This window comes from Saimiri boliviensis, chromosome X, assembly GCF_048565385.1.
Source record: "Saimiri boliviensis isolate mSaiBol1 chromosome X, mSaiBol1.pri, whole genome shotgun sequence".
Classification (NCBI taxonomy): Eukaryota; Metazoa; Chordata; class Mammalia; order Primates; family Cebidae; genus Saimiri; species Saimiri boliviensis.
Window position 1 is genome coordinate 51,858,499 of NC_133470.1, and position 72,089 is coordinate 51,930,587.

Below are 72,089 nucleotides of genomic sequence, written 5' to 3' on the forward strand. Positions count from 1 at the left end.
CATACACACATAGTAATACATTGTGTGTGTGTGTGTGTGTGTGTGTGTGTGTGTGTGTGTGTGTGTGTGTTTAGAGGTGGATGTCTTGCTATGTTGCCCAGGCTGGTCTCAAAATCCTGACCTCAAGTGATCCTTCCACTTCAAATTCTCAAGTAGCTGATATTACAGATGTGAGCCACTATGTCTGGCCCTTTTTATTTTTTGTGTAATTTCCTGTCTCATTCTGCACCTGTAAGTTAAATGTCAATTTGTTGATTGGATACATAGAAAATTGTTAACTATGTATATGACATATTTAAGTTTTAGCCTATATAAGCCATGACTTTTGATTACACAGATTAATAGAATTCCAGAGCTGTGTGGACCTGAAGATTATCTAATCTACTTCCTCATTTGCATAGAGTGTGAATCAGGTCCAGAGAGAGAAGAGATTTAAAGTACCATGGTACTGTCCTGTAAGTCAGGCCCTAAAGTAGTATTTTCTCATTCTCAGGCCAGGTTGCTACTGCTGCTGCTCTTCCTTTTTTCTTTCAGTCATTGATTGATTGATTGATTGACCCTGGGATCTGGCTCTGTTGCCTAGGCTGGACTCAAATTCCTGGGCACAAAGGACCCTCCTTCCCTGCTCCCCGAGAAGCTGGGACAACATCCTTCAGTTTTTTTAAAGGAAATAAATTATTCAAAATAAATTTGTAGCCCTTACTGTGTCCCTTCCCCATTTCTCCTCTTTGTCCGTGAACTGAGGTTGGTACAGTGAAATGTTTGTAATTTCACTATATATGTTTCCCCAAAATGTATAGTAGAGATGAGGCAGGAAGATAGAATCTGGAGGCAGGGAACATAAGGCTGATTCATACTTGAGCTGTAAATTTAAACTTACAAAAACTCTGTAACAGAGACTTTGAGCTCCTATGCTCAGGCCTGCTCCCACACTGTGGAGTGCACTTTCGTTTTCAATAAATCCCTTAATTCCTTCCTTGCTTTGTTTGTGTTTTGTTGAATTATTTGTTCAAGACGTCAAGAACCTGGACATCCTGCACTGTTAACGTATTTTGGTGAGCCAGGAGGAAGCGGTAAGCCAAGTTTGGAATTTATTCTTCAACTTTCTCCTTTTCCTTTCTGCGTCATACAGGGGAATCTCTTTTCCTTTCCAACCCAGGACCCTTAGTGGGAAGCACCTAAACATGAAAGCAACTGCAGGTTTCTGGCTGTGGACAGTGAAACTGAGGGGTTTTCATGTGGAAAAGTCTGATACTACCACCCGCTTCACTTAAGGAACCTGGGTCTTTTTATTTTTTTCTTTCTTTCTGTTTAGTCTTTCAGCGGCTGTTTCCTAGTAGCTCCTTGGAAATTGAGGGCAATTGGCTGGGGTCACTACCTGGTATTGCCTGAAGGCCTAGGAACAAATGGGAATAATCACCCTGCCCCAAAGGGGGAAGGCCTTCTTAAAAATCTTTTCCTTGTGTGGTCTCTGATTCCTAAGTGTGGCACAGCTGGAAGCAAGCTCAAACAAGTTTCAGGCAACTTAAACCTTCTTTTCTTATGCTAAATTTTCCCCTTCCCCTATTCAACTGGCTAAAGGCAAAGGAAACCCACCTAGCCTCCAGTTTCTATTATTAAAGTTAATGAAATAGGAAGCAGGGAAAAGCGTGGCCTTATCAAATTATAAGGATACTACAAATTGGGGATCACACCCAGGTAACAAAAGAAAGCTCATAGATGGCTCTGGAGGGAATGCACCCCAAGTGGTACCAGTGCCCACCTAAGAAAGGCCAGAGATGTCTAGAACTCTTATATTGGACCCCCACAGGAGGAGGCTCCTTGGGTCCTGTGGACCACAGCCTGCCCAAAGACGATGCCTTGGAAGAGGTTCTGAAGTCTAGTATTAGGCCCTCCTTAAAATTTGCCCTCGAAGTTGAAATGCTGCTTGGTCCCAAAATTGTTTAGAATCTCGTTTCCTGTCTAATGGAAAAGTAGAATGGCATTTCATGTATCCAGGCTTTTGTGCTACTGTTGTAAGCAGAGGCCTAGTTAACATGAAACCCTACTTTGATACTATTTGGTTCCAGTGTTCCTTGGAGTCTGAGGAAGTTTAGCCTTTAAAAATCAAACTGCCATGGAGACTGCTTTACCCAAAATTTTGGTTCACCACCTTCTTTGAATTATCTATTGGGGCAAAGTAAAACTGGCAAGTTTGTATTGGTATCTCATGGCAAGGGTTTCATGTTATTGGATCTTTGTTTATGTGTGTGTATAGAGTTTAGATGTGTTTATTTGTAAGTACACCTATTGTTATATGTTGTGTCTTCCAAATTTGCTTACAAGTAAAAGAATGATCATAAATCAAGTAAATAAGTCTAAGCAATTTTCAAGTTTACGCGATGTAAGTATAACTTTACTAAGCCAGCTAGCTTTAATATTATTAATGGAATAAAAATAGAAAGGCCTTCAGAATTGTCAGCATACATTTATTTATTTATTTACTTATTTTGAGACAGTCTTGCTCTGTCACCAGGCTCGAGTGCAGTGGCACGATCTCGGCTCACTGAAACCTCTGCCTCCTGATTCAAGCGATTCCCCTGCCTCAGCCTCCCAAATAGCCTGAATTACAGGCACGCACCACTATGCCCGTCTAATTTTTTATTTTTTAGTAGGGACGGGGTTTCACCATGTTGGCCATGATGGTTTCGATCTCCAGACCTTGTGGTCTGCCCACCTTGGCCTCCCAAAGTGCTGGATTACAGGCGTGAGCCATTACGCTTGGCCACATTTTGCTTTAATTTTGTTTGTCTTTGTTAGATTTTTTTTTTTTTTTTGAGATGTAGTTTCACTCTTGTTACCCAGGCTGGAGTGCAATGGCACGATCTCGGCTCACCGCGACCTCCGCCTCCTGGGTTCAGGCAATTCTCTTGCCTCAGTCTCCCTAGTAGCTGGGACTACAGGCGTGCGCCACCATGCCCAGCTAATTTTTGTATTTTTAGTAGAGATGGGGTTTCACCATGTTGACCAGGATGGTCTCGATCTCTTGACCTCGTGATCTACCCGCCTCGGCCTCCCAAAGGGCTGGGATTACAGGCTTGAGCCACCGCGCCCGACCTGTTAGATATTTTTAAATGTCTGTGTTAACTCAAGTTGGAGCTGTTAGGGGGGGAGCCTGTCTCCCATTCTGTTTAAAGTCTCACTGAGATAGATGCATGTCTGATTGCTTCTTTTGGAAAGGCTAATCAGAAACTCAAAGCAGTGCAACCCTTTGTCTCCCACCTGTGATCTGAAAGCCTCTAAACCTCCTCCATGCCTCTAGTTGTCCTGCTTTTCTGGACGAAACCAATGTTTGTTTTACATATATTGATTGAGGTCTTATGTCTCCCTTATTAAAAGTAAAAAATTAAGTACAGTGAATAGAATAATTGTTTTACCTAAATTTTTGTGTTAATTAAAATCTTAAAGTTATTACTAATGCTCATTTGATATCTGGGTCACTTCCAGTTAAAAAAGGGTTGTAATATGGAGAAATATGTTTCTAAAATTGTGGAATTGTTCTTATCAATACATGTCCATATCTAATAGTTCAGGAGTTCTTGCTTTTTACGGTTTCACTAAAGTTTTAGGTTACTAAAAATAAAAGTTTTAGTTAACACATAATTTTTTTTTTTTTTTTTTTTTTTTTTTTTTTTTTTTTTTTGATGGAGTATTGCTCTGTCCCTCAGGCTGGAGTGCAATGGCATGATCTCGGCTCACTGAAATCTCTGCCTCCCGGGTTGAAGCAATTCTCCCACCTCAGCCTCTGGAGTAGCTGGGATTCCAGGTGCCCACTACCACGCCAGGCTCATTTTTTTGTATTTTTTAGTAGAGACGGGGTTTAACTATGTTTGGCCAGGATTGTGTCAAACTCCTGACTTGGTGATCTGCTCGCCTCGACCTCCCAAAGTGCTGGGATTACAGGTGTGAGCCACAGTGCCTGGTTATTATTATTATTTTTTTAATTTTTTTTTTTTTTGAGACGGAGATTCACTCTTATTCCTCAGGCTGGAGTGCAATGGCATGATCTCCACTCACCACAACCTCCGCCTCCTGAGTTCAAGCGATTCTCCTACTTCAGCCTCCCATGTAGCTGGGATTACAGGCATGCGCCACCACGCCCGGCTAATTTTTTATGTATTTTTAGTAGAGACGGGGTTTCTCCATGTTGGTCAGGCTGGTCTTGAAGTCCTGACCTCAGGTGATCTGCCCACCTCGGCCTCCCAAAGTGCTGGGATTACAGATGAGAGCCACTGCACCCAGCCTAACACGTAATTCTGTATACAAAATGTGTCAAAAAGGCTTATGTTAGTGGAAAAAGAAATTGTCTAATTCAAAAGTTATTTAAAAGTTCAAATTACAGATTTGAAGAGGTTATTTATGAAACAATGTAGTAAGTAATTATTGAGTAAAGGAGAAAGATGTAAAAAAGTTTAAATAATAAAATCTTTTTAAAAACATGATAGAGAATTGGAGACATTTGGCTAATTAACATTTTCATAGTTAAAACTCTTACTTGTTTTTTTCCTTTGAGACAGAGTCTCCCTCTGTCACCCAGGCTAGAATGTAATGGCACAATCTCGGCCCACTGCAATCTCCACCTCCCAGGTTCAAAGAATTCTCCTGCTGTGGCCTACAAGTAGCTGGGGTTACAGGCATGCACCACCACACCCAGCCAATATTTTTGTATTTTTAGTACAGACGGGTTTTCGCCATGTTGGCCAGGCTAATCTCAAACTTCTGACCTTAGGTTATCCACCTGCCTCAGCCTCCCAAAGTGCTGGGATTTACAGGCATGAGCCACCACACCCAGTCTAAAGCTCTTATTCTTGATTAAAGTAAAATAATAAGTATTGTAAAAATGCATCAGAAGTTTGGCAATTCTTTTTTTTTTTTTAATATATTTGAATATGAAGCTGGATTTAGTGTGGAACCAAATTTCACATACACGTTTGCATTGCTTCTCACTATTTTTACTATTTTGTGTGAATGGTGCTAAAGTACTTTTGGTCATGGGCCTAAACTGGATTTCTTGATTGCACAGAATGTATAATGATACTGGTGAACTTAAGGATGTTGAATTGTGTATCGAAAATAAAATATTCATTATGTGGGGTTTTGGGGGCCGTAGGTAACACTGTAACCTCCAGGGTAAACTGAGTAGAAAAATTTAGGTTGGATTCCTGCTTGTTTGTTTTTGCTTCTAGTTTTCTTTTGTTTGCTGTTTATTCTCTTCTGGCTTTGCTTGTGTATGGAGATACACACACACACACACACACACACACACACACATATGTGTGTGTGTATATATATATACGTATATATATATATATATATATATATATATATATCCATGATTCTTTTTTGTTCCTAGTGGAAGACTTTTATTTAGTTCTGTGTTCCTATGCATTTCTAGAAAGTCATCATTCATTCCATTTATATGGAATTCCTAAGCAACCTTTGTGGGGCCTGCAAGAATTAATGGAGCACACCATCTTTTTATCTTTAAATTAATTTTTTGATTTTATGCTTCCTGATACTTAAGTGTGTTAAGTATACTCTTACAAATAGAATTTGAGTCATACTTCTCTCTCTGCCTAGTTTCTCCAGAATTTGTAAATTATCTATGAATATTCTTAATTCATGGCAATGTGTCTGTTTGCATACAGTTAATCAGGGTCACCAAAGCTGCTCAGGGACAGAGAACTCAGAAACCTGGCATGCCAGAAAAAGGGTAAGAATTTCTTACCTGTCAGTCTCTAGCCTCTTTCTCTCTATATAAACTAAATATAAAGTAAAAGTCACTGTATATCTCCTCTGTAAATTTTTTTTTTTTTTTTTTGAGACAGAGTTTCGCTCTTGTTACCCAGGCTGGAGTGCAATGGCACGATCTCGGCTCACTGCAACCTCCGCCTCCTGGGTTCAGGCAATTCTCCTGCCTCAGCCTCCTGAGTATCTGGGATTACAGGCACACGCCACCATGCCCAGCTAATTTTTTGTATTTTTTTCTTTAGTAGAGACGGGGTTTCACTATGTTGACCGGGATGGTCTCGATCTCTTGACCTCGTGATCCACCCGCCTTGGCCTCCCAAAGTGCTGGGATTACAGGCTTGAGCCACCGCGCCCGGCCTATCCTCTGTAAATTTTTAATTGGTTTAATAATAATAGCTCAAATCAAATATAGAAAAGTAGAAAGTGTACACCTTTTAGTTCATGTGATTTTAGCAATCTTTGGGAAATAAAGTTGGTTTTCAAGATTATTGGTAAAACAAAAATGTCTTCAAAACATAAACATGTGGTTTAAATTATATTCAAATACTAGGTTTGCTAAATACTTTAAAGTCATAAACTGCTTCTCTGGCTTTTGAAAATTGTTTAACTTGCCTCCCTTACAGCTAGGTAAGGCCTGGGGACATGTGGAGTTGGCCACACTTTAGCTATGCTGGAAACAGTCAAACCTTATTAGAACATAACTTACTAGGTTTTACATTAAAGTTAAAATTGCTAAGAGTCGCCATTGTAACATACAATTAGGACTATTAGAAACACTTTCATATGTAAGTTGTGTAAGAACAGCAGGGTGTGTGTGTGTGTGTGTGTGTGTGTGTAAAGGTTATAAAAGGTTTTTTTGCTTCTTTAAAATTTCTGAGTCATCATTTTTGCAAAATAAATAATGTATGGTAATCTGGAATTTCAAAATCAAACTTCAGTTTCAAAATTGTCTTTCCTAACGCCTGGCTTTCTGGATGGATTAGAGAGCCCTTAAAAACATCCAGAGAAGAGGTAAACAGGATTATTTGACATGTTTAGGTACAGGAGATTGCCAAAATGATGTTCAATCTTCTTTAGGTTATATTTTTGTGAATAATACTAATATATATTACTAATATAAATGTTAATATATTAGTAATATATATTACTAATATAATACTAACATATATATAATACTAATAATTCTAATTTCAGAAATTGTATGGGATTTCTAAGTATATGATACCAATCACAATTATAGTTATCATGTCAAGCTATTATAAACCACAGAAATAACCAAATTTCCTTGTATAAAGCTACTAACCTAAGTATAACATAAAATTAATTAAATATCAAGAAAATGCTTTCATGTTAATCCAGCTAATACTAAAATTGTTTAAAGTAGTTTATAAGCAATGCTTGATTACATATTCCTGGAAAAATAATTAAAGCTTCAGGTGCATTTGGTCACCTTTTAAAACCATTTAAACATTTTATAAAGGGATTTCCTTTGATTGTTATTTTCAATGCATGTTTTCTAGTTGTATGAAAGCTTTCCTATGAAAGAGGGCTGATGTTATAACAGTTGATTATTATGCTACAGTGTATTTTTACCAGGTAAAGAAAGCTTTTTTATGGTTTCAATCTTCTGGAAACATTAGAGAAAGACTGTCCTTGCCACCCACACTGCAACAAAGATTCGGGACTTTGGGCTTTTGGTTCTTGGTTTTCCAATCAAGAAAGGTTCCTTCGCACTTTGGGAATTTCACATTCATTGGAACCCTTGAGTTAAAGTTAAGCAGGGAAATTTGTCCCAAGAGGAAGATGGCATCCTTGATGCGAACAGCTTACCCAAGTTCACAGAATAAGACTTCTACCACTGGTCGGGAGAGGTGGCTCATACCTGTAATCCCAGCACTTTAGGAGGCCGAGGCAGGTGGATCACCTGAGGTCAGGAGATCGAGACCAGCCTGACCAACATGGTGAAACCCCGACTCTACTAAAAATACAAAAATTAGCCAGGCCCGGTGGCACACGCCCACTGTGACAGCTACTCAGGAGGCTGGGACAGCAGGCATGTGCCACCGGGCCTGGCAGGAGAATCAATCGCTTGAATCCAGGAGGCTGAGGATGGAGTGAGCCGAGATCGCGCCACTGCCCTTCCAGCCTGGGTGGACAGAGTGAGACTCTGTCTCAAAAACAAAAACAAAAAAAAAGATTTCTACTGTCATAAAACTATTATCTATGATTTTCTTTTTTTGCTTATGCTTCTATGAACAATAGAAGTGGAGATGGAGTCTGTTATGTATACTAATGCGGTGTACTTTTATTTGTGAAGGAGTTAGCAGCCGCCTTGTACTTGAATATAAGACTACCTTATATTCTGATAGATAAAAGATGAAGTCTTAAAGTAAGAAATTTTAATGGTAAATGCATTGCTTCATAATCAATCTAAAAACAAAACATTGGTTCACTCCTCTTAACCCACATCATGGGTTAAAGAGAAAGTTGTCAGAAGGCCTTCAATCTTCTAAAGGGGCATCATTTGTCCAGTCCTTTTTCCATGATTTAAAACAAAAGAAGCTGTAATTAAAAATGTATCCCTCATGATAGGTTCTATAGCAAATTCTACAGTTACACTATAGGCCCTAAATTCTCTTGTGAAAGTTATGATAAAATTGGCTAAACAGATAAGTGTCTGTGCAGCTGCTGGCACTTTTGGCCTATAGAGAAATACATCAAGTGAAGATTATGGAATTTCGGTGGTAGGGGGTTAACAAAGAGACTGTTTAGTTAAGTGAGTCAACTCTTTATCTAGCTCATTCTTTGATCTATTTGATTTTAGGAGGTTTGGTTTAAGGGGACCTTGGGTAAGGAGCATATGTTGAACCCTTGGTAGTCTCCCCAGTGTGCTATATATTCTTTCAAAGGTTTTAAACCTTTAAACCACCTTTCAAAGGTGGTTTTTGGTTACATGGAAAAATTATTTAGTGGTAATTTCTATGACTTTGGTGAAATTGTCAGCCAAGCAGTGTACATATTACCTAATATATGTCTTTTATTCTTCACTCCCCTCCCACCCTTCTCATCAAGCTCAAAATTCTATTATATCATTCTATTTTAAAACAATACAAAACAGGATAATTGTTTGTGGATTAAAAAAAGGTCCTTTTTTGTTTTGTTTTGTTTTCTTGACAGCATGTGTCCATCTCTAGAATGTCACATGGTCTCTCTTCAACTGGAATAACAGGAGCTAAAAGAAATGTGCAACCATGAGAACACTGTAACCTATTTATGATGTGCTAATACTGGAAACCCAAAATGATGGTAACTGAGAGCGGTGCTAAGGCCCTAAGTTTTGGTCACATTCTCACTCCAAAAAGGAGGAATTTTTTAAGCAAAATTCTAGGAAGCTACTATTTGGGACTAAGCTCAGGCACTAGGCCCCAACAAACCACACCAAACTAAAATGGAGTTACTTGTGCTAAGACTTTAAGATAACACATGGATTCTAGAACAGACCAGGTTTTTTTTTCTTCTGTAAATATCTTTAACAAACATTTCTAACAATAATAGGTATCCTCTCCCTGAAGTTCCCATTAAATTTTTTAACGAAACGCATTTCCTCGCACCTAGAGACCATCAGGCTTCAGATGATCATGCAACAAAGGCTCCAGCCAGTTCCAGGTGAAGACACCATTCCCAGCCATCTAGGAGCTACCCTGCCTCCAGCAGACAGAACAGGGTAAGAGTTCCGTAATCCCCAATAGGTAGGGACTATGCCCCATGTCAGCATGAAGCATTTACAGAAAAAAGATAATCGGTCCCTCTTCCTCCCATGAAGTTTTATGGGAATCACATCTCTCAGGGGGAAATGAGGCAGGAAAATAGGGTCTGAAGGTAGGGAACATAAGGCCGATTTACACTTCAGCTATAACTGGAAATATCTTCTTCATAGAACATACAACGAGTAAATAACTTTGTAACTTTACTTCATCCTCTTCATTTACATAGGTTGTACCCCAATTAGAGGGTATTTAAACTCATAAAAACTTTGTAACAGGGACTTTGTGCCCCTATGCTCAGGCCTGCTCCTACACTGTGATTCTTGCCTTGGTTTGTTTGTGCATTTTGTCCAATTCTTTGTTCAAGATGCCAAGAACCTAGACACCCTCCACCATTAACAGTGATTGTTCTGAATCTGCACTGCATCCTTAAGTCATTCATGTACCACTTAATGATATTTTCAATACTGTTATACTACCTTTAATATAATGCTTCCTTGAGATACATTTAACTATTCAAATGTTTCTCAAATTAATGTGCCATCCAGTGTTGCATGGGCAACTGCTCTGATATCTTTTAGGTACTTCACTCCTTAGATCACCCAAGATCATTTAACATTTCATCACTTGTACTTCAGTTTCAGAACCATTACATTACACCTCACATGGGTTAAATGTGGTTGGAACACAATGGCACTTATCTCTCATTAATAGCCTTACTATCTTTTGATAAGGAAATACTACTTGTAACTTCATCTTTAATGTAAACTGTTTTGACCTGGCCATCCTTCCTCCACTCAGCCACATTTCCAAGAAAGTCTAAAGGAAGACTTTAAGCAGATGGCACTAGCCTTTTTTTTTTTTTTTTTTTTTTTTTTTTTTCCGACACAGTCTTGCTCTGTCACTCAGGCTGCAGTGCAATGGTGCAATCATAGCTCACTATAATCTTGGCCACCTAGGCTCAAGCAATCTTGCCACCTTATTTTTTTCAACATTCTACTCCTCTACAGTGAAAGACCTAATTTCAACTCTGCTTTCATAATAAATTTTAACCTTTATGCTCTAGATATTTTACACTCATTTATCATTAATTTTTGAAGAAACTCTGGGTAGATTTTATCATAGTTCTTAATTTTTAGTTCTTTCAGTTTTTTTTTTGTCTTAAATGCTGATGGTTCACTAAGTTTAAAAAGAAGCAGCTACCCGATAAAATTATACAATATATAAAATAATTTACAAAGGATGCTCAGGTAGCAATGTAAGGAGGACTTGCAAAATCCTTGACATTCTATAACAGGATCAGCAAGTTTTTTATTTTTAATTTTTAATTTTTTTATTTTTTTTGAGACAGAGTTTCGCTCTTGTTACCCAGGCTGGAGTGCAATGGCGCGATCTCGGCTCACCGCAACCTCCGCCTCCTGGGCTCAGGCAATTCTCCTGCCTCAGCCTCCTGAGTAGCTGGGATTACAGGCAAACACCACCATGTCCAGCTAATTTTTTGTATTTTTAGTAGAGACGGGGTTTCACCATGTTGACCAGGATGGTCTCGATCTCTCGACCTCGTGATCCACCCGCCTAGGCCTCCCAAAGTGCTGGGATTACAGGCTTGAGCCACCGCGCCCGGCCCAGCAACTTTTTTAAAAATAAAATTTATTTTAAATTAACCTTTTTGTTATTAGATAATTATAGATTTACATGGAGTTTTAAGAAATAATACAAAAATGCCCACATATTCTTTACCCAGTTTCCATCTTAATAATATAATGCTGGGAACAGTGTGGACCCCACGGTGGTGATGAGAAACCCCAAGCTTCTGGAAGAATTGGTAAAACCCGAGCTATCTGAAATAACAAGAAATTGTTGTTAATTTTTAACCTGTAAATTCTCTTATGAATTTGGTGGCCCAGAAATGAGTTATTTGCTTTGTTATGCTTGTTACTTCCTGAATCGATTATATTTGAGAAAATGAAGAATAATATGAAAAGTTAAAATGTAGCTTGTAACTTTGGCTCTGCTGAGCTGTTCTTGTAAAACAGGAACTCTGTGTTAAAGACAAACCACATAGCCTGACTGCCAGAGAGAGATAACAGCAAAGCACGTAATAAGCTTCTCCTTGCAGATAGCCTATAAACAAACATGTAATGGAGAGGCTTATTACCCAGATTCCTTTCCCAGGAAAGGCATGTTAATTATAGCCCTGGAAAGGGAATGCAACCCTTATTGAGAGCCTATAAACGGATGCAAGAGGGGCGTCTGTCCTGAGGAAAAACCTCTGTGGTGGAGATAAGGATGTAAGTATTTCTTCTCCCTCTGCTCCTCCAGGCCTGCATGGAGGTCCCCCTCCTCTTGCAGTTTTGTGGTCAGGCTGGTTGTATTGTGTCAGATCCTGTTCTCCCTGCAGCTGTGAGCCCAATGCTTTTCTTGCTGATAATTGTAAGTTTATAATTAACCTCTATGCTTGCTAAGGTTTATGGTTTTTATGCTGATGCACAGATAGTAACTTTTACATTGTTCCGCTTTTACAATACCATATTGTGATCTTTGGTCAACAGTTTTTGCTTATGTTTCTTTTTGTATAATTATCACTGAAACTTTGTGTAACCTCTCTCCCCCTCCCCTAATGAAAGTATATAATAAAAACTGAGGTTTTTCAGGGGAATGTTAGACATCCCCGGAGCAGCATTATGTGGTGTCTCCCCTGGGCCCAGCCTTAAGGAAAACTGTTTCCTTGTCTTTCTTTCTTTTCACTGACCACTTGATCACTTTGACAGACTTTGAATCTACATTGACGTGTTAGGAGCTGGTCTTTTAATAATATAGTACCATAGCACAGCCAGGATCTTGCCTTTAATACACCTAAGACAGTGGGACAGAATACCTCATGGTACACCTCTATCTATTGTCACACCCATTACTCTCCTGTCCCCCACTATCTTAACCTCTGGAAAACACTAATCTGTTAGAGCCTGGATCTTTTTTATATTTCAATAGTTTGTGGGGTAAAGATGGTTTTTGGTTACATGGCAAAGTTCTTTAGTGGTGATTTTTGAGATTTTGGTGAACCTGTCACCCAAACAGTGTACACAGTACCTACTATATGTCTTTTATCTCTCACTCCCCTCCCACCCTTCTCCCCAAGCTCAGAATTCCATTATGTCATTTTATTTTAAAACAATACCAAACAAGATAATTGTTTGTGGATTTAAATAAAGGTATTTTGTTTGTGTGTTTTTTGTTTTCTTGAGACAGAGTCTCACTCTGTGGCTCAGGCTGGAGTGCAGTGGTGCCATCTTGGCTCACTGCAACCTCCACCTCCCAGGTTCAAGCGATTCTCCTGCCTCAGTCTCCTGAGTAGCTGGGATTACAGGCTCCCACCACCACACCTGGCTAACTTTTGTATTTATAGTAGAGACAGGGTTTTACCATCTTGGCCAGGCTGGTCTCTAACTCTTGACCTCAAATGATCCACCTGCCTTGGCCACCCAAAGTGCTGAGATTACAGGTGTGACCCACCGCACCCAGCCAGAAAAAAAAAAAAAAAAAAAAAGAAAGAAAGTTTTAAGGCAGCCATAGTAAAAAGACACAACTAACAAGAAAATTTCTTAACTCTATGGCACACAATGATTTTAACATAACAATTATGATTATTACTGATAATGTACACTAAGTTATATCAGCATTACAGGAGTTTCTCATAATTTTGGAACACATACCTGTAACATTTTTATACAAATACAGCCCAAAGAAAAGCAAATACCATTTCATATTTGACAAAGCTTCCTGTATAATTTTTATATCAAAATAAGTCAAATTATTTCATTTATAGACTATAGGAAGCCTAATATCTTAAAGGATTAATTAGGTTAGAAAAAGACATAATTTAAAATTTTATTTTGGAAAGTTTGTCAAATACAAAAGGTTTACATCACTTAATATTAAACAATGGAATTACAAGTCATTGAAAAGACATTTATTTAGCCAAAGTGATAATTCAAGCATTTCAAACATCCTTCAGTCTTTGAGAAAGGAGACTTAGTTTTCTAAACCATAAGCCCTAATGAAAACAGCATGAAGGCCAGGTGCAGTGGCTCACACCTGTAATCCCAGCACTTTGGGAGGCTGAGGAGGGCAGATCATGAGGTCAGGAGATCGAGACCATCCTGGCCATGGTGAAACACCATCTCTACTAAAATACAAAAAATTAGCCGGGCATAGTGGCATACACCTGTAGTCCCAGCTACGCAGGAGGCTGAGGCAGGCGAACTGCTTGAATCCAGGAGACAGAGGTTGCAATGAACCAAGATCATGCCACTGCACTCCAGCCTGGCAAAAGAGCAAGACTCTGTCTCAAAAAAAAAAAAAAAAAAAGAAAGAAAGAAAGAAAGAAAGAAAACAGCATGAAGCCAATTACATTTGTTTTTCAAAAATTTGTAATCTATAAACTTTCATCTTGATGATAAAATATAACTTCCATTAGCCTTTTATAACCTTTATTAAGAAGTTGAGCCGGGCGCGGTGGCTCAAGCCTGTAATCCCAGCACTTTGGGAGGCCGAGGCAGGTGGATCACGAGGTCGAGAGATCGAGACCATCCTGGTCCACATGGTGAAACCCCGTCTCTACTAAAAATACAAAAAATTATCTGGGCATGGTGGCGCGTGCCTGTAATCCCAGCTACTCAGGAGGCCGAGGCAGGAGAATTGCTTGAACCCAGGAGGCGGAGGTTGCAGTGAGCCGAGATCGTGCCATTGCACTCCAGCCTGGGTAACAAGACCGAAACTCCGTCTCAAAAAAAAACAAAACAAAAAAAAAAAAAACAAAAAAACAAAAAAACAAAAAAGGAAGTTGGTTAATGTTTCAAGAAAACCTTGTTAATCTGACACAGAGGTCCATATACTGGTTTTACATCAGTGTGCCTTTGACATTTGACATTAATTTATAGAGAAACTGAATGCATTTTATCTTTCAAAATCGGCCCTTACATTCTTATGGGTCCATCTCTTCTGCTATAGTCCCTGGGACTTGAGGAGTTGAATAGCTTTAATTTCTTGCCCTGTATCTCAGGAACGTAGTTTGTTTTTATTGGCATCTTCCAAGGGGCCTGAAGATGAGGCTTTAATTGCTGTCAGTGTTTGAGATTTGGCAGGATTTGGGTTCTTTTTTTTGTTTTTTTGAGACAGAGTGTCGCTCTTGTTACCCAGGCTGGAGTGCAATGGCACAATCTCGGCTCACTGCAACCTCCACCTCCTGGGTTCAAGCAATTCTCCTGCCTCAGCCTCCTGAGTAGCTGGGACTACAGGCACGCGCCACCATGCCCAGCTAATTTTTTGTATTTTTAGTAGAGACGGGGTTTCACCACGTTGACCAAGATGGTCTCGATCTCTCGACCTCGTGATCCACCCGCCTCGGTCTCCCAAAGTGCTGGGATTACAGGCTTGAGCCACCGCGCCCGGCCAGGATATGGGTTCTTTAACCCAGAAGCTAATGCCCTGTGACTCAATGTTACAAGGACTTTTTTTTTTTTCTTTGTGACTGAGTCTCGCTTTGTTGCCCAGGCCGGAGTGCAGTGGTGCAAACTCGGCTCACTGCAAGCTCTGCGTGCTGGGTTCAAGGGACGGGCCTTCACCATGCTAGCCAGGCTGGTCTCCAACTCCTGATCTTATGATCTGCCCGTCTCAGCCTCCCAAAGTGCTGGGATTACAGGCGTAAACCACAGCAAACCACTGCACTCAGCCATTACAAGGACTTTAAAAGCACATACAGAACATGAATATAAGCTTCATTAAAAAAATTATTTTTTTATTTGTAAGTAAACCAAAACTTAATAATAGTATGAAAACTTGATTATATAAAAGTTTTGGGGATTTTTTGGTAAATATATGTAAGTCCTCTTATTGTGACTTACACTGACTGTTCATGACATGGTCAGACTTTCTGATTAGTTCCCAACATCCCTCTTTTTTAAAAAAGCAGTTATTTTACTTTAGGACTAATGTTACCCTACGAGATTATTTCTTATATAAAATTATTTCTCTTTAAGCTTTTTAACTTCAAAAAAATACTTCTTTACTTTTATAACTTTCTTTACATCTTTTAAAAATATTATTATTTTTATTTTAAAGAGAGAATCCAGAAAGATGGAATCCAGGAGAGAAAAGCAGCTTCCACACTGAGGGGAAGGGAATAGAGAGAGAGGGATGGAGTTTAGGAGGGGAAGACAGGCTTCCAGGAGGGAGTGTGGAAGGGGACTCCAGAGGGGAAATCCAGGAGAGAGAAAGATGGCATCCACGTTCGTGGAAGGGGACCCAAACATGGAGTCCCTCTTTACATCTTTTTTTATTCCTGGTTTCTTTTAACTTGTTTTAGACATTTTAGACCTTTAGACCTTTAAATAAGTTTTGAGTTACATAAAATTTGTTCATCTTTTTTTTTTTTTTGAGATGGAGTTTCGCTCTTGTTACCCAGGCTGGAGTGCAATGGCGCGATCTCGGCTCACCGCAACCTCCGCTCACCGCAACCTCCACCTCCTGGGCTCAGGCAATTCTCCTGCCTCAGCCTCCTGAGTAGCTGGGATTACAGGCACGAGCCACCATGCCCAGCTAGTTTTTTGTATTTTTAGTAGAGATGGGGTTTCACCATGTTGACCAGGATGGTCTCGATCTCTCGACCTCGTGATCCACCTGCCTCGGCCTCCCAAAGTCCTGGGATTACAGGCTTGAGCCACCGCGCCCGGCTCATCTTTTTTTTGAAGGATATACTCTGTTTTCTTTGGTAAGAATGTTTTCCTACAATATATATTTATTGAAAAATACCCAAATAATAAAATAACTATTAATTTAATATAGCTTTATATTCTAAATTATGACCAGTTTATCTACAAATTATTTATCCATTTTTTTTTTTTGAGATGGAGTATTTTTATTAGAGATGGGGTTTCACCATGTTGACCAGTATGGTCTCGATCTCTTGACCTCGTGATCCACCCGCCTCGGCCTCCCAAAGTGCTGGGATTACAGGCGTGAGCCACCGCGCCTGGCCTATCCAATTACATTTACTGAAACTGTTTACGTGGATTATTTAAGAAAACTGTAATAGTCATGATTTAAAGTTATGAAACCACCATAGCAAAATTATAACTGAGACAGTGAAAAAATATTTGATGTAACTGACTCCATGTTGCTCTTAACTTCCAAGTTGTCTTAGTTTATTCCTCAGCATAGGCTGAACACACTTAGGGAGAAACACAGTTTATAGTATAGCTTTGAAAGAATGACAATAACAGTCCTTTCTCAAAACAATCATCCTTATTGTTGGTGAACCAGACTGCCTAAAGCCATAGGATTAAAAGTTATAGTAATTTTACTAAATTTAAGATGCAGCTATTTTTATTAAACCCATATCAATGTCTGATTTATTAAAAATTGCACAAGCAAATATTCTGTTTTGGGGTGGTGTAACCCTTATGCCAAAATTTTGACACCTTACAGTATTTGGCAGGGGTAAGTATGAAACTGCTTGATTAATAAATACAAACAAAAATGTATGCTGGACAATTCTTAACGTATTTCTAATATTACTTTACCAATAATTTTAAAGCTAGCAGGCCAGGTGCAGTGACTCATGCCTGCAAGCCCAGCACTTTGGGAGGCTGAGGTTGGTGGATCATGAGGTCAGGAGTTCAAGACCAGCCTGGCCAGGATGGTGAAATCTCATCACTACTAAAAATATAATAATTAGCCAGGCGTGGTGGTGGGCTCTTGTAATCCCAGCTACTTGGGAGGCTGAAGCAGAGAATTACTTGAATTCGGGAGGCAGAGGTTGCAGTCAGCCAAGATGATGCCACTGCACTCCAGCCTGGGTGACACAGCAAGAAACGAAAAAAAATCCCAAAACATAAAGACCTTTCAAATACAAACATGCACACATGCATACACACACACACACACACACACACACACACACACACATCTTGGATATTAGCCTTTTAGTTAAGCTGACTTTTTAACCATTGAGCTCCTTTAAAAACAATCTTAAAAAATCTTATTACCATATTTTAGCTAGGAGAAAACGCTGCTAAATGAGCAATGATCAGACAAATTATAAGATCTCCGAGTGCTGTACGTGTAAGCAGAAATTAACACCAGCTGGTTGTTAAATGCTAACTTTAGTCCTTTAAAAGAAATTTGCAATACAGAATCTTAAACCAGTTTCTCACCTAGTGGTGGGTCTCAGGCTGATCCAAGGATCAATCAAGAGCAGATTATTTAATTTCCATGTATTTATACAGCTTTAGGGTTACTTTTGGTGTTTGTTTTCAGTTTTATTCCACTGTGGTCTGAGAAGATACTTGATTTTCTTAATATATATTGAGACATGTTTTGTGTCTTATAATATGGTCTATCTTAGAGAATGTTCCATGTGTTGATGAGAAGAATGTATAGACTGCAATTGGGTAGAATTAATATTCTATAAATATCTCTTAAGTCCATTGCTTCTTTGTTGATTTTCTGTTTTGATGATCTGTCTAGTGCTGGCAATGGAGCATTGAAGTCCCCCACTATTATAGTGTTGCTGTTTATCTTATTTCTTAGGCCTAGTAATAATTGTTTTATAAATTTAAAAGCTTCAATATTGAATGCATATATATTTAGGATTGTAACATCTTTTTGCTGGACTAATCTTTTTATCATTATGTAATGTTTTTCTTTGCCTATTTTTACTGTTGTTGCTTTAAAGTCTGTTTTGTCTGATTTAAGAATAGCTACTACTCACTTTTGGTTTCCATTTGCATGAAATACCTTTTCCCAACCCTTTAGGGTGTGTCTAAGTATTATGTTTTAGGTGAGTCTCCTGAAAACAGAAGATACATTGTTGCTGGTTTTTTTTTTTTTTTTTTTTTTCCATTTTTTATCTACTCTGCCATTCCGTATTTTAAAATTTAGGCCACTGACTTTCAATGTTAGTATTACGATGTGAGTTACTGTTCTATTTATGATGTTAGTTGTTGCCTAAATACCTTTTTAAAAATTGTGTTATTGTTTTATAGGCCCTGTGAGATTTATGCTTTAAGGAGCTTCTATTTTAGTGTATTTTGAGGTTTTCTTTGAAGATTTATAAATCTTTTTTATCATATCTTGTAGTGCTGATTTGATATTGTCAAATTCTATCAGTGTTTGTCTGAAAAAGACTATCGCTCCTTCATTTTATGAAGCTTAGTTTTGCTGGTTACAAAACTTGTGACTGACAATTGTTTTATTTAAGGAGCATAAAGATAGTACCCCAATCCTTTCTGGTTTTTAAGGTTTCTGCTGAGAAATCTTCTGTTAATCTGATAGGTTTTCCTTTATAGGTTGCCTGATGCTTTTGTCTCACAGCTCTTAAGATTCTGTCCTGCATCTTGACTTTAAATAACCTGATGACTATGTGCCTTGGCAATACTACTTTTGTAATGAATTTCCCAGGAGTTTTGTGAGGTTCATGTATTTGGATGTCTAGATCTCTAGCAAAGCCAGGGCAGTTTTCTTCAATTATTCCCTCAAGTAAATTTTCCAAACTTTTAGAGTTCTCTTCTTCCTCAGGAATACTAATTATTCTTAGGGTTGGCCATTTTATATAAGCTCATTCTCTTTTTCCTCAGGAATACTAATTATTCTTAGTTTTGGCCATTTGATATAATCTCATATTTCATAAAGACTTTGTTCATTTTTTAAAAATTATTTTTTCGTTGTATTGTTTGATTTGGTTAATTTGAAAGCCTTGTCTTCCAGCTCTGAAATTCTTTCTTCTACTTGTTCTAGTCTTTCCTTGACACTTTCCAGTCTGTTTTGTGTTTTCCTAAATGTGTCTTTTATTTCCAGAAGTTCTGACTGTGATTTCCTTATGGAATCTATTTCTCTGGAAAATTCTTTTTCTTTTTTTTTTTTCTTTTTGTTTGAGACAGAGTTCCACTCTTGTTGACCAGGCTGCAGTGCAATGGTGCAATCTCAGCCCACCACAACCTTCTCCTCCAGGTTCAAGCAATTGTCCTGCCTCAGCCTCCCAAATAGCTGGGATTATAGGCATGGGCCACCATGCCCAGCTAATTTTGTATGTTTAGTAGAGACAGGGTTTCTCCATGTTGGTCAGGCTGATCTTGAACTCCCGACCTCTGGTGATCTACCCACCTTGGGTTCCCAAAGTGCTGGGAATATGGGCATGAGCCACCTTGTCTCACTGAAAACTCACTGAAAAATTCTTTATCCATGTCCTAAATTGTTTTTAAAATTTCTTTAAGTTTGTTTTCAAGTTTCTCTGGTATCTCTCTCAATTCTTTCTGAATTCTTTATCTGGTGATTCAGGGATTTCTTATTGGGTTAGATCCATTGCTGGGGAGCTAGTGTGATCTTTTGAGCATGCCATGCAACCCTGTTGTGTTATATTACCAGAATTACTTTTGAAATTCCTTCTCAGTTGGATATACTATTTCTTCAAATTGCTCTTGAATATTTGATTGGACTGTGTTTTTTCTTTTTATTTTTTTCCCTCTTAGGCATCAGACTTTAATGTTTATTTTAGCTTAATATGATTTTTGTTGCTTTTAGTGGTGAAGGCTCTTTATGATTTCCTTAGTTACAGAGAGTCTTTGTACACTGGCTATTTCCAGATGCTGGTTGTAGTAGTTATGTTCTTGATGTGTGGCAAGTTCACTGTCTCTTGTCGGGTTGAAATGGCAGGGATCTCTTGAAGCTTATCTCATTCTCTTGTGGTGTACATTTTATTTATTTATTTACTGGTATTTTATTTACTGAGTTGATGATTCAGGCTTCAGGCTAATAGGAAAAATATCCCTGTAGCTAAGGCAGGCGGGTAGATGTAATATCCAGCAGTGGAACAAGGTCCCAGCCTTGATGAGGGTAGCTGGGGGAGCCCTCAATTAGGTGTGCTGAGGTTTTACCAGGGTAAAAAGTGGGAGCTATCTCAGCTCCCCTGACTGGTGAGCAGGAAACCTGTTCCCCTCACCAGCTCATTGCTGTCTCAGGGTTTTGGCTATTCAGGTCAGACATGCACCTCTTAGCATCTGTAGAAATGTTGATGTTCCAAGTAGGGAGGAATTATGATTCTGCCTCTCATGCAATCCTCAATCTGGGGAAGTGGCCGGAGTGCTCCTCCTGTGGGGCTGTGTTTACCATAGATTGTTCCAGCAATTTAGCAAACTTTCTAATGTGAGAGGTCAAATAGTAAATATTTAAGACTTTGCAATCCATATGGTTGCAATCACAACTGAGTCTCGCTTTGAGTTGGAAAAGGAAAATGACCCAGGTAATGAAGGCTTTTAGTTGCCAGGATGAAACAGTATTTTTTATTCAAGAGGGAAGCATTTTAAGAGTGTCCTATAGGTCAGAGACCTTCTGGGGTATAGTCTTACCTAGAAAATTTGAATTCACACATTGCTTTTTCTCTTTTTTTTTTTCTTTGTATTTCTGAGACGGGGTCTCTGTCACCCAGGCTGGAGTGCAGTAGCACAATCCTGGCTTACTGCAGCCTTGACTTCCCTAAGCTCAGGCGATCTTCCCACCTCAGCCTCCTGAGGAGCTGGGAACACAAGTGTGTGTCACCATGCCTGGCTAATTTTTAAAATATTTTAATAGTGATGGTGGTTTTGCCATGTTGCCTAGGCTAGTCTAGAACTCTAAGGCTCAAGTGATGTTCTTGTCTTGGCCTTTCAAAGTACTGGGATTACAGGTGTAAACCACTACACCCAGTCAGCTACTCTGTTTTTATAGCAATTGCAGCTATAGATAGTATGCAAGCAAATGAGCATGGCTGTGTTTCAACAAACTTTATGAAAACAAGTGGTGGTTGAATTTGCTTCCATGATTATTTATATCTTGCTTTCTGCCTTGTGCCCTGAACTGTTGAGATAGGCTCTGGATAGGCAAGACTCTAAACTGGAATAAGCCAGGTGGAAAAGAAAAGAATACAAATTATTGGCAAATAAAAAATTTGCAGCATATACTAGAATCATACAAGTGCACGACAATAAACAATTAGGTAGGGCTGGGCGCGGTAGCTCACGCCTGTAATCCCAGCACTTTGGGAGGCCGAGGCGGGCGGATCATGAGGTCAAGAGATCGAGACCATCCTGGTCAACATGGTGAAACCCCGTCTCTACTAAAAATACAAAAAACTAGCTGGACATGGTGTGTGCCTGTAATCCCAGCTCAGGAGGCTGAGGCAGGAGAATTGCCTGAACCCAGGAGGCAGAGGTTGCGGTGAGCTGAGATCGCACTATTGCACTCCAGCCTGGGTAACAAGAGCGAAACTCCATCTCAAAAAACAAACAAACAAACAAACAAACAAACAAACAATTAGGTATAAAAACATTCAGTGAGTCCAATATTTGTTATGGTTTTGAAGTTTATGGTGGTAGTGTTACCAGAAAAGGGTCCCAATCCAGACCCCAAGAGAGGGTTCTTGAATCTCACACAAGAAAGAATTCAGGGCAGGTCCATACAGTAAAGTGAAAGCAAGTTTATTAGGAAAGTAAAGGAATAAAAAATAGATACTCCATGCTATCCAAAATAATTTATAGATTCAATGTGATTCCCATCTAACTACCATTGAAATTCTTTATGGAATTAGAAAAAAACTACTGATTTCATATGAAATCAAACAAGACCCACTACCTGACTTCAAACTATACTAGAAGGCTACAGTAACCAAAACAGCATGATACCGGCATCAAAACAGACATATAGACCAACAGAACAGAATAGAGACCTCAGATAATAACACCACATATCTACAACCATCTGATCTTGGAAAAATCTGACAAAAACAAGCAATGGGGAAAGGATCTCCTATTCAATAAATGGTGCGGGGAAAACTGGCTAGCCATATGCAGAAAACTGAAACTGGACCCCTTCCTTACACCTTGTACAAAAAGTAACTCAAAATGGATTAGAGTGTTAAATGTAAAACCCCAAAACATAAAAGTCCTAGAAGAAAACCTGGGCAATACCATTCAGAACATAGGTATGGCAAAGTCTTCATGAAAAAAATGCCAAAAATAATTGTAACAAAAACCAAAATTGATAAATGAAAACTAATTAAACTAAAGAGCTTTTCTGCATAGCAAAAGAAACTATCATCAGAGTGAACAGGCAGCCTACAGAATGAAAGAAAAGTTTTGCAGTCTACCCATCTGACAAAGGTCTAATATCTAGAATTTACAAGAAACTTAAACATATTTACAAGAAAAAAAAACTAACTTCATCAAAAAGTGGGCAAAGGATATGAACAAACACTTCTCAAAAGAAGACATGTACGTGGCCAACAAACATATGAAAAAAAGCTCAACATCGCTGATCATTAGATAAATGCAAATCAAAGCTGGGCACAGTGGCTCATGCCTATAATCCCAGCACTTTGGGAGTCCGAGGAGGCAGATTGCCTGAGCTCAAGAGTTTGTGACCAGCCTGGGCAACATGATGAAACCTCATCTCTTTTTTTTTTTTTTTTTTTTTTGAGACGGAGTTTCGCACTTGTTACCCAGGCTGGAGTGCAGTGGAGCGATCTCGGCTCACCGCAACCTCCGCCTCCTGGGTTCGGGCAATTCTCCTGCCTCAGCCTCCCGAGTAGCTGGGATTACAGGCACGTGCCACCATGCCCAGCTAAGTTTTTGTATTTTTAGTAGAGACGGGGTTTCACCATGTTGACCAAGATGGTCTCGATCTCTTGACCTCTTGATCCGCCCGCCTCGGCCTCCCAAAGTGCTGGGATTACAGGCTTGAGCCACCGCGCCTGGCCTGAAACCTCATCTCTACTAAAAAAATACAAAAAATTAGCCTGGCATGGTGGTGTGGGCCTGTAGTCCCAGCTACTGGGGAGGCTGAGGAAAGAGAATTGCTTGAACCCAGGAGGCAGAAGTTGCAGTAAGCTGAGATTGTGCCACTGTGCTCCAGCCTGGGTGACAGAGCAAGACTCTGTCTAAAAAAAAAAAAAAGAGAGAAATGCAAATCAAAACCACAATGAGATATCTTATGCCAGTCAGAATGGCAATTATTATGAAGTCAAGAAACAATAGATATTTCTTGGCTGGTGAGGCTGTGGATAAATAAAAATGCTTTTACACTGTTGGTGGGAGTGTAAATTAGTTCAACCATTATGGAAGACAGTGTGGCGATTTCTTAAGGATCTAGAACCAGAAACACCATTTGACCCAGCAATCCCATTACTGGGTATATACCCAAAGAATTATAAATCGTTTTACTATAAAGACACATGCACATGTATGTTTATTACAGCATTATTTACAATACAAAAGTCATAGAACCAACCCAAATGCCCACCAATGATAGGCTAGATAAAGGAAATGTGGTACATATACATCATGGAATACTATGCAGACATAAAAAGGAATGAGATTATGTCTTTTGCAGGGACATGGATGAAGCTGGAAGCCATCAACCTCAGCAAACTAACACAGGAACAGAAAACCAAATGCCACATGTTCTCTCTCATAAATGGAAGTTGAACAATGAGAATACATGGACACAGGAAGGGGAAAACACACACACTAGGGCCTGTTGGAGGGCGGGGGTAGAGGGGAGAAAACTTAGAGGTCAGGCCAATAGGTGGAGCAAACTACCATGGTACATGTATACCTATGTAACATATATGCACATGTATCCTAAACTTAAAAAAAAAATAGCTACTCCATAGACAGAGCATCCCAGAAGGCTGCCTGTTGCCCATTTTTATTGTTATTTCTTGATTATATGCTAAATAAGGGGTGGATTATTCATGCCTCCCCTTTTTAGACCATATAGGGTAACTTCCTGTCATTGCCATGGCATTTGTAAACTGTCATGGTGCTGGTGGGAGTATAGCAGTGAGGGTGACCAGAGATGTCACTTTTGTTGCCATCTTGGCTTTGGTGGGTTTTAGTTGGCTTCTTTACTGCAACCTGTTTTTTTTTTTTTTTTTTTTTTGAGACGGAGTTTCTCTCGTTACCCAGGCTGGAGTGCAATGGCACAATCTCGGCTCACTGCAACTTCCGCCTCCTGGGTTCAGGCAATTCTCCTGCCTCAGCCTCCTGAGTAGCTGGGATTACAGGCACGCGCCACCACGCCCAGCTAATTTTTTGTATTTTTAGTAGAGACAGGGTTTCACCTTGTTGACCAGGATGGTCTCGATCTCTCGACCTCGTGATCCACCCGCCTCGGCCTCCCAAAGTGCTGGGATTACAGGCTTGAGCCACCGTGCCCGGCCTTGCAACCTGTTTTAACAGCAAGATCTATATGACCTGTATCTTGTGCTGACCTCCTATTTCATCCTGTGGCTTGGAATGCCTTAACCATCTAGGAATGCAGCCTAGTAAGTCTCAGCCTCATTTTACCTAGTTGCTATTAAAAATGGATTCACTCTGGTTCACACACCTCTGACAATAGAAAGTACTCATTACAATTTTCCCTTTGCAAATATTTATTCCCTGATTTAACCCATGACCACTATGACCACCATCATTCATTGATTCACCAAATATTGGGTAAATAATTATCTTACTTGTTACTTTATGTTTATCTCAATGTTAATATTAGATGTGTTTGGGGTCTTCATTTAGAAGTCTGGTGAGGTTTTTGACCAGAAATATGCCACAGGAACTGAGCAGTTATTTATATCAATTACCCTATGGTAAAATTTGTTTCCTCATACAACATTTCACTTAAAGTCAGTTTCCAAGGACCTAGAGGTGACAGTAAATGAATATTGATGTTATGTGTATAATACACACATGCACACACACACACACACACACCCTGCCAGTAGTAAATACTGTAACAGAGGGATGGAGGCATGAAAGGAAAATAAATCTTGGGGCCCCTAAATCACTAAGCTAAATGGAAAAGTCAAGCTAGGAACTGCTTAGAGCATACCTGTCTCCCATTCTATTCAAAGTCACTCCTCTGCTCACTGAGATAAATGCATATCTGATTGCCTCCTTTAGAGAGGCTAATCAGAAACTCAAAAAAATGCTACCATCTGTCTCTTATCTACCTATCACCTGGAAGTCCCCTCCCCACTTAAGTTCATCCTGCCATTGCTTCTAGTTATGCTGCCTTTTCAAACCAAACCAAAGTTCATCTAAACATGTCGATTGATGCCTCTTGTCTCCCTAAAATGTATACGACCAAACTTTGTTCTGACCACCTTGGGCACAATGTCTTAAGGACCTCCTAAGGCTGTGTCATGGGCATGAGTCCTCAACCTTGGCAAAATAAACTTTCTAAATTAACTGAGACCTGTCTCAGATATGTGGGGTTCTCAGAGGGTTGGTGAGTGAAAAAAGGGGGATAACTTCTCTAAGTACAGCTTCAGGGAAAGGCTCCAGAGACAAGTTATGAAAGTTTAGAATAATCAGCATGATTTTACCCAGCAGATGGAGAAAGTGAACTCCAGGTAGGAGAAACTACAAATACAAAAGGAAGACCTGAAACACTTGGTATGTTGAGGGGCATGGCCTGAAGCAAAACGAGCAGGAAACTGTAGTAAATGCTGCAGAAGTAATAAATAGAAGAGGCGGAAAAGGAAAAGGACACAGGTCATGAAGGCTTTTAGTTGCCAGGCTGAAAAAGTGTTTTTTATTCAAGAGGGAAGCATTTTAAGAGTGTCCTATAGGTCAGAGACCTTCTGAGGTGCAGTCTCACCTAGAAAGTTTGAATTGACACATTGCTTTTTCTCTTTTCTTCCATTTTATGACACCATCAATTATTAGTATCATATAAATTAGTATCATACCAATATATTAATAGTCACAGCTTTTTTGGACGGCGCCACCACAATGGACACATGAATATACGGATGGATTTTTCAGATGCACTAGCAGAGCAAATACCAATTTTGTATAAAAAGTCAGCAGAGCCAATTGGAGAAATGTGAAGGAATGCTTCTAACTCCTTTATTATATCCTAATCACAAAAGCAGACAGGACAATAGATAAAGACAAAAGCAAATGCAAGTTATCACAGTCTGGTCCTATACAGCTACTAGGACAAGAGAGGAAGGAGAAACGCAGGCCTAGGTCAGTTTAAAAATGCCATGTGAGTCAGGTAACCTTGAAAACAATCATAGGCTTTGTGTCAGCAAGGCTGAAGCCGCCTTCGCAAAAATTGTAACTGAGGAAATTATGACAGTTAAAGAGATCAGACCTAACTCACTCTCACTCCATCTCGCTTCTAACCTTTAAGCTGTCCTTGTTCACTCCTGGGCATTGGCCGAACTAAGCTTGGGAAGGAATTTAGTTTATAGTTTAACTTTTAAAAACCATTAATCGCCCTTTCCTGAAGGAGAAAGCGAAACAAAACAAATCACCCCTTCTCACCTGAGGACCAGTCTGAGTCTGCCTTAGTAGGACTTACAAATCAGCTATAAGATTAGAAATTATGGTTTGGGGCCATGAAGTCTCTGGGTGCAAGAGTGTGAACCTCCCGAAATTGCTCCTTGGAATAATATCACTATTGCAGAGCCTAACATCAGTGTTTGAGATATTTTGCAGACCCTATACTCCAGGCACCAACTGACCGGCAATCTGGCTCAACCAGTTCTGTGATCACTCAGGAATAGAAGGCAGCATGAGAAACTCACTTTGACCCCCTATGAGTTCATCTCCAATCCGACCAATCAGCACTGCCCACCAAATTATCCTTAAAAGCTCTGATCCTAGGGAAGGCTTGGAGAGACTGATTTGAGTAATAATAAAACTCCAGTGTTCCACACAGCCCCTCTGTGTGAATTACTCTTTCTCCCTTGCAATTCCCCTGTCTTGAGAAACTTTTCTGTCTAGGCAGCAGGCAGGGTTTCTAGGCAGCTGACAAGGAAAACAAACAAAAACTTGCCCTACAAAGCAACAGGGCAGAGGTCTGGATAGGGGCAGAAGAGTGAGAACTAACAAATCAGCTCGAATTTTGATCTCTCCCGGCTTCTTTCCAAGTGGGAATAGCTGGGAACCTTTCCTAGCAGATGAGGCCCTTAGGCTGGCCCCTCCCTTTTTTCAGGCTGGTACTGGCCCAGGAGAAATTGGCTTTACACTTGTATACTGGGCTCTATTGTGTGGTAAATCCCCCAGGTAGGGAAAAAGGCCGGCTGACAGGACCCTCAGAAAGACACCGTCTGATTGGCTGAGCTGCAATGTGTGCAGGGGGTGGGGGTGGCGGCTGATTGGTTTGTTCTTGAGTTTGGGAGATAAGAGTGGAATGCTGTGTGAAGGTGTGGGTGGGGTTTGTTGAGTGGATGGGTGAGGGATAGGGGTGTAAGTGGAGCTGGGGGTTGTGTTTTTGTGGTGACTGGGGACAGAGGATAGGGGCATAGTGTGGAGAAAAAGTCAAACTCTGTAAAATATTTGAAAAGATTTATTCTGAGATAAATATGAGTGACTATGGCCTGTGACACAGCCCTCAGGATATTCTGAGAACATGTGCCCAAGATGGTCGGGGTGTAGGTTGATTTTATACATTTTAGGGAAAAATGAGACATCATTTAAATACATTTGTGATATACAATGATTCAGTCCAGAAAGACGGGACAACTGGAAGGGGGGTACTTCCAATTTATAGGCAGATTTAAAAATTTTCTGATTGACAACTGGTTGAAAGAGTTATTATCAATAAAATGCAATGTCTGGATTATAGTATGAGGTTGTAGACACCAAAGTTTCATCATCCTGATGGGGCCTCCAGGTAGAAGGCTTCAGAGAGAATACATTATGTTTCTTATCACATTTAAGGTCTGTGCTTATGTTAATGTTGGAGGATATAATGAGGCAGGTCTGACCCCTCCCCACCTCCCAACTTTCTGTCATATCCTGAACCAGTCTTTCAGGTTAAATTTTAGAGTACACTGGCAGAAGAGGATGTCCATTCAGATGGCTTGTGGAGGTGGGGGGCTAATAATTTTATTTTGGGTTTACAGTAGTTTAGTCTTTTATGAGAATGAAAGCGCTGGGTATGGCTGGCTGGTTAGTGTGGGTTGGCACTCCACAGTTGATTTCCAGCCAATAGAGCTGGCTTGGGTTTGGGATGACTCTGTCTAAGCCATTTCCTGTGGAATTGTTTCTTCTTGTGGTAGGCAATGAAAGTTCTTTACTGAATGGATCACTTTTCACTTTTTCTGGTCCTTATAGCTCCTAGTTGTGTGTGTAAGCCTAAGGCCATAGGGATTCCCTGTATAGGGTACTAAATGGGAGTGAGGGTAATTACTACACAGATGTGTATGGTCCTCAGAATGAAAACTGTGTCACAGTCCAAGTCTTTAATGGCTTGGCTCAAGAATGTGATATTTGAGAGAAAACATCTTGATGGACAGTTTGTATAAGTTGGGAATCATAGCTTTTATGAAATTGTGATAGATATTGGAAACATTTTGCATTGTTTGGAAAGGAAATTCAGTGGAAAACGGAGGATTGGATAAGTGTGGAGCAGGTCCTATCTAAACAACTCTTGTTAAACTGTAAGGAACAATGCAATGATCTCACTTATTTACCTTTTTAGATCTATTTTCTTTTTTGTCCTTACAACAACTATATCTAACTAGAATTATTCTGAGTGACTGGTACACAGATATTTCTGCTATTATTAATCTTTATAACCCTCACATTGTTAGAGACATGCTTTTGATGAATTAAAATTTTTATTTAAAAACATTACATCTCTTATAAAAGTGCACATATGTAAAAAAGAGAACAATTTTTTTGTTCCATTGCAATTATTTGAGGAAATTAAAAGCTGCCTTCAAAACAAGAGGCAGAAACAGTAATGATTCTAAAAGTGAATGTCCTAATGATCAGTGGAAGAGGGCAACTTCAGTAAGGTAGAGAAACAATTTTGAGTTGCTATGGTTACTAAGAGAAACTTTGAACTTAGTAGAGAAGAAAAAAATATCATAGAAGAAGTGAGCATATTGTTGCTAAAATAGTTTTACCAGCCACTGAAATTTATGCTCTAAAGGGAAAAGAAGACTTTGTCATTTTTTTTGAGGAGAGCTGCTACTTATATATTTAGTTCTTTTGAAGATAGCAATGGCCCATGACTATTTCACTGGGAAGAGTATGAAATTGTCTTTGAACTCAAATAAATGGACCAAAATAAATTTGTCAGTATATATTTAATAAAATAAGATCGATAGCCAATAATTAGAGAAAGAAAAAGCACCGTATTTGTTCACAAAGTACCAATATCTTTTCATTTAAAACACAGCTTTCAGTAGAGCTGTTATTTATAAATTTTTTTTTGTTGAAATGTATAAAATAAAATTCCCTAAAAACTATAATAAAATCAGAGAATTCCACACCTCCTTACCAGAGACTGTAAAGCATCTATCAAATATGGTGAAACTGGGACCAGGTCAAAGGAGGATGTTGAGCACATCTTCTGTAATCTCATCCTGAGTCTAGAACTCCAAAGGAAGTACCTAACAATATTTTACCTGGAAAGATAAGAAATAAATATTTATATTAACAGCTCATCCTATTAAAATTCATGTATAAGTACATAATATATTGAAATAAACTAACTTGACTTCATTTTAGAAATAAGCCTGACAAGCTCCAGCTTAGCTTCGCCCTCCCTGCCATGGTCCCCTCAGGTGCATTACTGGGTCATTCTGTATTCAGAGCCTTGAACCGCTGAGGTTCGGGTCACCTGTTCTCAGTACCTGTAACTTTTGTAACCATATCCTGCTTGGCAAGTCTACCTGCTATTGTGAAACTCCCCCACTTGGTGACTGACTGTAGGAAAGTCCCCCGGCTACCCTCCTTGATGACTGGATGGAAATACTCTTAGTAACCAGCAACTATGGGAACCTCCTGCCTCCTGGTTACCAGCTTCCTCCTACTAACTTGCTTGTTCTGCTTTTGTAAAATTCCGCTTCAGCTAGACTCCTTCTCCCCTCTCTTCTAGGTTAGGTATAAAAGGAAATCAGAGGAGGACGAGAGATTTTGAACAGGAGGGTCGCCGGTAATAAAGGACTCTCAATTGGAACTCAGAGTGTGGCACTTTCCTTCTAACTCTTTCGGGTATAACAATATGTGTATGACAATGTTCTTGGTTGCATTGTTCATAATAACCAAATTTTGAAAGTTGTCCCAATATGTATCAACAAGGATTTGCTAAATAAATTATGCTTTATTCACATAATGGAATACTATAAAAGAAGTAACTCTGCATAAAAGAACCTACAAACATGTTACGTCCTATTAAGTGGAGAAATTTTTAAAGGAGGATATATACTATGGTTCCATTTTTACAACTTTGTATATGTGTACATAACTGCATTTAATGTACAGGTGTATATATGTATAGGTATCTCTGCCTCTCTAGTCCTCTCTCTGTGTCTCTACACACATGTGTGCATGCATACATACAAATACACAGAAACTGCTATGGTTTGAATATTTCCTCCAAAACTTATGTTGAAACTTGATCTCCTATGTGGCAGTATTCATAGGTATGGCCTTTCAGAGGTATGGTGATTGAATCAGAGGGTTCTGGCTTTGTGAATGGATTAATCTGTTGACGGGTTATCATGGAAGTAGAAATGGTGGCTTTATAAGAAGAGAAAGAGAGACCTAAGCTACCATGTTAGCATACTTAGCCCCCTTCCATATGATACCCTGTGCTACCTCAGGACTGCAGAGTTTCTAACATCAAGAAGGCCCTCACCAGATGTGGCCCCTCAATCCTCAACTTCCCAGACTCCAGAACTGTAGGAAATAATTTTTTTAGAAAATAAATTTTCAGGTATTTTATTATAAGTAACAGAAAACAAGCTAAGGCAGATGCTATGAGTGAGACAGAACCTCCGGAGTTTATAATCACTTGATGTCTAGAAGCTGTGTTCGATTTGACATAGCCCCATCTTAATCAGACTGTTGATGGCCTACATGTGATGTAGGAAATATATTGGATATTGTGTGATTGTCTTTATCAAAACATAAAGCTAGACCACACTGCTTTAGGCCTAGACAGAATTTCCTCCACAGGGAATACGTTGCCACTGTCAGATTTAATGTGTGAAGAGGAAATAAAGACCTAGGAGGCAGGCCTTACATTGAATACAAATGAATAAAAAAATACTCCTTCCAGTATCCGGGGCTAGTGAAAAATTTGGCCTTGAACTCCACCTTGTGGAGAGATGTGGAGATGCTGTAAACACTTCTAGTGGTTGGAAGGTGAGCTGTCTGAAGCCACGTGAAGGCAGAAAAGAAAGACAAACAGGAGAGTCAACTTGGTAAGAGACTCCGGGATGGGCCTGTGCCTGAATAGTTGTAATTATATTCAGTGTAGCATTTTCCTTTTTATACTCCAAAAGTTTCAGTAAAATCTTACAAATGCTTACCTTATGCCCACTCTTAGGACTAAATAGAAAAGAGGCCATGCTGTTGGTTTCACAGCAGTCACCACGAAGAACAGCTGTTCCTAGCAGAGATGATTGCCCAGGGTTTAGCACCACCAGAAGCAGGAACATGCTACCATCGCAAAACTGGAGCAGAAGACCCTGAGAGGCTTGCTCATCAGCAGATGTGAGGATAATAATATTAAGGATAAATCATCTGAAAGCTCTATAAATGGTGAAACCCTTTTAATTATTAGTATTTACCTGATGATAGGATTCAGTGAGGTCCATATGATTTTATGTGGAGCCTTGCAATAAGTTTGTCTCCCAGCCTCCAGCCACTCCAGTCCTAATATACATATACTCTTTACAGTTCTAGACCTTTTAAAACATGCATCTGATCCTACTGTCACTGCTCAAAATCATCAATACTTTCCCTTCTGCCTGCAGAATAGATTCCAAATTTCTTAAATCTTCATTGAAAGGCCATTGTCGATTATCGTGTTAGATTAAACTCAACATATACTTCCAACCTCAGTAACCTCTATACATCTTTTCACTATCTTTAGGTATATGAGTCCTAGCTGTTCCACGAAACCCAACAATGTAATTTGGCAAACGGTAATTTTGACTTTTATCCAACTTGGCCCTGCTTTTCGTTTTTCAAGAGGTCTGAGTCTGCATTGGTTACCAAGAGTTTCTTACTCAAGGTATGGCAGTCAGTAGGAATTTCTGCCAGAGTATGGTGAACCAGTCATTGAGATTCTCCAGTCCATCATGAATTATTCAGTGGGAGAATAAAAGTGGATGAATCATCACCAGTTTTTTTTACCATCTTAACCCAGAAACCAAAACACAGTTAAAAGAAAAGTACACTAAGATAATCAACCAGCCAAAAAAAAAAAAAAAAAAAATTCCAAGTGAGATTTATTTTGTTATGTTCTTATTTTTTTAATAATGGCATTTTAAGCTGCAAAATATAATTGAATATGAATTAAACTGTAAACACATAATTGACTCATTTGTCTATTTTTCTCAGAGACAAAGGCACAGGGCTAGTTTCCTGTGAAGACATTCTAAACCATGTTAAAACTTGTCCAGTTTGTAACTGGCCTTTAGAATTTGTATAGGGCTGATTTTCTGCCCAGAAACTGATGTTATTATGTCTCTTCCAGCTATATTAAAAATGATTTTTTTCTTATATGTTTACATCAGATCTAAAGCCCTCACAAAACATGAAGACATATTTAAATGTAATCGTTTTTGCTGATTCTATGGACATGATCCTAAGGTAGATAAAATTAAGACTTCATTAAGAATTGGTCATTTATCCAATATCTACCTATGATCATTGTTGTCCACACACTGACTTAAAATTGCCTCCTCACGATTCATGGCACAGCATTGTCAACAACTTCAAAAGTGTTTTCACACTCTCATTTTTCTTGGATCCTCCCTAAACCTTGTGATGTACTCAGAGCAGATTCTGGTTCCATTTGACACACCAATGTCACTATTCTGAAGAGAAGTTTGGAATTCTCTAGCAAAATCAAAAATGTACCCACTCTATGACCCAGCAATTCTAGGCACATACACAACAGAAACTCATGTGCAAAAGGAAAAAATGTGTAAGAATATTTTATAACAAGGACTGAAAAAACAAAACTCAAACTGACAATTACCTAAATATTCATTCTTTGGGAATATATACATTGTGGTATAGGCACAAAATGGCATTTTATATATCCATATGAAAAGGTCACAAAAATAGAGCGAAAAAAGCAGGATACAGAAATACTGGCATGGTACACTATATGGGTAAAAGTTTAAAATACAAAAACCAGATATATTTTGGGGATAAACATATAGTAAAAAAATAAACTTGTATCAACTACAGTTTAGTGACTAAAGGAAAAAATGGGGTTGGAATAAAATAAGAACTAAAAGTATATCTCTAACATTTTATCTCCTTTACCAAAAAAAAAAAAAAAAAAAAGGCAGGGGGGACAAAAGAAGGAGAAGGAGTAGCAGCTATGTGGCTTGGGAGTCAGACATACTGATTTAAGACCTGACTCCTATAGGACTTTTCCCCTCTCTGGACCTGTTTCATACTCTGTACAAATGAGGAGGTAGACTAGATAATCCTAAGGCCCGCACAGCTCTTAAATTCTGTTGTTCTGACCTTGCCACCAGTCCTTGTCTGTATACGCTTATATCCTTAATTTCCATATACCCAGTTAACAATCTTCTATACATCTAAGTACAAAATTGGCATTTCCTCTCCTAGTACAGAATTTTATGGGAATTAAAAAGAAGAACAAAGAAACACATTAATTAAAATCTTTTTTTCCTTTTTTTTGTAAGAGCCAGAAAGTGAAAGCAATATATTGGCTAGTAATACTGGAAGAAACAGAGGGAAGAAGAGGCCTAGAGCCTCTCTACATCCACAGATTCAGGATGGGCACAATGGCTCATGCTTATAATCCCAGAACTTTGGGAGGCCAAGGTGAGCCAATCACCTCCAGTCAGGAGTTCAAGACCAGCCTGGCCAACACGGTGAAACCCTGTCTCCACTAAAAACACAAAAATTAGCCAGGCATGGTGGTGGGCGGCACCTGCAGTCCCAGATACTCTGTAGGCTGAGACAGGAGAATCACTTGAATCCGGGAGATGGAGGTTGCCATGAGCCAAGATCACACCAGGGCACTCCAGTCTGGGAAACAGAGTGAGACTCCACTCCAAAAAAAAAAAAAAAAAAAAAAAAAAAAAAATTGATTCAAATGTTATAATCATGATAAAGTTTTTGCTTGTTTCATTTTGTGATTTGCTTTCCCCTCTGTGGTACCTTTATTCTCATTCAAATCTTCTCTATATACTTTCAAAGGTGGCCAGTTACAGGTCCAGGTTTATGACATTGTTAATGTAAACTTTAAACTACCAATAGATAAAAAGTTCCTCAACTTCAAATCCCAAAAACTACAGCTCTACACTCTCTTATAATTCCTATCATGGCATAGATGAGCACTGCAGATATTTTTTTTTTTTTTTTTTTTTTTTTTGAGACGGAGTTTCGCTCTTGTTACCCAGGCTGGAGTGCAATGGGGCGATCTCGGCTCACCGCAACCTCCGCCTCCTGGGTTCAGGCAATTCTCCTGCCTCAGCCTCCTGAGTAGCTGGGATTACAGGCACACGCCACAATGCCCAGCTAATTTTTTGTATTTTTAGTAGAGACGGGGTTTCACCAAGTTGACCAGGATGGTCTCGATCTCTCGACCTTGTGATCCACCCGCCTCGGCCTCCCAAAGTGCTGGGATTACAAGCTTGAGCCACCGCGCCCGGCCAGCACTGCAGATATTAAACCAGTTTCTGGATTTTATACTTATTTCCTATCTGCATTTTCCTGCAAGAATAATATTAACTCACTGACTTATGGTAACATTGTTTTACACTTAAATATCCCATTATACCTCACAAGTGTTTCATTGTTCATTATATGACTAAAGCATCACAAAAAGCCTGTGAGGTGCATGGCTTATCAGTACCATATGCCACCCTCAATTACCTGTGCCTTTCATTTTGTTTCAGGAAATAATGGGTCCAAAAAGAAGAGAAGTTGACTGATTTCCTCATGTCTCACTGGCAATAGATGGTAGAAGCGGAGCAAGAAGGTTCTCCAGTATCTGCTGCTTCCCCCTGAATTTGTTCACAATGTACAGCTCAGTGACGCCTGAGAAAACATCTTTGTTGTCCTGAGCCTGGCCAGACATAGACATTTGACTCCATGGTTACTTGGAGAGGTAGTACATCCTCTTAGGGTAAATGGGCTCACCCTGGAAAGCACCACGGACCACCCACGATCATGACAGCATTCCCAGGGTCAGAAGCAACATATGGAGAAACCCCTTATCCTGAATGCATCTAAGTCCTGCCCAGATTTAGGGGAGCTGGAGCAGGAAGTTTAGGGTCTGGTATTGGGATCCCAAGGTTGGAGTTCTAGCCCCTCTGCTGATTGGCTGTAGGACCTGGGAGACCTGCCACTTCCCTTCTCAGTTTCTTTTTGTGAGACAGGGGAGGCAAACATCTGACCTCACAGAAGCACTGAAAGTTATCATCTGAAATAATGGCCATAAGATTGTTACTGCCACCTCAGTTCTCTTCTTCTCCATTGCTTCTGTGGACTCTCGTAGCAAATCCCTTCTATTTGTCTTGAGAATAAAATACCCAGGGCCAGTATTGCTTCTCTTAGCCAGCCAATTAGTCAAAAAAATACTTTCTGATGTCCCAGAAAGAACCTTATCTGTGCTGGGCAATGTCTAGGATATGGAGAGGAATTCAACCACACAGCTGTTGCCTTTAAAGAGATCACAGAGAAGCTGTCATTCTGGGGAACAGGAGGTAGCAGTAAATACTGTAACAAAGGGATAAAGGATATAGGAGTACAAAGGAGTGATCAACTGACCAAGCTGTGGCATTAATTAAAGACTTCAGATATGAAACGTTTAAGTGAGTCCTAAAAAATTGAGCATGTTTTCACCCAGGTAATGCAGTGAGAGGAAGCGCCTTCCAGGCAGGAGAAACAAGTATAAAAACCAAGAGACTTGAAACAACTTGGACTGTTGAAGGAAATGGCCTGAAACATAAGGAGCAGGCAGTAGTAGTAAATAGTGTAGTAATAAATAGTTAAGCTAGAAAGCTGGAAAGTAGCCAGATCATGAGGGGTCTTGAATGCTGGCCTGAAAAGGTGGTCTTCATTCCAGGCAAATTATGTAATGCTGTCATGCAGTTCAATGGCCCCATTTGTCATGCAAAATTACAAACTACATTTCCATTCCGTGAAACTGCCCACTTTAAAAGGCATCATCAATTTCAGACAATACTGGTATGTTAATATTTATTCCAAAAGCTGCCTTTCCTTGTGCAGGGTGATAGTTTTCAACAATTACTCTTGAGACATCTGTTTTTCGTGCCCTGCAGCTAGTGGTACTCATGTGAGCAGGGCACTCACATTCTAGTGAATGAGGGGAAAAAAAGTGAGTGACAGACAAGGAATAAGAGGTGAGGTTTAGTAAACTTTGGGGTTCTCTACCCTTCTCCCAGCCATCCCATTATTCTTCAATTCTTTTCTCTCTTCTCATGCAGAATGGAATCTCCTAAGAAACAGTCACACTCTCACACAGGGTAACTAGTAGTATTCCAAGTATCTGAGGATTGGAAAGAAGTGGGCCAACAACCATTTGAACTACTGTGTGGCTGAACCTGATCGTGTGTGCACAATGATTTGTCTACTTCAGTGTTTAAGCAAGGGGGGGCCCTAAAGCCAACGAATATCCACAGTAATTAACAAATATTCAGCAAATAATAAATAACAGATGTCTATGGGAACCAACAGTTTCAATAGGCCTGGGTGAGTGGGATGAGCAAAGGCTCTGCAAGGTCAGTACTATGCCAGGGAGGGGCTTGATTACTGAGGACCCTGCTGAGGCCATCTGCACCAGAAATATTTTGTGTTCCATAAGTAAACGCTAGTAAGAAGAGGCAGATCACTGAATGGTAGCATCTGGGTAGTGCTTGGCCATGTATGTGTAATACAGAAGACTGATATAATAGAGTGGTAGGTTAACTCGGGCTCTCCTTTCATTGGTCCTGACTTCCTTCTTTTATTTTAGATTTTTAGAGATGGAGGTCTCACTATGTTGCCCAGATGGGACTTGAACTGCACTCAGGGATCCTCTCACTTCAGCCACCTCAGCAGTTTGTGACACTTCCATTTGTTTTCTGCTGTGTTATAGGGTGGGGACAGAAGATTTAAAACAATAACCTCTTACCTTCTAGGTGTTTGCTGTTGGTCTGATGATCTCATTCACAACATTGGGGTGGGTTGAAAGAAACCACATTGTCCCTCAAAATCTTTCCAGCTTTAGAGACGTCTAAGGAAGAAGTGAGTTGCTGGTGCTCAGACTGGTGGACACATGACTTTGATACAATGAAAACAAAGTCATTTAAGGGTTCTTGGTGGTAGGCAGGTTTATTCAAAGGAGCTGAAAAACAAAAAAAGTACAGTGGAGGAGCTGGCATTTGAGATTAAGTGAAAAAAAAAATTGTCACAAAGATTTACGAGGCAGGACAAAGGCTGAAAAGGACTTCCAGGACATTACACTCTTCGTTTACCTCCTACCTCACTGGTAGTGACTTCTCTGTCTCTTGTTTGTGTCTCCTCTTCTCTCTGATCACTTTAAGATCCAGGGCTCTGTCCATGGTCATCTGTTGTTCTCTATGTACACCCACTCCCTAGGGTGATCTCATACAGTCCCACGGTTTTAAGTATCGTTTACATGGAGAAATTTCCAACTTATATATCCAGCTTAGCCAGACCTCTCCCATAAACTGCACACTCATATATCTAATAACTGCTCAACAGCATCACTTAGATGTCCTAAAAACACCTTCAAACTGAACTTCCCCAAAACTGATGTCCTAGCCTCTCCTCTTCCTAGCACCCATCCAAACCACAGCCTTCTTCATCTCTATCAGTGGCAACTCCATCTTCCCAGTTGTTTTTTGGAGCCATCCATGACTCCTTTCTTTCCTTACATTTCACTTGTAGTTTGTGAGAAAATTCTACTTACTCTTCCTTCAAAATATACCCCAAATTTAAATATCTCTCACCACCTCCATTGTTACGTCTCAGATACCATCATTTCACACACTGGATACTACAATACTCTAACTTAGTTTCCCTGCTTCCTTACTTTCTCCCCTATAGCCTGTCCTCAAAACAGAAGAGAGATTTTTTAGAAATATAAGTCAGGTCAATTCTCTACTGAAAATCCACAGTGGCTTTATGGACATGGGATATAACACCCAGGTTGTACTTCAATGATGAACTTATTATGCGTCTTCAGCTCTCACTCTTTAGATTGCCTCAGCTGCTGAAAGCAACCTTGTCCAAGGCTACACCCCTTCCCGAGGCAGCACATATCCAAAGACTGATTAATGTAGGAGTTTAAAGACCTGTAAATATTACCCCAACTCTGAAGGGCCATTCTAGCTCCACAGCTTCCTGCGGATATGACTGACACTGCCATTGAGTCTTTTTCAGAGCTTCACTTCTTTCTTCGTCTTCCTGCTAGTTTCTCATTTCTTCCCCAGGTATTGACCCCAAGGGCACTGCTTAATACATTTTCTACAGGATTAACTTTGTTTCAGGGTCTGTTTCCTGAGAAAACCCAACTTGTGATAGGCTCCCCATTTCATGCAGAGTAAACGCCAAGTCTCTACAATGCCTTATATGATTTAGAACCCATTTCTTCTCTGACTTCTCCTATGTCTTTCTACTTCACCTATGTTGCTACCCCTAAATCAGCCTTTCTGTTAATCTTTGAACATGCCAAAGACACATCTATCTCTTAGGGCCTTTCCTCTAGCAGTTCCTTTTGCCTAGAAAGTTCTTTCTCTAGATGTATGTTTGGCTAACTCACTTCCTTCATTTATTTGCTCAAATATTACCTTCTCCATGAAGTCCATCCCAATCTCCCTATTTAACATGGTGACCTACCACTTATCTTCCTTCTTACCTTGTTCTAATTTTCTTCTTTTCATAACAGTTATCACTTTTTGACATCCCACATAATTTACTTATTATATTTATTTTTTTATTGTTAGCCTCTCCTTGCTTGAATGTAAGCTCCACGAAAACAGGCATGTTTTGTTCACGAAATATCCCAAGTGCCTAGTATAGTGCCTGGAACAAAGTAGGCACTGAATAAGTTTGTTGAACAAATGAATGAATAAAGTGGATTAAACAGAAGGAACAAAGTGCATGTAGAAAGACAGTGACAGAAAGGGAAGAATATGAACGAGTCATGGAGAAAATCACAGCTATGAATCACTTGGACTTCACTCTTGGTGCTACTTTTCTTTATGCAAATATTAGCCAAAAAAAATAATAATTAGAATATTACTTGGCAGCAAGAGACCTAGTTTCAGTCGAGCACTCTTACTTGCTGTGTGACTCTGATTTCCTTTTTCTCTTTAATTTCCTTATCTGTAAAACGGATTTAATAACATTCAGCTTCCAGTATCCTGTGAAGATTAAGATGTGCCCAGAATATAGCAGGTGTTCAACAAATGTTTACTGACATCCCGACATCTTCTCAAGGCAAATGATTTAAACTTATAAGCAAATGTCTTATAGTATGTGCTTGAAAATGTAACCAGAAAAATAGGTATACACATTCATTACATTACATATGAGCTTCAACTTTCTTATATACCTGTTTCATAGATTTGGGGTACAGGAAGAAATCTGCCCCATTTCCACTGAATCAGTGACCTGTTAGCCACTTTACTTGCTTTCTAGGATAACAGTAGAAAACATATTTAAGGCCGGACCCAGTGGCCTGTAATCCCAGCACTTTGGGAGGCCAAGGCATGCAGATCATCTGAGGTCAGGAGTTCAAGACCAGCCTGACCAACATGGTGAAATCACGTCTCTACTGAAAATACAGAATTAGTTAGGCATGGTGGTGCATGCCTGTAATCCTAGCTACTTGGGAGGCTGAGGCAGGAGAAGTACTTGAACCAGGGAGGCAAAGGTTGCAGTGAGCCGAGATCATGCCATTGCACTACAACCTGGGCAACAAGAGCAAAGCTCCATCTCAAGACAAAACAAAACAAAAATTAAAAACTCCAAAAAAATACCAGAAAACAATAGAGATATAGTGTTAGCTGTGCAGAACAGGAGAGAGGAATCACAGGCCCTAGGTCTCAATGTTAAACACATTACTGAGTTAATAGCTATGGATAAATGGCATCAGCTATTCCATCCTTTCAACTTTTTTTTTTTTCTCTCTAGAACACTCCTTCCTCTAATCATTGTATGAGCTGGCTTCTTATAATTTAATTATTTGCTAATATCCCATCAGGCCTTTCTCTAACAACCTTTTGCTGAAGTAGTGCCTTTATTTCAGTTACTCTCTATCCATTGCTCTGGTTTTTTGTTCTTCATACAATTTATCACTCTCTGAAATTATATAGGTTATTTGTCTACATCTTTGTTGCTTTTCTCCCTTCTAAAAATGTAAACTCCCTGACAGAATGGACAGTATTTATCTCCTTCATCACAACTAGGCCAATCCATCAAAAAATAGCTGAAGGAATGAATGAATGAGTGATTGCATTCGGGGTAATACCCTGCTCTCTTAACTGCCCAGTAATGTTATAAAGATTAATGAGCTCTCTGAGAAAACAATCTCAGTTCTTAGGAGAGATTAAGAGAGCTATGCACATCCAAAGAATTATTTAAATAATTTCTTTCACATTTCAGTAACAGAATTTCTAGACCTATATTCACTAGTTAAATGTCACTGGAGCATTGCTAAATATAAAGGTTAACCAAAAGGACATGCAGTCTACCCTATTGAGAACTAAAAAGAATTCACCTTTATTAAACATCTGTGCTGCACTATGTTGCATGCTAAGGATTTAGTTTCTCATATGCCTCTAAACAGAACAGAGCAAAGAGCGTTACCTTCACTATCAAGATGAGGAGTAGACTCACAAAGATTAGGTAACTTGCCCAAAGTTACAAAGCTAGTAAAACCTGAAATTAAAGTCCAATCAGCTGAACAACAACTTCTTCTTCTTCTTCTTCTTCTTCTTCTTCTTCTTCTTCTTCTTTGCATATTTCATCCTCCCTTGGGGAGCATGTGGCCCTAATATCTGTGCTTCTTAGGCTAAGATCAAGCATACCATCTCCATTGTTGAAATGGCCTATTTGAAAACAGTGAAAGAAGAAAATAAAGCTTTGATAGTTTAGTTACTGGTTTTGTGAAATCCCAGTGGAAAGAGATGGGGGTAATTTGGAACTTTGTATAACTAGAAAAGTCAATTTTTTTTGCCCCAAACTAAGTGTAATGAGAACAAGGGTAAGGAGATGGAAGACTTATCAGGAAATAAGATTAGGGGCAAGGAAAACCTAATTTCCTAGATCAGTGTTTCCTCATCACTACTGATGATAAGAATCACCTGGGGTATCTTATACAGCTGCCCCCAGGTCCCTTCCCAAGAGATTTTGAATAATTATATCTAAGATGGGGCTCAGCGGTTTATATTTAACAATCACTCTAGGTAAATCTTATCAGTAAGTATAGGAAATAATAACTCTGATCTCACTCAATTGCTACCTATAAATCAGTCATTTTCAATGTGGGAACCCAGAACCAGCAGCATCAGTCTCATGTGGGAACTTGTTATAAACGTAAGTCCATGGACCCCACCCTAGACCAGCTAAATCAGAATTTCTGTAAGAGGGTCCCAGAAATCTGTATTTCAACAAGTTTTCCAGGTGATTCTGATGTGTACTAAAGTTTGAGAACTACTATGCTAAATAATCTCTAATTATAGCCAATAATTAAAAAAAACCTCTGACTGTTCAACCTCCAGGTGCAAGGAGTGGCGGAAGATGAAGTAGAATGGTAAAGCAGTTCAACCCCCAAAAAGGGCGTCCACCCAAGATATGCCTCCAAGAGAGACACTGTCAGAGAACACAGAGTTATTTGACCAAAAGAGTCACCCAAATGCCAGGATAGGTAGTCCTTGTCTAACAGGTTATGATATGTGCTTTGGACCAGAAACTACTATGTATTGTTTCCTATTTCCTCTCTTTTTCAAATGGTAGTTTTCATTATATTTCTCTGGTTATCTCCCCACTAGTGTATATTGGGTATGTTGAGAAGGGCAGTTTATAATTTAAGTATAGGTGACCAGACTGCTAGGAAGATGGATCTAAAAATGGCTGCATATCGAATAGGGATCTTGAACTTAATGCTAAATGCAGTAACTAGATAAGACTTTAGGTTTTTCTCCTTTGGGGACATGAATTTATCACACCTATGTGTGGGCATTTTTGAAAGAGAATGTGTAGGAAGAAACGTGTCCATGGATGCTAGATATTCAAATGAAGGAGCTATGCTAGGCATTTGTGATTGGTGAATAGCGTTCATTCTTCATTTCCCCAAAGCCCTTGATTCTATTAGAAATCCATCTGGTTCCAGGGAGATATACTCCAGGGCAGGGGTTCCCAACTCCTGGGCCACAGACAAGTACTGGTCCATGGCCTGCTAGGAACCAGGCCGCACAACAGGGGGTGAGTGGCAGGTGGGTGAGCAAACAAAGCTTCGTCTGTATTTACAGCTGCTCCCCATCCCTTGCATTACCACCTGAGCTCTGCCTTCTATCAGATATGCAGTGGCATTAGATTCTCATAGGAGCATGAACCCTATTGTGAACTGTGCATGCAAGGGATGCAAGGTTGCATGTTCCCTATGAGAATCTAATGCTTAATGGATTGCTGTCTCCCATCAACCCCAGAGGGGATGGTCTAGTTGCAGGAAAACAAGCTCAGGGCTCCTACTGGTTCTACAGTATTGTGAGTTACATAATTATTTCATGATATATTAGAACACAATAATAACAGAAACAAATTGCACAATAAATATAAGGCATTTGAATCATCCCCAAACCACCCCCCTCCCAACACCCACCTTTTCCGTGGAAAAATTCTTTTCCATGAAATCAGTTCCTGGTGCCAAAACAGTTGGGGACCACTGCCCTAGGGTTTAGGGATAGAACACATGACCTTGCTAAGCCAATCAGTGTATTTCATCCATGGGACTTGAGTGACTAGTCAAAGTATCTGACCTAAGCCAGTTGAGAATACATCAGAGGACACAGGTTATCAATCTTTCTCTAGATTGGACTGCTGTAGCTGGAACTACTGGTCCAATTTTGCTACCATAAGAAAAAGCAGCCTGAGAATGAAACTGACACACAGAGGGAAAATCAAGAATCATAAACACTGAGCCTGAGCCCCAATTCAAACTATGCCTGAAGCCCATCTGAGCTCTGGATTTTTATTTATATGGATCAATGTTTGATAACTGTTTAAGCCTGTTTGAAATGGATTTCCTGTTACATGCAGGGAAGTTCTGTTAGAAACGGCAAATCAAAGCTCTAAGTATGAATTTGCATATGGCAGTAGATGTGAGTGCAAGTTTAAACAGAAAAAAAGTAATTGTTCATTTCATTTCTGGATTATTAATTATAGTACCTTAACTGTTCCCACAGCTTTAATATATAGTTGGTTTTCCTTTTAACTTCCCTCAGCAAAAATATACTGGCCTCTCTTGAGAAGTTCCTCTCACAAAACATATTATGTTCACATATATTTCACATTCTATTATGGAGAAAAATTTGACTGGCAGAAATTGTGGGTTGGTAGGGTCATGTAAGTTTTCATTAAACTGGGTTAGGGTTTGAAGGTTTGAATTAATTACACCTCCTTCCCTTCCAGATTCTGAACCAATTAAAAAATATACACAGGAATCAAATAGGGATTAAGATATCAGCTTTAATATATTGTTCAGTGAAAAAAGCAAGATTCAGAACAGCATGTATAGTATGCCACCATTTGTGTAAAAAAAAAAAAACCTGATACACACACACCCACACACAATATGCTTGTAAATACACGGAATATCTCTGGAAGGATACATAAGTAACTGGTAACAATGGTTACTTTTTGAAAATAGGACCAGCGGGGAACTGAGGCCAGGGGTGAGAAGGAGGAAAAGCGATTTACTTTTTATTGTATACCCTTTTGTACTGTTTGACTTTTACCACAGTCATGTGTTATTTTTCTAAAAAAAAAAAAAACAAAAACAAAAAAACATATATTAAAACTGTAAAAAATAAGAAAAATAGATACCAGCTTTAGAGCTGATAGAGCTGGATTGGACAACATGGCTTGGACCTGAGGCTGAAATGAACTTTGACCACGAGTCTAAGGACTTTGGGATCCCCCACCCCAAGGGGAGATAGTTGGGTCTACAAAGTAGATGTTTACCCAACCATGCAGTGAAGGACCGCAGTCTTTTCCACATCTTGCTGTGTGGAACAAACTCAAGATCCAAGAGTGGCCTAAGCTGCCTATCCATTATAACCATTTTCTCAATCTCACCAAGTTATTCCTCCTCCCATGCATAAGACTGAATGAGTGGCAAGAGAAGGTGAGTAGAAACTTTCTTCCAAACATTTTTGAGAGATGCAAATCTTTTCTTTTTCTTGAGTCAGGAGCATGGAGAGAGGAAGAGGATATAGATCCCCTCACACCCCTGTACATTTTATTCTCTTAAGCCACAATGGTTAACACTCAAGACTCTGGTCAATAAACAGGGCTGTGGTTGTCTCCTTCCAGGGAGACCAACAGTATCTTAGAAAAGTTCTGCTCCCATCAATGTAAGATTGGTGAGCAGTTCTGTTTTTGCCCCCAAGAGGCTCTAAAATGAGTCAAAAATAGGACAGTAATTAAATTAACTCCAAGGCTACATTATACCCTAGGCTGAAAATATGATCACAATTTTAGCCCTAATTTACAATTATGTCCAGCCATATTTCCTGACATAGCTGACAATTATACAATGACTCCCAAAGATAGCATTAAAAAACTTCAAATAATACAACATCAACATAATGAAAATGCCTTAGTTTGAACTATATGACCTCACCCCCACCCCATCAACTATTAAACTCCAAGGGGAAAATGACTACCCCAAATTAAATTTCTAATTCAAAGTCCAAAAGAATTAAAGTCCAAAATTCTGCCTTTCCCAATTTCTCGTTTTTCTCATTTCAGCCATACAGATCTTACAAAGATGTCTGCCCAGATATGGGGTTGCTTCAGCAGCTCCAGCCTTGGCTGTCTTCCTCTTGACTGGGTGTAGTTCCTTCAGGACCTCAGGAGTTGAATTAATCTAACCCCACAATTGCATGTCATACATATTTAAGAGTCCAAAGGGTCAACAAGACATCAGATTATCACAGTATCAACCTCACATCAAAAAAATTAGAAGCACACTAGTCCCCAGTCACTAGAACAGTTTTTTTAAGCAAATGTATGACCCCAGGACTTAGTACATAGGGCAATACAGACCCACATTGCTGTTGTCAGTGAAACATCATAGTAGAGACTTAGTGGCATCAAAAAGGAAAAAGTAGACAGATAAAACATAGGAGAAAAGAGAATATCTTCTTTGTTTCATCCTCAGCAGGATGCCAATCTGTGCCGGTAGTCTGGACTCCATGACCTGTGAACTTAAACTAATTTGGAAGATATCTAGCAGTACAATCCCAATATGATTATACTGCCTTGAGTCCCAGCCCCAAATGTGCAAAAGTCCATGGCCTTATTAGGCTGTTACTGCTAATGGAGCTTCTCTGAGAGCCCCAGTGAGAAAGCATTGGTTTTGGCCAGGTGCTTCTCTCAAAAACCATGCTTGTATTTCAACTTTTCTTTCCTAGGCTTTGGTTAACCTCCACCAATGCCTCTTTAATAATGGAAAGCTCAAAGGCCCTTCCATTTTTACTTTTCTGCCACAGTAGAACTCACCCTTATCTGCATATGAGTTTCTTAGGGCCAGCCAAGAAACAGGATAGACTTAAAAATCAAAACAATAACAAAAATCTATTAGATTTCTACCAATGCCAGCACTTAAAACATCATTAAGCCTACAAATTACCTACCACTGACTGTGTCCCAAGTCCTGCTGGGATACCATAATAGATGAGCCCACCAGCCTCTGCAAGGAAGCATAGTCTGCTTTCAGCCTTTCTTGGTTCTCACAAGCGCCTTACCCACCTCATATGTTGGGACTCTGAAGTCTCCCAAGAATAAAATCTAAAACTTCTGAGTCTCTCTTAGTACAGCAAAGAAATCTGTATCTCAGCTTGATTCTAGGTTTCTGCTCTTTCATTCTGAGGTTCTAGACAGATCTGTCAACCCTTGCCAAGCCCAGCCTTTGCCCTGTGACAGAGTGTCCCTGTGACTGAGGACTCTAGCTAGAGCCTGGCTTAATGCTCCTCTGGGCTGACAAAGACCACTTGTGCTAAGGTCTGCCTGCACAGCTTGTATCAGTTAAAACCCACACCATGTCTGCAGATAGCAGCCAGAGCTACTGCAGACGAGAGGAGAGATCCTAATGCCACTGATGACTAAAACCTTTCACTTAAGATTTACCAGAAATCTTGATCTCTCCACTTGGAGTTTGGTCCCCAAATGCTTGTCTTCTTATCAGTTTTGCACGGTTTCTCAGCCTATGCTTAGGTACTAAAATGCAAAGTAATTACCTTATTAATTCTAGACAGTTGAGCAATAGGTGAAAGAACCAGAAAGGGAGCAAGACATTAGCCTTGCTTTTAGTACAGTTAGAATTGAGAATGCAACTTGAACAAGAGACCAAAATGGGTTTCCCACTCTCCCAAGTTAGACTTTTGAAGCTACCTGGGAAAGATTTGAGATTGCAAAGACACTTACCCAGCCAGTCACATGGGGTATCTCAGCAAGCTTCACACCTCAATGAGGGTAGAGTCCAAGTGCCAAAAAGAGTGAGGTGAGAGGTGTTCAGCTACCTTTAATCTATTACCACCACCCAATATAAAAAAAGTATGAGCCAATGGATGTCAGGCTTTACCCTTTTCACTAATCAGTTAAATCAGTTAAACTGCAGAGAGGAACCAGTGCAAAGATTGGACAGATGGGCAAAAGGTTTCTTCCAAAAACATATGAGAGGGCAGAAGTTCCAATTTTTTGCCAAGCAAAACGTGCAAAAAGGGAGAAGATGGTTCTTAGAAACTGGAAAGCAATCAAGACTTTTTGTGTCTACAGATTTAGAGTCTCATATATTTGGCAAATTTCAACATGACCTTTAAGATGTTTTTACCAAATCGTAGACATAGATATGGAAATCATCATCAAATTTGATGAAATACACAGAGGGTTTTGCTTCTACCTGATGAATGACCATGCCAGTTCTCTTGGAGCCATCGTCTTTGGCATATTCCACCTGTTTGCCTACCAGGCTGTCTATGACTTCTCCTGGCTCCCTCTCTGCCGGAGGAGAATCATTGGAATCTTGAAGGATGCGGAGGTCACCGTCTTTATAATCATCTAAGAGCTGGTACATATATAATACAGGATCTTTCTCATAGGTAATGTAAAACCATGTGTTCATGACAGGTGCCTGAGCTAAGACCATCCCCCTCCATTCATTTTTGGAACCTTCCTCTGTCTCAAAAATATGTTCCACTGCTTTGCCAACCATTATTTCTGCTAAGTGTGTATCACTGATTCTAGATGATGCAACTCTATTAGGAAGGACTTCAAGTGATGACACTCTTTCATCTCTGTGAAGTTCCAATCCATAAACACAGTCAAATCCATCATATTTGATAAGATACAGAGAGGGATTTACAGGTACCTGATCCAGAACGGTTCCTTTCCACTGTGTTAGAGGTTCATCTCCATCTTTCCATCCGTGCTGAATTCTGCAGCCCACGATGTTCCTTTGAGGCTGGGAGGTGGGTCGGCTCCTATGCTTCTTATGTGCAGCCTTCCTCTTCATCATGGTAACAGACACACTGCTGTGTCCAGCGCCTGTCCTGGACCGCTGCCCTGCAGCTGCCTTTCCAAACGGGGTCTTCATGCCTGCAAGGAGGAGCACAGTTGCCAGGTGGACCGAGAAAGGAAATTAACAAAAATCAATGCGTAACACGGAGAGCTTTTTCTCCTAATCCGCGCACCCCGTACACCCACGCCTGTTTTTAACGAAAGCTACCTAGCAAGGCTGGAAATCAAGGCACCCTCGCTGAGTGCCTGCAGTAACCTTCCTCCCCAGCTCAGTTTCGCTAAGCTAGAGCAAGAGATCTGCGGTTCGCTGAAATGGGAAGCATTTCCCCATTCCCCTCGCCCTGCTTCCAACACTACCCGGCCAGGAGGCACAGATTCCCCACCATCCCGAATTGCGGGCCTCACGTGCCCAAATCGGACACCTCGCCTTGCCTCCGCAGTGAGCCTGTGGAGAAGGAATATCAGCGGGCGAGCGGCCCAGTGCTTGCAAAGCTGGGAGAGGACGATCCGTAGGCAAAGAGCGTCTCTAATAGGGCGGCGGAGCAGGCGAAGAGAACCGTGGCGGCGTTCCTAGCTCTTGGCTCCGGCGTCCTCCGCCTTCCTGTAGGCGGTGGCGGCGGCGGTGGCGGCGGCCGCAGCCCATCCGCCACATCGGACTCCCACTAGTCGCTGCTGCGCCGCAGTCTCCTCCCTCTTTTCCTAGCGCAGCTTCCGGCCAGTAGAGAGGCCTCCCCTTCCTGCCAAACACCGCGTGGCGCCCCTCCCTCACCAACCAGTACCACAGCCCTGGGTGTGGAAGGTGTTCCTAGGCTCTCGGTCCCGCCTCTTCCCCCAGATCAGAAGCTGTGGAGCCCACAACCACCTTTCTCTCACTGCATAGGTTTACCTCCTCTGGTTCAGGGCGCTCCTCCACACCCCACCTCACCTCCACTCTTGGCGCCCCTGCCTCATTTGCTTTCCACGTTTCATGAATTAGCCCCTTCCTTTCCCCTCCCTCCTCGCGTTCCCCCACCGTCCTTTGAAGGGGATTTGTGGTAGGACAAGAAAAATGCGCTAGTACTCAGTGTTCAGGCTGCCATCTTGACCCAATCTACCTGATTTTTACTGACTTGTCATTCCCAGACATCGCTTCTTGAGGATTTCTTTTCTTTTCCCCTGATTGCAAAAGAATTTCATGCACAGTATGGACACTGTAAAATTCATAAAATTGACATAAAAAGAAAATAACTGTAAGCCGGCCTCTCATTTTCCAGTACTCACAGTGAAATAGTAACTCATTATTTCCTTTTCCTTTCTTCTAAGCTCTTACAAAGCTGGGATAATATTGCTTACGCACTTTCATGTCCTGCCCATTTCTATATAGAATAAGCATTTGCTCAGGTTTTTATATATTTTCTGAGAACATGTTTTGTAGTGGCTTCATAAAATTAAGCATTAGGAGTTTTCATAATTTTGCCATTGCCTCCTATCTTCAGACATTTAATTTTCTGCTATCTATAAATTGTGCTTACACATGAATTATTCTGTTCACTGGAACAGAATAACCTAGACACTAAACTTATAACTCAGAAAAATTGCTATAATTATAACAGGAATTTGTAAGATCATAAATCTGTGGAGAAAGACATTCTAGAAGTGATTCAATCATTTTTATTATTAGAGCCATCCTAGTGGTTATTAAGCGGTATCTCGTTGTGGTTTTAATTTGCATTTCCCTAATGACTAATAAGGATAAACATCTTTTTGTGTGCTTGTTGGACATTTGTGTATCTTTGGAGAAATGTCTATTTCAAGTTCTTTATTCACTTTTTAATTGAATTGTTTGTATCAGGGCTGTTAATTTTTCTTTTAAAATTCTCGATAGGAGAACCTAATCAGATATATGATTTGAAAATATTTCATTTTGTGGGGCATCGTTTTACTTTCGTGACAGAATTTTTGATGCACAAAAGTTTAAAACTTGGTGAAATCCAACTTACGTATTTTTTTTTTTGTTGTTTATTGCGTGAACGTTTGGAGTCACATATAATTAAATATGGTCAAATCCAAGTTCATTAAAACGTATCCCTATATTTTATTCTAAAATTTTGTTTTTAGCTCTTCTATTTATGTCTTTGACCCATTTTGAGGTAATTATTGTATATGTTGCGACGGAGACCAAATTCCTTCTTTTGCACATGGCTCTCCACTTGTCTCAGCACCTTCTGTTGAAGAGACAATTCTTAGCCCATTTAATTGTCTTAGCACACTTGTTGAAAATCAATTTACTACAGATGTATAGGCTCATATTTGGACTCTTAATTCTATCTCATAGAATTTTATGCAAAAACCACATTTATTTTTATGTATCTTTATGCAAGAACCATGTTTACTTTTTGATTACTGTAGTTGTGCAGTCTGTTTGAAATCAGAAAGCGTTTTTGATGCACGAAAGTTTAAAACTTGGTGAAATCCAACCTATTTTTGTTGTTGTTGTTGTTGTTTGTTTATTGCTTATGTATTTGGAGTAACATCTAATTAAACATTGCTAAATCCAAGTTCATTAAAATTTACCCTTATGTTTTGCTGTAAAATTTTGTTTGTTTTTAGGATTGAATTTTAGGATTGTCTTTTCCTTTTCTGAACAAAAGGATGATTGGGATTTTAATAAGGGTTGCATTGACTCTGTAGATAAACTTGGGGAGTATTGTTATCTCAACAATATTGTCTTCCAATCCATGAACACAGAGTTTCCAGAGGGCATAATTTCCCACTAACAGTTTTTTTTTTTTTTTTTTAAATCAACACTGGGTATCTTACAATTTATTTACATCTTCTTTAAATTATTTCAGCAATGTTCTGTAGTTTTGGTTAGATTAATTTCTAAATTATTTTATTCTTTTTGTGATGCTATCGTAAATGGAATTGTTTACTGTGAAATTGTGAAATATATATTTGATCTTTGATCTCCTTTCCTGGCATTCAGCTCCTAAAACTCTTAAAAGACTCCTGAGCAATAAGAGTGTCTTTTGTATCCTAATAAGATGACTGATGATTGGCAACCCCTAGATATCTTCAGGATGGGGGCTGTTCGCCAGAAAGACCAGGGCATGATTAGAAGATGGAGCAGAGAGGAGTTAAAGGTTGAATCAATCACCAATGACCAATGATGTCTACATAATGAAGGCTTCATAAAAACCCAGTGTGACAAGGTAAGAGAGCTTCAGGATAGCTGAACACCTGGAGGTTTCTGAAGGGTGGCTCACTTGAACAGGGCATGGAAGCCTGGTGCCCCATACCTTACCCAATGTGTCTCTTCCTTCTGGGTATTCATCTGTATCTTTTGTAATATCCTTTACAACAAATGGGTAAATGTAAGTGAAGTTTTTCCTTGAGTTTTGTGAGGTGCTCTAGCAAATTAATTGAATGACAATCTTGATTTACAGCTGGTCTGTTAGAGGTACAGATCATAACCTTGAACTTGTAACTGGCATCTCAAGTACAGGGCAGTCTTGTGGGATTGAGCCCTCATGATTTTTAAGCATTGATATTATATCCTGTCTTCGTTCAAGCTGTTATGACAAATTACCATAGAATGAGTGGCTGAAACAATAAACGTTTATTTCTCACAGTTCTGGAGGCTGGAAAGTCCAAGATAAAAAGTACAGGCCAATTTGGTTCCCTGGGATAGGCCCTCTTTCTGGTTTCAAACGGCTATCTTCTCACTGTACCTTCACATGGTGGAGAGCAGAGAGAGAGAAAGCTCTCTTGCCACCTCTTATAAGCACACTAATCCCATCCGTAGGGGCTTTACCCTCACGACCTAATTACCTCCCAAAGGCTCCACCTTCAAATATTATCACACTGGAGATAAGGCTTTAACATATACATTTGGGGGACAGGGATACAAACATTCAATCCATGGCGTATCCTGAAATTTTACTGAGTTCTTTTAATCGTTTCAGTAGTTATTAGATTTTTCAGGATTATCACTATATAAAATGGTATTATCAGCAAATAAAAATAGTTTTGCATTTTCCTTTCTAATATGGATAACTTTTATTCATTTATTTTCTTGCTCCATTGCCCTGTCTAGAACTTACTCCAGTACAGTGTTGAATAGAAATAGTGAGGGGGCATTCTTGTCCTCTTCTTATGCTTAGGGAGAAAGGTTTCAGCCTTTCATTGTTGAATGTGAATTTAGCTCTTTTTAAAATTTATTTATGTCTTTTATCTTGAATAATTCCCTTCTATTCCTAGTTTACAGATTTATTGTTATTATTATTATTATGAGAGGATATTGGATTTTGTAAAATGCTTTTTTGTGTCAGTTGAGATAATCATTTTTTCCCTTCATCCTATTGAGATGTATTATTTTCATTGATTTTATAAGATGTTTAAATTGGAGTAACTTTACTATAACAAAAAATTACCACTTTAAGAGTACATTGTTGTGCAAGCACCATCATCCATTTTCAGAACTTTTTTGTTTTCCCAAACATAAAATATGTACCTGTTAAAAAATAATTTCCTATTTCTCCCTCTTCTCATTCCCTGGTAACCTCTTTTCCTTGATGCCTCATAGAAGTGAAATCATACTATATTTGTTATTTTATGTCTGTCTATTTTCACTTAGAATACTGTCTTCAATATTCATTTATGTTGTAGCATTTACCACAATTTCATTTCTTTTTTATTGAGATGGAGTCTTGCTTTGTTGCCCAGGCTGGAGTGCAATGGTGTGGTCTTGGCTCACTGCAACCTCCGCCTCCTGGGTTCAAGCAATTCTCCTGCCTCAGCCTCCTGAGTAGCTGGAATTATAGGCACCTGCCACCATGCCCGGCTAATTTTTGCATTTTTAGTAGAGACAGGGTTTCAGCATGTGGCTGATCTTGAACTCCCAACCTTGTGATCCACCTGCCTTGGCCTCCCAAAGTTCTGGGATTACAGCTGTGAGCCCCCGCACATGGCCAATTTTATTCCTTTTTAAGGCTGAGTAATATTCTATTACACCTATATATCACATTTTGTTTTTCAATTAATCTGACAATAGACATTAGGTTTGTTTCTACCCTTTGGCTATGTGAATGATGATGCCATGAATATTTGTGTACAAATATTTGTTCAAATCCCTGCTTTCTTTTCATTAGAGTATATACTGATAAGTATAATTACTTGATCATATGATAATTTAAGTTTTTGAGAAACCTGCCAAATTGTTTTCCACAGTGGCTGTACCATTTTACATTCTCATCAGCAATGCACAAGTATTCCAATTTCTCTACATCTTCATTCACACTTTTTATTATGTTTGTTTGTAATAGTCATCATAGTGAATGTACAGTGGTATCTCATTGTGCTTTTGACTTGCATTTTCTTAATGATTAGTGAAGCTGAGCATCTTTTTATGCTTTTATTGGCCATGTGTATCTCTTTGAATACCTATTCAAGTCATTTGTCCACTTTCTAGTTGGTGCTTGTTTATTATCATTAAGTTGTAGGAATTTGTTGTATATCTAATTCCTTCATTGGACATATAATTTACAATTTTTTTCTCACTCTGTGAGTTGTCTTTTCATTCTGTTGATGGTGTTCCTTGATGCATTTTTTTAATTTTAATAAAGTACAATGTCCTTTTTTGATTCCTGTGCTCTTTGTGTCATATCTTACAATTGATTCCAACATCCAATTTCATAAAAGTTTTCCCTTATGTTTACTTCTAACAGTTTTATTGTTTTAGCTCTTATGTTTATGTTTTTGGTTCATTTAAAACAGCATGGTGTAAGGTATATGATGTATATGGTGTAAGGTAAGGGTTCAACATCCTTCTTTTGCAAATGTACATGTGGTTTTCCCAGAATTGATTGTCGAAAATATTTTTCTTTCCCCATTTTATAGTCACGGCATTGTCAAAAATCACTTACATAAATAAGCAAGGGTCTATTTCATACCTCTCTTTTATTCCATTGGTCTATATGTGTGTCTTTATGCCTGAAGCACACTGATTTAGTGCTGTGGCTTTGTAATAAATTTGAATTCAAGAAGTCTGAGTCCTCACACGTTCTTTTTAAAGAATTTGCTTTGTTTTGTTTGCCTGTTGTAGTCTCTTCTGGTTCTATATGAATTTTATAACAAGTGTTTCAATTACTTTAAAAACCTTGGAAACTTATTAAGATTTTGATAGGAAATTCATTGAATCTGTAGATAGCTTTGGGCAGTATTGTCATCCTGTAGGACTTCTTTTAACATTTTTTTAAGGGTAGGTGTAATGCTAATGAACTTCCTTGGTTTTTGTTTGCCTGGGAATATCTTTATTTCTCCTACGATTTTGAAAGACATTTTTGCTAGATATTGAATTCTCAGTTGAAAGATTTATTTTTCTTCATCAGTCTATCATTACCTGCCTTCTGGCCCCAAGATTTTTTGCTGAAAAATTGAGGAGAGAGGTGGAGCAAGATGGTGGAATAGAACTCTCCAGTGATTGTTCCCTCACAGAAACACCAGTTTGAACTATTTGCACACCAAAATATCTTCCCCCAAAAAAACAAAACCTGGTGAAATGTCACAGTACCAGATTGTAGCACAACAATAAAAAAAGATGCATTGAAGAAGCTAAGACAGACAGTTTTACATTATTCACATTACCTCTCAAAAAACTTAAGACAGCACACTGTAAAAATATATAACATCTTATTCAAGGAAAGAGAGGGAAATGAGTACAGGATTTATCTAGGACCAATGCCAGTCCCACTACAGTAAAATCCAGCACAAATCAGGTCCCATGGCCCCAGACTGTAGGTCAGTACACACAATTTGAGCTTCCAGGCTTGCCCTGGTGCCAGGTGTAACCCTACACCTCCGGGCTTCCGGCCTGTGAGGTGCACTTGGTCTCTGACTAACTCCAGTGCTGTGCCAGGTAGAGCAGACTCAGGCTTTAGGTATGCCCCATTGCCACACTGACTGCAATGGCTTCAGGGTTTCATCATTCCCCTCAACCATGCTGACCCAACTGGCCCTGGGCATCAGTAAAATACCAGAGGGCCTGCCCAGAATCTCTGGAGAGGCTGACAGTGGAAGGGCCTTCCAAAACAAAGCCAGTCTGAAGACTGGAGTAAATACCTGCTTCTTCAAATGTAAAGACATCAGTAAACAGCCACAAGGATCAAGAGCAATCAGGGAAACATGACATAATCAAAAGGACAAAAAAAAAAAAAAAAAAAAAAAAAAAGTGGCAGTGACTGAAATGGAGATGTATGAATTACCTGAAAAGGAATCCAAAATAACTGCTTTTTAACTTAATAATGAAGAAAAATGCTTTTTTTGGAGTTATATTATTCAGTACATAATTTACAAAGTATAACCAAGTCTATGGTAAAGTGAATTTCTAATTCAAAAGGGTGCTGTAATCCTTATTTAACATTTTCCCTGTAATAATTACTATTTAAAAATAATTAGGATTACTCACAATTTTCAAGCTTTGTGAAACAAATGCTTTTTATTTGTTTATTACTTTTTACTAGTTAGAAATACATTTATGTTCTTTTTCTTTCTTCCTCCACCCTCCCCACTTCCCTTCTTGGCCTCTGATAGATAACAACTAATCTGACGTCTATTTTCATGATATAATAAAAAAAAGCTGAAAAAGCACTCACATATGAGTGAGAATGTGCAACAGGTTTTAATTCTTTTTTATGATGGAATAATATTCCATTTTGTATATATACAAGACTTTCTATTCTTAATTAAATTTTTAAAATTGATTTGGTGGTACAAGTGCAGTTTGGTTACATGAATATATTGTGTTGTGATGAAGTCTGGACTTTTAGCCATCACCTGAATAATGTACTTTATATCCAGTAGGTCATTTTTCATTCCTAACCTCTTCTCGCCTTCCCACCTTTCAGAGTCTCCAGTGTTTATTATAGCACTTTGTATTTATTATTTAGCTCCAACTTACAAATGAGACAAGGCAGGATTTAACTTTATGAGTTATTTCACTTAAGAAAATGGCCTCCAATTCTATCCATGGTGCTGCAAAAGACAGGATTTCATTCTTTTTTATGACTGAGAAGTATTCTATGGCATGTGTGTATGCATATATATATCTGTATATATATTACATTCTGTTTATCCAATTATTCATTGATGGACACAGGTTTATTCTATGACTTTGTTATAGTAAATAGTGCTGCAATAAAAGACAAGCTTATAGGTAGCATTTTAATATAATGATTTCTTTTCTGTATATATACAGTAATGGGATTGTTGTATCGAATGGTAGTTCTGTTTTTAGTTCTTTAAGAAATTTCTATACTTTTTTTTTCCATAAACGTTGTTTTAATTTATGGTTGTTCTAATTTACATTTCTACCAACAATGAATAAGTCTTCTTTTTCCTCAGCATCCTTGGCAACATCTGCTGCTTTTTGACTTTTTAGTAAAAGCCATTCTGACTTGAGTAAGATGGTATCTCATTGTGGTTTTAATTTGTATTTATTTGGTGATTAGTGATGTTGAGTATTTTATTTTTCATTTTGTTTTGTATTGTTTGTTGGCTGCTTCTATATCTTCTTTCGAAAAATGTCTGTTCATGTTCTTTGCTCACTTTTTAAGGGATTATTATTATTACTTATATTACTTTCTGTGTTGCTTGAGTTCTTTATAGATTCTGGATATTAGTCCTGGGTCAGATGGATACTTTGCAAATAATGTCTCCCATTTTGTAGGTTGTCAATTTACTCCGTTGACTGTTTCTTCTGCAGTGTAGGAAATTTTTAGTTTAAGCCCTATTTGTCTATTTTTGTTTTTGTTGCATTAGCTCTTCGGGACTCCGTCATAAATGCTTTGCCTAGGCCAATGTCCAGAAGTGCTTTCCCTAATTTTTTCCTAGGTTTTGTATAGTTTTATTTACATTTATGTCTTTAATCTGTCGTGAGTTTTTTTTTAAAAATTGTTGTTGTTGTTTCATTCTTCTTCATATGGCTATTCACTTTTCCTAGCAACATTGATTGAATAGCGTGTCTTTTACTCGGTGTATATATTTGTCAACATTGTTGAAGATCAGTTGGTTATAAGTATGTAACTTTACTTCTGGGTTCTATATTCTGTTCCATTAATTTATGTGTCTATTTTTATACTGGTACCATGCTATCTTGGTTACTATATCCCTGTGTTATAAATTGAAGTGAGGTAATGTGATTCTTCCAGCTTTGTTCTTTTTGCTTAGGATTGCTTAGGCTATTGGGGCTCTTTGTTTCCATATAAATTTTAGGATTGTTTTTTCTAATCCTGTGAAAAATGATGTTGGTAATTTGATAGGAACTGGATTGAATCTGTAGATTACTTAGGGCAATGTGGTCATTTTAACAATATTGATTCTTCCAGTTCATGAGCTTGGGATGTTTTTCCATTTGTGTCATATATGATTTCTTTCATTAATGTTTTGTATTTCTCCTTGTAAAGATCTTTTACCTCCTTTTGTAAATGTATTCCTGGGTATTTTTGTTTTGTAGCTATTGTAAATAACATTGAGTTTTGAATTTGGTTCTCAGCTTGATTGTTATTGGTATATAGATATGCTACTGATCTTTTGACTTTTTTGGAATAGTTTCAGTATGAATGGTACCATTTCTTTGTATGTTTGATATAACTCAATTGTGAATTCCTCCGGTCTAGGCTTTTATTTTTTGGGACATTTTTTATTGCTGACCCAATTATACTGATCATTATTGCTGTCTTCAGAATTTCTTTCTTTTTTTTTCTGGTTCAATATTGAAAGGTTATATGCTTTCAGGAATTTGTATATTACTCTGTGTTTACTAATTCATGAGCATAGGGATGTTCATTCGAGCCTCTGATAATTTTTCTGCGTGTCTGTGGTATTAGTCATAATTTTTTCTTTTTGATTTTTCTTATTTCAATTTTCTTCTTTCTTGGGTTAATTTACCTAGTGATCTCTGGATTTTGTTTTTCTTTACAAAAAACAAGTTTTCACTGATCTCTGGATTGTTTCTGAGGTCACAATTTTATTTAGTTTTGCTCTGATCTTTGATATTTCTTTTCTTCTGCTAGCTGTGGGCTTGGTTTGCTCTTTTGTTTGTTTGTTTGTTTCTTGAGATGCAGTGTTATAACGTTAAATTGTAATTTTTTTTTGTCTTTTTGAGGTAAGCATTTAATGCTATAACTTTTCCTCTTACCACTGCTTTTGCTATATTTTAGAGGTTTTGTTGTGTTTTTGCTTGTATTTGTTTTGAACATTTAAAAATTTCTACGTTAATTTTGTCATTTACTCAGAGATTATTCAGAAGAAGGTTATTTGATTTTCTTGTATTTATATAGTTTTTAGAGTTCTTCTTTGTATTGATTTTTAGTTTGTTTGTTTGTTTGTTTGTTTTCCCACTGTGGTCTGAGAAGATACTTGATATAATTTTAGTTCTTAAAAACTTATTGAGATTTGTTTTGAGGTCTAATATATGATCTACTTTGAAAATGTTTTAGTGTACTGATTAAAAAGATGTATATTTTGCAGTTTTTGGGTAAAATGTTTTATAAATTTCTGTACGGTCCATTTAGTGTAGATTTCAATTTAAGTCTAGTGTTTATGCCTCTTTTCTTTTAAAATTATTTATTTGTTGATCCATACTTTGGTTGATTCTGTATTTTGGCTATTGTGAATGGTGCTGAAATAAACATGAGAGTGCATATAAATATTTGATATATTAATTGTTTGCATATATACTTAGTGGTGAAATTACTAGATCATATGATAATTTTAGTTTTAGATTTTTGAGGACCTTCCACATTGTTTTTTTATAGTGGATTTACTACCTTTGCATTTCTAAAATGTATGAGAGTTCCCCTTTCTCCAAATTTTTGCCAACATTTGTTATTTTTTGTCTTTTTGATGCAAGCCATTTTGACTACATTAAGATGGTACATCCTTGTGGTTTTGATTTTCATTTATCCAATAATTAGTGATATTGAGCATTTCTCACATGCCAGCTGGTCCTTTGTATGTCTTATTTTAAGAAATGCCTATGCAGATATTTTCCCCATTTTAATTGGGTTATATGGGAGTTTTTTTTTTGCTGTTGAGTTATTTGCGCTTCCTGCATATTCTCATTCTTTCTTTTAACTTTTGACTTCAGGGGTACATGTGTAAGTTTGTTATATAAGTAAATTTTGTCACAGAGGTTTAGTGTACAGAATATTTTGTCACCTACGTAACAAGCATAGTACCCAATTGGTAGCTATTTGATCCCCTAACTCCTTCCACCATCCACCCTTAAGTAGGTCCTGGTGTCTGTTGTTCCTTTCTTTTTGTCTGTGTATTCTCAATGTTTAGTTCCCACTTGTAACTATGAGGATGCAGTATTCGGTTTTGTGTTCTTGAGTTAGTTTGCTTCAGATAATGGCCTCCAGCTCCATTATGTTGCTGCAAGGGTTGTAATCTCATTCTTTTTTTATGGCTGCATAGTATTTCTTGGTATACATCTCCCACATCTCCCATATTTTCTTTTTAATTTTTTTGTTTTTAATTTCTGAGCATACATAGAAGTTTTATATATTTATGGGGGGTATATGACATGTTTTGATACAGGCATGTAATGTGAAATAATTACATCATAGAAAATGGGGCATCCATCCCCTCAAACATTTATTCTTTATATTACAAACAATCTAATTACACTCTTTTTAGCGATTTAAAAATGTACAGTTAAATTATCATTGACTAGTTACCCTGTTGTGCTGCAAAATACTAGGTTTTATTCATTCTTTTCAAATTTTTAAAAAATAATTATTAATCATTCCCACCTTCCCCTCAGCACCTCACCACCATTTCCAGCCTCTGGTAACCATCTTTCTACTCTCAATTTTCATAGATTAAATTGTTTTCATTTTTACATGCTACAAGTAGGTGAGAACATTCTATGTCTTTCTTACTGTGCCTGATTTATTTTACTTAACATATAATCTCCAGTTCCATTGATATTGTTGCAAATGAATAAATCTCATTAATTTTTATGGCTGAATAGTACTCCATTGTGTATATGTAACATGTTTTCTTTATCCATTCATCTGTTATGATAATTATTTGGTTGCTTCCATGTCTAAGGTATTGTGACCAATGCTGTAAAAAACATGGGAGTGCAGTTATCTCTTCTATATACTGATTTTCTTTCTTTTGGGTATATACCCATGACTGCAATTACTGGATCAATTAATAGCTTTATTTTTAGTTTTTTGAGGAACTTTCAAACCGTTTTCCATAGTGGTTGTACTGGTTTACTTACCTATCAGCAGTGTATGATGGTTCTCTTTTTTTCCACATCCTAGCCACCACTTGTTATTGCTTGTCTTTTGGATATAAGCCATTCTAACTGAGGTGAGATGACATCTCATTGTAGTTTTGATTTGCATTTATCTGACGATTAATGATGTTGAGTACCTTTTAATATGCCTGTTTGCCATTTGTATGTCTTCTTTTGTGTGTCTATTCAAATCTTTGGCCCAGTTATTAATTGAATTATTAGAGTTCTTTCTGTACAGTTGTTTGAGATCCTTATATATTCTGGTCATTTATCTCTTGTCAGGTAAATAGTGTGTAAGTATTTTCTACCATTCCTTGGGTTGTCTTTTTTCTTTGTTAACTGTTTCCTTTACTCTTTTTAACTTGCTGTGATCCTATTTGTCCATTTATGCTTTAATTGCCTGTGCTTGTGGGGTATTGCTCAAGAAATTTTTGTCCAGGCCAATGTCTTAGAGATTTTTCTCAAAGTCTTCTTGTAGGAATTTCATGGTTTGAGGTCATAGATTTAAGCCTTTAATCCATTTTGATTTGATTTTTTATATGGAAAGAGATGAGGGTCTAGATCCACTCTTCTCCATATCCAGTTTTCCCAGCACCACTTATTGAAGACACTGTCTTCTCCCCAGTGTATGTTCTTGGCACCTTTGTTGAAAATGAGTTCACTTTAGGTGAGTGGATTTGTTTCTGGGATTTCAATTCAGTTTCATTGGTCTATCTGCTTTTATACCAGTACTATGCTCTTTTGATTACTATAGTTCTGTATTATCCTTTCAAGTCAGGTAATGTGATTGCTCCGGTTTTGCCCTTCTTGCTTAGCATAGCTTTCATTATTCTAGGTCCTTTTCGATTCCATATAATTTTTTTTTATTTCTGTGAAGAATGTCATTTGTATTTTGATAGAAATTGCATTGAATCTGTAGATGGCTTTGGGTAGTATGAATAATTTTCATTATAGAGATCTCTCTCTTTGGTAAATTCCTAGGTATTTAATTTTATCTAATTCCTAGGTATTTAATTTATCTTAAATCTCTTATCTTTTGTTTGTGAGGGAAAGTATTTATTTTTCTTTCATGTTTGAAGGATAATTTCACCAGATACATTATTCTAGGGCAAAAGCTTTTTTTTTTTTTTTTTTTTTAGTCAGTACCTTAAATATGTCATGCCACTCTCTCCTTGCCTGTATAGTTTCCACTGACAAGTCTGTTGCCAGACTTATCAGAATTCCACTTTATGTTGTTTCTTTTCTCTTGCTGCTTTTCGGATTCCTTATCTTTGACCTCTGGGAGTTTAATTATTAAATGTCTTGAGGCAGTCTGTTTTGGGTTACATCTGCTTGGCCTTTTATAACCTTCTTGTACTTCAATATTGATATCTTTCTCTAGGTTTGGGAAATTCTCTGTTATTATCCCTTTGAATACAATTTCTAATCCTATCTTTTTCTCTACCTCCTCTTTAAGGCACATTTTAAATTTAAATTTTATTTTTATTTTTTTGAAATAGTGTCTTGCTCTGTCACCCAGGCTAGAGTGCAGTAGTAAGATCTCGGCTCACTGCAACTTCCACTTCCCAGGTTCAAGCAATTCTCCTGCCTCAGCCTCCCAAGTAGCTGAAATTACAGGTGTGTGCCACCATGCCCAGCTAATTTTTATATTTTTAGTAAAGGCAATGCTTCACTGTGTTGGCCAGGCTGATCTCGAACTCCTGATCTCAAGTGTTCTGCCTGCCACAGCCTCCCAAAGTGCGGGATTACAGGTGTGAGCCACCCTGCCCAATCCAATGACTGTTATATTTGCCTTTTTGAGGCTATCTTCTAGATTCTGTAGGCATGCATTATTGCTTTTTTTCTTTTATTCTTTTGTCTCCTCTGACTGTGTATTTTTGAAATTACCTGTCTTTAAGTTCACTAATTCTTTTCTTCTACTTGGTCAATTCTGCTATTAAAAGACTCTGATGCATTCTTCTATATGCCAATTACATTTTTAAGCTCCAGAATTTCTGGTTAATTCTTTTTAATCATTTAATCTTTTTATTAAGTTCAACTGATAGTTTCTGAAGTTCTCTGTTATCTTGAATTTCTTTGAGTTTCCTCAATAAAGCTGTTTTGAATTGTCTGTCTGAAAGGTCACATATGTTTGTTTCTCCAGAAATAATTCCTGGAGGCTCATTTAGTTCATTTGGTGAGGTCATGTTTCCTGATTGGTGTTAATGATAGTACATGTTCTTTGATTTGTGGGCAATAAAAATTCAGTTATTTATTGCAGTCTTCACTGTCTGGGCTCTTTGGTGCTTGTCCTTTTTTGGAAGTCTTTCCAGATATTTGAAATAACTTGGGTGTTGTAATCTACATTGTATCTGCTTTAGGAGGCATGCCAAGCCCGGTAACACTGTGATTCTTGCAGACTCATAGAGGTACCACCTTGATAATCTTGAAAAAGTTCCAGGAAAGTTCTCTGGATTACCAGACAGAGACTCTTTTTTTCTTCCCCTACTTTCTCCCAGAGTTTCTCTCTTTGTTCTGAGTCACCTATATCTAGGAGTGAAGTGACACAAGTAGCCCTGTGGCCACCACCACTATGACTGCCCTGGGTAAGACCTGAAGCCATCACAGCACTGGATTTCACCCCAGTCCTGCTGTAACCACTCCCTGGACATTGCTTATGTTTGCTCAAGACCCTGGGGCTCTACAATTAGCCAGGGGCAAAGCCAGCTAGTCCTGTGTCATTCTCTTCAAGGTGGTAAGTTCTCCTAGGCCCTAAGTGGGTCCAGAGATGCTTTCCAGGAATCATGAGCTAGGAACAAAAACCTTAGAAGTCTACCTGGTGTTTTTTTTTATTTTTATTGCATTTTGGGTTTTGGGATACATGTGATGAACATGCAAGATAGTTGCATAGGTGTTCTATTGTACTGTGACTGAGCTGGCACTCAAACCACAAGATGCAGCTCTTTCCACTCTTCCCTTCCCTTTCCAAAAGCAGAGGAGCCTCATCTGGTAGTCACTGTCATCACAGACCATGGGGCGTACTTCAAGACTACTGCCAGTGTTCCTTTGATACCCAAGCTGTTTTAAGTCAGCTTGTAGTGAATGCTGCATGGCCTGGTACTCATCCTTCAGGACCCTGCCTCTGACCCAAGGCAGGTCCAGAAATGCTGGAACCAACCCAGATGTCCATTAACGATAGACTGTATAAAGAAAATGTTATATATATACACCATGGAATACTATGCAGCCATAAAAAGAAATGAGTCCATGTCCTTTTCAGGGACATGGATGAATCTGTAAGCCATTATAATCAGCAAACTAACTCAGAAGCAGAAAACCAAACACCACATGTTCTCACTCATAAGTCGACTTGATTGAGGACGCATGGACACAGAGAGGGGAACAACACACACCGGGGCCTGTTGGGTGGTGGGGGTGAGGGGAGGAAACTTAGAGGATGGATCAGTAGGTGCAGCAAACCACCATGGCACACATATACCTATGTAACAAACCTGCATGTTCTACACATGTATCCCCCCAAGTTTTTTTTTTAAAAAAAAGAAATAAAGAAAGAATGAAAATTCTGTCTATGAGTCAATCCCTGCCACTGAGAACCCCAAGAGCCCACTTGATACTCTATTGCCCTGTGGCTCTGCTGATACTTAAGGTGCAAGACAAAGTCCCCTTTAATTTGCCCTTTACTTTTCTCAAGCAGAAAGAATTTCCTGCAATAGCCACCACTGATGATAATGTTCTGAGTCTCACCTGGAGTCAGCATGTCTCGGAGGATCACCCAAGGTTCTTGATGTAGTACCCGGGTATCAGTGTCAAAGCTGTTTGAACCAAAGTGACTCCATCTTTAATAGGGGCTGGGTAAAATAAGGCTGACACCTAGTGGGCTGCATTCCGAGAAGGTTAGGCATTTTTAGTCATAGAATTAGATCAGAGATTTGCACAAGATACAGGTCATAAAGACCTTGCTGATAAAACAGGAAGCTGGAAAAAACTCATCAAAACAAAGATGGCAAATGAAAATGACCTCTGGTCATTCTTATTGCTTATTACACACAAATTTTAATAGATTAGCATGTGAAAGATACTCCCACCAGCACCATGACAGTTTACCAATGCCAGAGCAACATATGGAAGTTACCCTATATCATCTAAAAAGGTAAGGAACCCTCAGTTATAGGAATTGCCGACCTCTTTCCGAGAAAACTCCTGAATAATTCACCTCTTGTTTAGCATATAACCAAGAAGCAACTAAGTATACTCTGTTGAGCAGCTCTTGCTGCTGCTCTGCCTGTGGAGTAGCTGTTCTTTATTCCTTTACTTTCTTAATAAAACTTGCTTTCACTTTACTTTATGGACTTGCCCTGAATTCTTTCTTGTGCAAGGTCCAAAAACCCTCTCTTGTGGTCCGGGTTGGAATCCCTCTCTGCTGATACTACTGCTGGTTATTCAGGGCCTTAAAGCTTTTCAATTAGCAGACAATAAATGCTGCTAGAACTACGCCTTTCTCTTCAAGGCAATAGGTTTCCTTCTGTCTCAGGGTGTATCTGGAAATATCATCCAGGAAATAAGGCCTGGAAACAGGGTCTCATGACCCATACTGCTGCCCTATCCTGCTGTAGCTGGGCTGGTAGTCAAGATGCAAGACAAAGTCCTTCACATTCTTCTTTCTCCCCTTCTCAAGCAGAAGAAAGGAGTCTTTTTGCAGTATAAGCCTGTATATCAGTAGGTCATGTACCCTAACCCCCACCTCAGTTCACTGTTTCTCGGCTAAGTTCAGCACTGGAAGTCGCCTTAGAGTTGGAGTCCTTTTGGCCTAGACTGCCTTTTAAATTTACTTCATGATCCAGAGTACTTCACCCCATGGTGGTGAGGTTTGAGGGAACTCAAGTTCAGGCTGCTGGTATTGGTGATTCTCTTCTAGCTAGTGCTGGTTTAAGTGCTCCTTCTGTGGGTGGGCATCATCTAAATTTGGTCTGATTTTTCTTTCTCCTCTAACCGCACAGCACGGAGTTCAGTGCCTTACAATTGCTGTGTTATTTCTCCCACAACACCCAGAGAGGCTCTCTGCACCACCCTTCCTCTGCCTGTGGTGGGGGAGGGGTGGCATCTGCAATACAAGGCTGTTTTTTTCTATCTCTTCAGTGCCTCTTTCAGAGAGACAAAAAAAAAAGAAGGTAATATGAGGGCTCATCTGATTATGGTTTTTATAAAGGTGTTTTTTTTTTCTCTGTAGATAGTTGTTAACTTGGTGTCCTTGCAGGCCTTCTATTTCATCATCTTGCTTCCTATCTCCCGCATTTTCTTTCTTTAGTCAATCATTGATGGGCATCTAGGTTGATTCCATAACTTTGCTATTGTGAATAGTGCTGTGAGGAACATACATATACATGTGTCTTTATTGTACAATAATTTATATTCCTTTGGGTATATAGGCCATGTGAGATTGCTGGGTCAAATGGTAATTCTAAGTTCTTTGAGAAATCACTGCACCATTTTCCACAATGGCTAAACTAATTTACATTCCCACCAGCAGTGTATAGGCATTCTCTTTTCTCCTCAACCTCACCAGCATCTGCTAAGATATTTTAATCATAGCCTTTCTGATTGGTGTGAGATGGTATTACATTTTGGTTTTGATTTGCATTTCTCTAATAATTAATGATGTTGAGCATTTTTTATATCCTTGTTGGCCATGTATATGTCTTCTTTTGAAAGGTGTCTGTTCATGTCCTTTGCTTACTTTTTAATGGAGTTGTTTGCTTTTTGCTTTTCAAATTTATTTACATTTCTCATAGATACTGAATATTAAACCTTTTTTGGATGCACAGTTTAATTTCTTCTCCTTTTTTTTTACATTGCTGGTTTACTCTGTTGATAGTTTCTTTCACTATGCAGAAGCTCTTTTGTTTAATTAGTTTCAGTTTGTCAATTTTTATTTTTGTTGCAATTGCTTTGCCAAGACCTATGTCCACAGTGCTATTTTCTATGTTATTTTTCAGACTTTTCATAGTTTCAGATTGCGCATTTAAGTCTTTAATCTATCTTGAATTCACTTTTCTATATAGTTTAAGAAAGTTGTCTAGTTTTAATCTTTTGCATATGGCTAGCCAGTTATCCCATCACCTTTTATTGAATAGGGAATACTTTTCTCATTGCTTGTTTTTGTCATCTTTGTCAGAGATGAAATTGTTTCAGGTGTGTGGCATTGTTTCTGTGCTCTCTATTCTGTTTTATTTTTCTATGTGTCTGTTTTTGTACCAGTACCATGCTATTTTGGTTACTGTGGCCTTGTAGTATAGTTTGAGGTGGGGTAACTTGATACCTCCAGCTTTGCTCTTTGTGCTTGGTGTGGGCTCCTTGTTGGTTCCATATAAATTTTAAAATAGATCTTCCTATTTCTGTTAGGAATGTAATTGGTAGTTTGGTAGAAATATAAATGATCTGTAAATTGCTTTGGGCAATGTATTAGCTGTTCTGGCATTGTTTTAAAAAAATACCTGAGTCAGGCATGGTGGCTGATGCCTGTAATCCCAGCACTTTGGAAGGCTGAGGTGGGCAGATCACCTGAGGTCAAGAGTTTGAGACCAGCCTGACCAACGTGCAGAAACCCTGTCTCTACTAAAAATACCAAATTAGCCAGGTGTGGTGGTACATGCCTATAATCCCAGCTACTCAGGAGGCTCAGGCAGGAGAATAGCTTAAACTCAGGAGATGGAGGTTACAGTGAGTCGAGATAGCACCATTGCACTCCAGCCTGGGCAACAAGAGTGAAACTCTGTTAAAAAAAAAAAAAATCCTGAGACCGGTTAATTTATTATAAAAAGTGTTTTATTTACTCATAGTTCTGCAGGCTGCACAGAAATTATAGCTGTATAGCCAGTACAGCATAGCTGTACTAGTACTATACTGTTTTGGGTCCTGGAAACTTGTTGTATCTTTGAAGTTCAATAACGTGATGCATCCAGGTTTGTTCTTTTTGCTTAGAATTGCCTTGGCTATTCACAGTGTTTTTGTGGTTCCATATGAATTTTAAAATAGTTTTACTAATTCTGTAAAGAATGTTACTGGTAGATTGATAGGAGTAGCATTTAATTTGTAAATTATTTTGGGCATTATGGTCATTTTAACAATATTAATTCTTCCTATCCACGAATATGGAATATTTTCCTACTTGTTTGTGTTCTGTCTGAATTCTTTGAGCAGTGTTTTAAAATTCTCATTGCAGATATTTTTCACTTCCCTGCTTAGTTGTATTCCTAGGGATTGTATTCTTTTTCGTGGTGATTGAGAATTGGGATTGCGTTCTTGATGTGGTTCTCAGCTTGGATTTTGTATGTGTATAGGAACGCAACTCATTTTGTACATTGACTTTGTATTCTGAAACTTTGCTGAAGTTGTTTCTCTAATCAAGGAACTTTTAGACAAACACTGTGGATCTTTCTAAGATATAGAATTATATTGTCTATACATAGGGGTAGTTAACTTTTTCTCTTCTTATTTGGATGCCTTTTATTTCTTTCTCTTGCCTGATTGCTCTGGCCACAGCTCCCAGTACTATGCTTTACAGTGTCGAGCCACTGGCAGCAGGTCAGGATGGTTAGGTTAAACCCAAGCAGTCTGCATTCTGATCACCAACCTGTCCGAGGTTATGAGATTGCCGTGTGCAACAGAAATTCTCTCTCTCAGGCCACAACATGTATATACATCACATTCTTCTCTGTGTTCTGACAGTGGGGGATCCTTCCCAGCTCAAGATTATATCACAAATTTTGTCTCCAAAAATCTCTGTATGGTATGCTTGAAGGGGTTCCAAAGCCCAAGCACAAACTGTAATAAAGAAGTTTGAGTGAGACACGGGGAGGGGAGCACTACACACTGGGGTCCATTGTGGGGAAATGGGGGAGGGATGGGGGGTGGGGAGGTGGGAAGAGATAGCATGGGGAGAAATGACAGATACAGGTGAGGGGAAGGAAGGCAGCAAACCACACTGCCATGAGTGTACTATGCAACAATCTTGCATGTTCTTCACATGTACCCCCAAACCTAAAATGCAATAAAAAAAAAAAAAGAAGTTTGAATTCATTCCAGGCCACCACCAAAACACTACTAATGTAATGCATTGATGACTATGCTGTAGGCCTCCCCACTGTGGGAACAGCCAAGTGGGCAGTCTTGAGAGGGACTGGCAGGTGTGGGGTACATGGTTTGAATGTACCTTGTTCCACAGCAATGATGGTGAAACCTGTCCTTGGTATGTTTGAGAGTGCCTAGAACTCTGCTTACTCCCTCTCTGTCAGTCAGCAGCAGCAGCAGAAACAGCTCAGGGCAGGATGCAGAGCCCTTAAGGAAGGGCTCCAAGAATCACATTTTGCGGCAGCTTCCCAGTGCATGGAAGCCTTTGGGGCTTCACATGAGTTTGAGCAGTGCTACTGCGCGCTAAACAAACAGCTCCCATTGCCAGTCAGGAGGTCTGAAGGGGTTGTGGCACTCTCCTATAGTTAGGATTGCAGAGGTTCATGGTCAAAATGGAAAACCTCAGAGTCCCCTTACTCACTCCCTCCTTGGGTCTGGGTTCAGGGGATGGTCCTGCTGCTCAGTAACTTTGAGCAGGGAGTCCTGCTTCCTCTCTCTTCACTAACCATATTCCCCATTAGCTCTCTGTCAAATTTCAGTGCCCTGTTCAAGATTTACTCAATATTTTGGTTTCTTTCTGTAAAAGAGGCATGTTCTAGCTGCAGCTAGTCAGTAATCTTGATCTTTATAAATTGAGAATTTAAAAAACTTTTTGTCAACTTCATTGAGGCAACTGGTTCAGGAGCATGTTGTTTAATTTCCATGTGTTTTTGTATTTTCTGGGGTTCCTCTAGTTATCAATTTGTAGTTCTATTCTATTGTGGTCAGAAAAGATTTTTAATATAATTTTTACTTAAAAAATTGTTCAAACTTGTTTTGTGACTTAATGTATGATTTAATCTGGAGAATGTTCCATGTGCTGACGGAAAGAATGTGTCTTCAGGCCAGTGGCTCAGGCCTGTAATTCCAGCACTTTGGGAGGCTGAGGTGGGTGGATCACAAGATCAGGAGTTCAAGGTCAGCCTGCCCAATGGTAAAACCCTGTCTCTACTAAAAATACAAAAATTAGCAAGGTGCAGTGGCAGGAGCCTTGTAATCCCAGCTACTCAGGGCTGAGGCAGGAGAATCGCTTGAACCTGGAGGGCAGAGGTTGCAGTGAGCCAAGACTGTGCCACTGCACTCCAGCCTGGGTGACAGAGTGAGACTCTGTCTCAAATATATATATATATATATATATATATATATATATATATATATATATATATATATATTTGAACCAGTTGGGTGAATTGTGTTGTAAATGTCAGTTACACCTAATTGATCTAGTGTGTAGGTTAACTCTGCTATTTCTTTGCTTATTTTCTGTCTGAATTATTTTCACATTACTGAGAAGAGAATGTTAAAATTCCCTATTGTTATTGTAATACAGTTTGTCTCTGCCTTGAGATTTATTTGATATGTTTTGCATGTGTCTCCACCCAAATCTCATCTTGATTTATAGCTCCCATAATCCCCATGTGTCATGGGAAGTACCTGGTGGGAGGTAATTGAATCATGGGGGCAGATTATTCCACGTTGTTCTTATGATAATGAATAAGTCTTATGAGATCTGATGGTTTTATAAAGGGCAGTTCCCCTGCATATGCTCTCTTGCCTGCTGCCATGTAAGATGTGCCTTTGCCTCTTGTTCTGTTATGCCATGATTGTAAGGCCTCCCTAGCCATATAGAACTGTGAGTCCATTAAACCTCTTTTTCTTTATAAATTACCCAGTCTTGGATATTTCTTCATAGCAGTATGAATATAGACTGGTACATATTAATGTTGCTTGCCATACATGGGAGCTCTGGGGTTGGTGCTGGGGTTATAGATACTTATACTTGTGATATTTGCTTGTTGAATTAGGCCTTTTATCATTATATAGTGACAATCTTTATTTTTACAGTCTTGATTTGTAGTCTTTAAAATCTTTGGCTTTTTTCTGGTTTCTGGTTATTTGGCGTATCTTTTTCTACTACTTCGCTTTTGGCCTATGTGTGTCTTTATAGGTAACCTAAAATGCAATTAAAAAAAAAAAAGAAAGAAAAATAAGTAAATAAATAAATAAATAAAATAAAATATAGGTAAAGTTAATTTATTTAAGGAGGCTTACATTTAATTTTATTTCTTTATTCGCTCACCCTCTCTTTGCCTTTTAATTAAATAATTTAAACCATCTGCATTCAGGATTTAATTTAATTTATTTTATTTTAATATATATATATTTTATTGCATTTTAGGTTCTGGGGCCCATGTGAAGAACATGCAGGATTGTTGCATAGGTACATGTATGGCAATGTGGTTTGCTGCCTCCATCCCCATCACCTATATTTGGCATTTCTCCCCATGTTATTTTTCTCTAACTCCCTACCCCCCACTGTCCCTCCCCTAGTCCCCCTCCCATAGACCTCAGTGTGTGATGCTCCCCTCCCTGTGTCCATGTATTCTCATTTTTCAACACCCACCTATGAGTGAGAATGTGCAGTGTTTGATTTTCTGTTCTTGTGTCAGTTTGCTGAGAATGATGGTTTCCAGGTTCATCCATGTCCCTACAAAGACATGAACTCTTCATTTTTTTATGGCTGCATTGTATTCCATGGTGTATATGTGCCACATTTTCCCTGTCCAGTCTATCATCTATGGGCATTTGGGTTGGTTTCAGGTCTTTGCTATTGTAAACAGTGCTGCAATGAACATACATGTGCATGTGTCCTTATAATAGAACAATTTTTTTTACACATAGAAAGGATTTATTTCTTAAGGGTCTGGCTGTCTGTACATACACATAAATGGACTGGTAAAAATGTACCATGCATGTCTCACAAGGGAATATGGTTGAAAAAAGCTGGAGAAATGCTCTGAAGTGTCCATTCCCTATATCTGGTCAAATGTAATGGCAGTTATCATTTCTCCATCCAATTCTACCCCAACCTCCACCCCAACAACATACAGTGATATAGGTCCTTTTCAGCCCTAATAAACATTGTGAACTTAAATTCACTTCAAAGAAAGCTGAAAATAAGGCTTTTTATTTCAATAATTTCATGAAAGGTTGGGCTATGCAAAAATTTGAAGTTTGTGTTGTCACTTCAGTTTTTTTTTCTCCTTTTAAACTAATTTCATCAAAATAAATATCAATAGGTCATAGTATATTTCTCCAAAGTATATTTTTATAGCATCACAATAACTAGATAACATCCTATGAAATTCTACAAACAGGTGACAAGTTTGGACCACCACAGGCACTATTTAGGCCACAATACTTGCACTCTATCCCCTCCAGAGGGTTTACAAAGGTGACAGCTAGGCACCT

At 38.8% G+C, this 72,089-nt stretch overlaps 1 protein-coding gene and 1 long non-coding RNA gene across 4 annotated transcripts; one reads left to right on the forward strand and one right to left on the reverse strand.

Annotated features, from left to right (window-relative positions):
• Positions 1-745: 745 nt before the first annotated feature.
• Positions 746-44,240, forward strand: LOC104650237 (uncharacterized). Of its 2 annotated transcripts, XR_012515727.1 has the most exons (4): positions 746-1,073; positions 9,406-9,514; positions 31,941-32,107; positions 35,506-44,240. It is a non-coding gene; the product is annotated as an uncharacterized LOC104650237 (long non-coding RNA). The 2 variants fall into 2 exon arrangements; XR_743908.3 differs by lacking the exons at positions 746-1,073; positions 9,406-9,514 and adding an exon at positions 10,460-11,845.
• A 69-nt stretch (positions 44,241-44,309) lies between these two features.
• Positions 44,310-49,068, reverse strand: SPIN3 (spindlin family member 3). Of its 2 annotated transcripts, none has more exons than XM_010331886.3 (2): positions 48,815-49,068; positions 44,310-48,460 (listed from the first exon to the last, which is right to left on the reverse strand). In XM_010331886.3, the coding sequence occupies exon 2, from the start codon at positions 48,456-48,458 to the stop codon at positions 47,682-47,684; it is 777 nt and encodes a 258-aa protein (XP_010330188.1). In that variant the 5' UTR covers positions 48,459-48,460; positions 48,815-49,068; the 3' UTR covers positions 44,310-47,681. The 2 variants fall into 2 exon arrangements, with proteins under 2 accessions (XP_010330188.1, XP_010330189.1); XM_010331887.3 differs by having other exon boundaries at positions 48,805-49,068.
• Between the last annotated feature and the right edge of the window lie 23,021 nt (positions 49,069-72,089).

Excerpts from the sequence above, each read along its gene's own strand:
- SPIN3 (XM_010331886.3), bottom strand. The coding sequence starts at position 48,458 with ATGAAGACCCCGTTTGGAAAGGCAGCTGCAGGGCAGCGGTCCAGGACA.